The sequence below is a fragment of the Papaver somniferum genome, unplaced genomic scaffold, assembly GCF_003573695.1.
Source record: "Papaver somniferum cultivar HN1 unplaced genomic scaffold, ASM357369v1 unplaced-scaffold_117, whole genome shotgun sequence".
In the NCBI taxonomy this organism is placed as follows: domain Eukaryota; kingdom Viridiplantae; phylum Streptophyta; class Magnoliopsida; order Ranunculales; family Papaveraceae; genus Papaver; species Papaver somniferum.
Genome location: NW_020620714.1, coordinates 7,396,080 through 7,465,915, shown reverse-complemented (window position 1 = coordinate 7,465,915; position 69,836 = coordinate 7,396,080). Strand labels below are relative to the sequence as shown.

Here is a 69,836-nt window from a genome sequence, read left to right as displayed (position 1 = left end):
ATCATGCTTAGAAGCTTAACCTTAATTAGTATTCGTGTTCAGGGTGTTCCATCTCGGACTACCCACTCCACGATATATGCGCTACACTATATGCACCACTAGTTCATTAACAAAACGGTAAATACCTACGACCAAACTACTAAAAAGCAGGATCAAAAAAAAATGAATTTTTTTTAAAGATTGCTAAGAAAATAACTTAAGCATATCAACCGTAAAAACAAACCCTACATTAGTCGATTTCCTAGATTTTTATTTCAACACCAGCTTCAACATGCTGGTGCATCTAAAGGATGGGACTGCATACAATTACTAACTGATGCTTCTGCTTGTAATATTTTCTACGTCACTTAGGTCCTTGCAATCCAGTCATTGAATGACACTGTTGATTACATCCTCTTCTTCTTTAGGTCTAATGCTAGCCCCCCTCCTATATTATAGATCATGTGCTTCGTGTTATATGTGTAACTCCCAAAGCAGTTCCTCGAATTCAGCTTCTTCGTATTTAAATCTTCTGACTTGTATTTATATGCCTCTCGAAACAACCTCTCAATCTCAGCCTTCGACAACCTCTTGGTCAAATTTATCTTACTTTGAATAATCTTCTCGTTTTGAGCGGTTAATGTCTTTGTTAATTCATCTAGCTGATTCCATAACATAAGAAGAGATTGCTCTATTATCACAAATTTTCTGGAGAACAAGATATTGATGCAAAAACTTGCTTCTTTCTTAGAAAGACCGCTTTTCCATGAATAGACCTTGATTCTCATCTGACAAGTTGATGTCTTAAATCAGCCACTAGATAACAATTTAGATAGACGGGAAACCTGGAACCCAATGTCTCACACTATTGAGTAAATGGACATTCTCATGTTAAATTTTCAATGGTCAAGCAATACGAATCTCGTTATGTAACTGGTTTTATTTGGTTCAGCAACTTCTCATTGTCAGCGAGCATCTTCAACGCAATTGAAGATATATCTTCCATAACGTGTTTCTGATAAATCTTATGCATGAGCGAAACGAGGAAATTCAAAAAAAAAAATGGAACAAAAAAGATAAATTACTTCTAAAGGGGCTGTAGGAGTGAAGAGAATTGCACCTCTATGTTCTTGATTCTTTATGCGAACACTTTCGCATTCTAGAGTTACAATTTGGAGTTCCCCTTTTAGATTATTAACTTCTTTCTCTAAAGCGAGTTGCAACGCAAAATTGTTAGATTGAAAATATCCCTCAGCCAAGATCATCAGGCGGTGAGATTCCTGAAAGAGAAACAAGATAAGTGTGAATAAAAAAAAATATATGTGCAAGAACATTCACCGAGAGATCAAGAGCGATATGGACGCTTGGGTCGATAAGAGAGAAGATCTCGCTTCTTGTTTCTTTGTTTGGTGGAAAACCGCACAATAACCTACTCAGAGCATCACAGATGCGAAGTTTAAAGGGGTTGGTAATGGACGACTGAGCAGCATTGATAATATTAGATAAAGCTTGAGAAGCGGGATCTACTCCCTCAAAGACTCCCTATCAACAGAGATGGACTCCAACGAAATGGAGGTGAATTTAGAAGAAAAAGGAACATAAGTAGAGGAAGCGATACTCATAAATGCAGGGGAAGTAATATTCTCTATAGGAATAACATTTTCCACAGGTGCGATGTTCTCTACAGAAGTGGGAATGTTCACAAACAATGGAATATTCACAAAGGTAGAGACAGACTGATTCACTGATGGTGCGGTCACAGTTGAAGGAGCAAAAATTTCCTTCACCGCATGATCAGCTGACACATCATCCTTAGCAGCAAAAACTTCGTTTGGAAAAGCAGTTATATCCACAGAAACAGAGGAATCAAGCCTTGTGTAGGAGTATCAATATTAACGCGAGAAGGGACCTCGACTTCCTTACGGTCAAATTCAGGAATGATGAGACCCTTATTGAGCGTTGGGGCTTTGCGAACTCTTTTAATCTTCAACTTTTTACCGCCAACCATCTCGACTCGGAATCCTGCGAATAAAAATGCAGATAAGAAACAGAGGCAACAATATTGTTTCATAAAGGAAACAATATTTCTTGCTCATTTTTTATGCGATGATTTCCTCTTGAGAGATTCTTTGTCTTTCAGACTTGAAGAACAATTAGGGTTGGGAATTGTAAATTTGGTATGGCCTGAGGAAGAACTTTTGCTGAAACAGAACCAGTATGGGAATTAATATAACAACAGATTAGCACGATGATTTAACAGAAAGAGATCGAGATGAGATCAGTTTCAGCAGAATCAGAAAGAGAGATAAGATGAGTAAAATCAAATCAAACCTTTGATGAGAATCCATAGAAACAGCAGCAAAAGCAAATTGAGATCTCAAAAGATTAAGATGAAGAAATTTTAAGAAGATGAAGATTTGCAGAGGACTCAAAAAACCCAGAAGAGAAGACGAAATAAAGAAGAAAAGACTCTCTCTCTAAAAGCCTGGTTAATAAATAGACGAAAAAGATGACCGGTTAAATTCGAACGTGCCGGTAAAAAGGGGAGAAAATTAGCACGTGTAGACGGTTACACTGAAATCACGGAGATATGTCGGTAGACAGGAATAAGAAAAGGTGAATGGGTGCGGCAGAATAAATAGAACTTTCTCATATCGCTCTCTCTTTCAAAGAAACGACATGAGAAGAGGCAAAATGTAGATACAGAATACCGTACACCAATCAAGTACGCGAGACAATGATAAAGAGCGAGCGAAGGAAATCGCGTAAAGATTATCCAGAATGACGCATAAGATGACGTCAGCATAATCACGAGTAAAGTATGAATATCGTGCGATGTTATAGAGCACGCGCGAGAAGAACCAGTGTAAGTGTGCGATAATGACGCACGCCAGATCCGCAAATAAGGGCTTTATTAGCTGTCATCCACTATGTAAACCCCTATATAAGGGGACCGAGCGACCTTGTATTGAGGAGATCTTTTGGGAGAGCTTACATAAGGAATTCAGGAGAGAGAAAACTTATTTGTTCTCCAAGTTAAGACTTTCTCATTATTTTGAATCCAAATTGAAGATCTAATGAATGTTCTTATGAATTTTTTTGATAATTACTTGAGTTGTTCTATAGATTTCATTAAGGATGTGGTTGTAGGATTTCCTACAACTACAAAAAACAAGAAAATATTTTGATAAAATATTGGATCAAGGAAATTTTACCTTACCGGAGTGCATACACTACAATGACGAACGATTTGATTTCGGAAGGCCAGCAGCAATAAGCGGTTATATAGTTTGAGATAATGGTGGGTAAGGGCTTTGAACCGGATGTTATCAGCTGCTTTATATTAATTGATGCGTATTGCAAGAACGGTAAGATGGATGAAGCTATACAGTTATTCGAGAAAATGAAACAAAATGGCACTGAGACCAACAACTGATGTTTACAATGCACTATTAGAGGGACTATATTGGGATGGCAGAATAAACACTGCAAAGAGGATTTTTAATGAGATGCAACGTTCTGCAGAGAAGTTTCTTAATGAGAGGGCATTTGCTTCTCATTTTCCAGATGTAGTTACATACATCCTTATATTAAATGGTATTTTCCAGAATGGGAAAATGGAGGAGGCAGTAAAATTATTTGAATCCATGGAAAGTCCTGTTGATATTGACATGTACAACATTCTTATTCATGGTTTTTGTCAGGCTGGCAGGTTGGAAAATGCAAGAAAACTTTTTAATCACATTCCAAGAAAAAGATTAGTTCCTAATGTGGTAACATACAACACAATGATCAGAGGTCTATTTTCTAACAAGATGTTCTTGGAAGCTGCCAAATTAATCATCAAAACTGAAGAGGAAGGTTGTTTACCAAATTCTAAAACATATGATACCATCATCAATGGTTTTTTAGGAGGAAAAGAGACAGGAAAGGCATTGCAGTTTCTTCGCAAGATGTATGGAAGACACTTTGCATCAAGTGATTCTACCGTCATCAATGGTGGTTCCGGAGGAAAAGAGACTGGCAACGCATTGCAGAATCTTCGCAATATGCTAAAAAATCTGGAAGAAACTAGAAAAATCTTTTCACCAAGCGATTCTATTATTTATTCTTTGGTAAAAACTTTCTCTGCAGATGAGCTAAAAAGTCTTTAATTCGTTTTCTTTTCTTTTTTTGTTATTGTGGAGGTAGCTAAATCTCTATAAGCTATGAACACATATTTGAATGAAAATATGGTTTCTTATATATGGTTTCCAATTTTCAAAATATTAAACAATGAATATCATTTTGAAACCATCATCAAGTTTTATTCATCCTTCGTGAGTTACACTCATCCCTTGTATAACTCCCAAGCTGTGACATTCTTCTACTCTTTTATCCTCTTGAACAATAATCTCTCACACTATTTTAACCATGCAATAATTTTCTTGTGTCCCACATTCATCTTTTCTTCTTCTGAACTTGAGAGTTCACGATAAGTTTGTATGCTCTAGCATTAGATACACTCAACTATTAAAATGGTCATGGACACTGCGGAAGCCCCAGGTGATAGGCATGAACAGAAATAAAACTGACATATATATAGATGCATGAGGAAATGTAAGGCAATAAAGAACTAGCCAACCAAATATAAACTCAAACAAATCACATAACTGTTCAGACTTTTTTCTGTCGATTATTTATTGGACTCTGATCGAAAGGTATAATGGACTTTGAATATCTCTTATGATTTTCATGTATAAACCCAAGTTTACTTCACAACAGTATCGAAAAGGAGATTACATAATTAATACAAACATGCATATCCAAATTAATGATACAGTCAGCTGGTAAGTCATTAGTCATGTAAAGGTTTGTTCTTCTCGTTCTTCTAACTACATTGGGGATAACATACGATTCCGATTGGATTCTCTTTCGGAATTTTTGTTCCGGATAAAAGACCGTCGGTTTAGGTAAAGATTAGTGTACGTAACACAACCATCCACCATTTTGAATTTAAACTGGAAAAAGAAGTGGAATGGAACATAAAGTGGTGTAACATATCATAATTATCGCTCATAGAACAGAGTTAATAGACATTCTCCCGAAGTAAACGAGATAACAATTAACTGTATGGAAAAACTGAATGTTAAAAACAACTTATAAAGACGGAGCTAGGTTATCAAAAGTCAAACAAAAGGGAATTCATCATCTAGGGGGAACCCGAGATGAGCTTCTGTGCAGCAGCATTGTCTGGGAGTGCTGGAATGGCTCCTTTCCTAGTTGTACAGATTGCGCCACAAGCATTAGCCATTCTTAGAGCTTCTCTCAGTTTGCTTTCGTCTTCCAGAATTGAAGAATCTTTTGCAGCAGAGCAAAGTAATGAGCCAACAAAAGCATCACCAGCTCCTGTAGTATCCACGGTGTTTACCGAGAATCCTTCCACGGCTCCCCTGAAGTGCTTTGTGAAGTATCTGCACCCTTTCTCACCGTCAGTTACTAACAGCAATTTCAAACCGTCGTACCAGAGTGACAAAACGTTCTTCTCATCTGCCGCATCTCCTTGGGTTAAGAATTCTACCTCGTCGTCGCTGACCTTGATAACATCAGCGCTAGACCATATGCTCTTGATACCCTCACGACAAGCTTCAGCAGAAGGCCAGAGTGGTTCCCTTACATTAGGATCATAAGAAAGTAAAGCACCAGCCTCCCTCGCAGCTTTCATGGCAGCCATGTGTGCGGATCGACATGGTTCGGTGATCAAGCTAATAGAACCATAGTGAAAGATTTTAGCTTGTTTGATCAAACCCATGTTAAGATCAGAATATTTCAGCATCATGTCAGCGCTCGGGTTTCTGTAGAACATGAACTCCCTTTCACCATCTTTCTTCAATGTTACAAAAGCAAGTGCTGTTCTCGCGTCCTTATCAAAGCAAACACCTTCACTGTTCACCCCATTCTCTTTTAACACATCAACCAGCATATGTCCAAATTCATCTGCTCCAAACTTGCCAATGAAAGCAGAAGAACCACCAAGCTTAGTAATAGCGCAAGCAACATTGGCAGGAGCTCCACCGGGAGCCTTGAGAAAACCAGCTGATTCAGCTAGTGATACACCGGATTCGTTTGGCACGAAATCAATTAACATCTCACCAAAACACACAATCTCTGACGATGATGACTTCGACATGTTTTTTTATCTTCAGAGAATTTGATCTGAGATTATTATAGAGCGATAAAAAGAATAGCTAGCTAGCGACGAAAGACAAGAAAATTCAAAGTGATTAAGAATGATATGATCGGAGGATGGGCTTAGGGGTTTATTTATAGGGATAAACATATCCGAGATAGATAAGAGTTAGAATTAGTCCATTCAACCTATTCCTATTAGGATTCTATAAGAAAAAAAATCCTATCGTGTATGGATTGACACTGATCTTTTTCGTTAGCTGATCACTTCGTTTTGAAACTTTGGAATAGCCGATGATCAAAAGCAACAGTTGGATCTAGCAGCATATTTCAAGCATCCACGAAAAACAATGGTTTGCTTTTGATTCCTGGTGATCCATGCCTCGAACAGAATTCTCTACCAAGAAAACCTTTTCTAATTTTGGTAAATTATTTTGTCCAGGACTTAAAACATAGTCCCGCATCCGAAATTAAAAAATTGAGGGTCTAGTATATTATCAATCGGTGACACTATTCTGTCAACCTACCGGCAGCGGAATGAGTTGGTTCCAGAAAGGCTAAGCCTGAGATAGGCCATGCCAACGCACTGCGCATCAATGCAGCACAGGCGGCCGAAGGTGGTAGCCCTCCTTGGTCTCTTGGCCGGCCTGAGATGGTGGCCTCCTTCATTGCAGCGCAATGCGCACCAGCCCAACGCAGAGGTTAGCCGGATAGCCAAGTATACACCATACCTTGCTGGTTGGTTTTTGTTCCTCGTGCCTTTTTTCCCTTAATAAATTGCTGCTGCAACTACAACTACCCCTCTTCCACCAGCACTCAATTAAATTTCTAATCTTTGATCATCATCCCAACATATATTCACTCAACTGCTTCCCAATTAAATAAGATTTAATTCCATTGCACTCATTAATTCTCTGCTGGATATCTTACTCTTAATCTTCCTCTTATCATTTTCTTTTTCGTGAATTCTTTGAATTCTTCTCATGAGACTTACATTTCTTCTTTGTTGTTATGAGTTTGAAATTCTAGAGAGATTTAGAAATTCTGGTGTAAGTTGATATGAGTTTGCAATTAGGTATTATAGAGAGAGGAAATAATAGTCGTTGGATACGGGACTGATAAGCATTGATCTTACTATCGAGTGACAGCTTGACTATCTCTGGCGAGTTAATGACCACCGAGCGATGTGTTGACCATCGACCGACCGAGACTCTATCGCTAGCTGGAAACTCCGTCGTGTATGTCTATATGCCAGGGAAAACATTTGGCACATGAATTTGGCAGTTTGGCATACCCATAGTAGGTGCATATATGCCAAATATTATGGTTTGGCATGTGCATTGGAATAGGCCTTTTACACCTCTAGAGACTAAGTGGTAACAGCAAGAAGAAGAAATTTTCAATAAGAATCATTCGGACAGAAGAGTTCTTTTAATAAGGACTACCAACAACGCACACGCGATGCGAGTTTCCGTTCTGTTTCAACTACAAATTTTTCATTCGACAATTTTTTGAATTGTAAATATGCGTTTACATGCAGAAAGCTGTTGGTCAGTATTTATTCAAATTCTCTTACTGGGGTGACCATTATATTAAAGAAACTGGAAAATATTCAGCCACTCGGAAACAAAATGTATGAAACATGGATAACATAATCGATCCTTTCACATGCTAGAAGTGCAACTTACTGATAAGAAATGGTCCATCCATCCCTCCCTGTCATCAGATACTAAGCATATTGGTAATTAGAGTGAGTAGAAGGTCGCTCTGTCAGCAAGAACTCTCCTTTATAGAATCAATATAAATTATATAATCAGTTGGTTCAAAACTTAAAACTCCAAATCTTCACTTTCTCGCTCTGACTCTCTAGTTTCAAAACCTCTATTCTTTCATAAATAATTCACTCAGGGATTCACAGATCTAAAATTAGTGATCTTGGGAGTATGTAATCGGTTTGTGGGCTATTATCTGATCTAATCATATATCATTTCAATGGCTGGAACCGGAAGAACTGTAGGAATAGATCTAGGGACAATATATTATCCATGTGTTGCAGTTTGGGATAGGTTGCTTTTAATGATACTGACCGTATGATCGGCGCTGCTGCTAAGAATCATGCTGCTGTTAATCCTACGAACACCATTATTGGTAAGCTTTTCTTTTTCTTTTTTCAAGTTGTTTTTATTAAAGAGGGATTGATTATAATAATTTCATGATCATATATAGTGGGTTTTCTTTGATTTAGCATCATGTCTACCTCTTGATTGCAATATGGACCTAACCAAGTTCGGTTATACGTTTCAATTATCACTGTATACGTCATTGTATAGGGATTGATTATATTAACAAGTACAAGCTGTTGTGTTACTGAATAGGTCACACGGTAGTGTGCATGTTTGCATGAAGTGTCGAACGGGGTGTCTTTTGTTTTTAAACTCCATTAGGTCACAGTTAGACCAGTAGTTGGTAGTCACCAATACTTTTAACATTTAGTATCTATTATAAATTACAACCTACTGAAATGAACGTAAAAATTCACGACCCAGAATCAATTCTCTTAAATTCAAAGAAAAACAAGAAAAGAGATATAGAAGACTAGTTTGATAGAGGATTAAAGACATGTCCCATGAAAAACACAGCACCACTTTTCTCCTCTCTGATTATGAACATGAATGGATGATCCGCTACGAAATCGACCATAGGAGGAGGGGGAGTTGGAGAACATATGGCAGAACCAATATCCCAAATGACAGCAGCCGAAGCAGCAGCTTCGGTTCCAACCTCATCAAGTTCAACAAAACACTTGCGATAAACGTTTGAAACGTGAAGCTTACTATGAATATTCTGAGTCAGATCTTCCTCATTACCATCAACTTGAAACATACTAACAGTATCAGCAGTATTCAACATCCCAGTCAGCTTGTTGAAATGAAGGTTTAAGGGCTAGGGAGGAGGCTGACCCAAATACCACCGACGAAAGAGAGTTTCGGACCTTGAGGTTCAGGTCCAATTCGTGTTTCGTCCAACATCTCAATGAGTTGTCCGCCCAACATCTCAATGAGTAGAATTTATTGTGTCGAGGAGTTTAGGTCCGGAGGTATGTGTTTCGCCCAACAACATGTGGACGAGTTGAGAATGACTAGAATATATTATGTCGATGCTTTCACAGTTGAGGAACCCTAATATCTCTTTTAGGGTTTCACCACTTGCTCCACGAGATAATAACCCAAGAGCAGTGTGAATACAGGATTGCCATTCTTCTTCGATTCGCTTAACCACAAGTCTTTGACGAGTTTCATGCAAGGATTTCTGTTCTTGGATTCATTGACACACATCTTTTTCGGTAGCTGATCACTTTGTTTTGCATCTTTTGAGTAGCGGCAACTCGATGATGTAAAGCAACAGTTGGCTCTAGCAGCATATTTGACGAAGCATCGACTAAAGCAAGAAAAACAAGGGTTTGCTTTTGATTCCTGCCTAGTGATCCATGCCTCAAACAGAATTCTCTACTAAGAAAACCTTTTCTAATTTTGGTAAATTATTACTTGTCTTATTAAAACATAGTCCCACATCTGAAATTAAAAATTTGAGGATCTCCTATATTATCAATCGGTCATACCATTCTTTAACTAACCGGCAGCGGAATGAGTTGGTTCCAGAAAGTCTAAGCCTGAGCTAGGGCCATGCCAACAATGCAATGCGCATCAATGTTGCACAGGCGGCCGAAGGTGGTAGCCCTCCCTGGTCTCTTGGCCGGCCGGGGCCAGAGAAGGTGGCCTCCTTCTGTGCAATCAATGCGCACAATGCAACGGAGAGGTTAGCCGGATAGCCAAGTATACACCATACCTTGCTGGTTGGTTTTTGTTCCTCGTGCCTTTTTTTTTCCTTTACAAATTGCTGCTGCAACTACAACTACTCCGATTAAAGATCTTCCTCCAGCACTCCGATTAAATTTCTAATCTTTGATCATCATCCCAACATATATTCACTCAATTGCTTCCCAATTAAATAAGGTTTAATTCCATTGCACTCATTCATTCTCTGCTGGATATCTTACTCTTCTTTTTATCACTTTCTTTTTCGTGAATTCTTCTCATGAGACTTACATTTCTGCTTTGTTGTTTCTGTAACTTTCTTCTCTTGAACCTCTTCTATCATCTCTTGTGCTTCCTCCTCCCCACAAGCCATGATATATAAAATCAATTAAATTATTTTCATGCTAAAATCAACGAATTTGTCATATTTTGGATCTTTCACTATTTTGTCTTCAGGGATAAGGTATGGTGTACCATAATCATCCAAGGACGCCATTTTTACTCAGGTTAGTAGACTCTACAAAGGAAGATAGATAACTCACCTAAAATGTACGAGACTGAAGTGCTTATGATAGGGTATTCTTTGGCCCTTTATCTTGGGCCAAGATTTGTAGCCGGTTTAAGATGAACGACGGGCGCCACTGCTTTTTTTTCGGGAACCATTGTTTTTTTTATTTTTTTTTATTTTTGGGATAAGGGATATAAACTGTTGTTAGTAAATTTTTGATGCATACAAAATGATTTGCCTCGCTAGGGTGTATTTTTAAGGGATATCCAAGAATTGATAAATTACTTAATTATCTTTGATTAATTTGTTTATTTTAGTTATTTAACTTGTCTCTATTTTTTATTTCGTTGGAAAAAGAATCTTATTAGAAGAAGCTAGTTGGAATCCCAATAATTTAAGTTAAGCTCCAACAACATATTAATACATTAGATGAACATGTTTTCGTGTGCCTAACAACGAGCCTCATGAAGAACCACCAAGAAAGCCGAAGCCGATTGGGGGATGGATATTTAACCTTTTACTGTTTTTTACTCTTTGCGATCACAGTATTTATAGTATCTACAATCGTGAACTAGAATTGTTGAACCCCGTTCCTGATGCAAGCTTAGGGGTGAGTTTGAAAGATAACACATTAAGTTTATGCGTTTCTGATCAAAGAGGCACTATTCATTTGTAAGCCTAGTTAAAATTGGATTTTTTTTTTGCGGTTAATGGTTTAGCATTATACATGTGTGTTTCTGAGTTCGAAGAGACATATTCGTTTGTCAGCACCGGCATCAAGTCGTCTATCATTACTCCGAGTTAAACTTTTTACGAGGAGTTTCTATACCTAAAAAAAACCAGGTAAATGAAATCATGCTTAGAAGCTTAACCTTAATTAGTATTCGTGTTCAGGGTGTTCCATCTCGGACTACCCACTCCACGATATATGCGCTACACTATATGCACCACTAGTTCATTAACAAAACGGTAAATACCTACGACCAAACTACTAAAAAGCAGGATCAAAAAAAAATGAATTTTTTAAAGATTGCTAAGAAAATAACTTAAGCATATCAACCGTATAAAACAAACCCTACATTAGTCGATTTCCTAGATTTTTATTTCAACACCAGCTTCAACATGCTGGTGCATCTAAAGGATGGGACTGCATACAATTACTAACTGATGCTTCTGCTTGTTAATATTTTCTACGTCACTTAGGTCCTTGCAATCCAGTCATTGAATGACACTGTTGATTACATCCTCACTCTTCTTCTTTAGGTCTAATGCTAGCCCCCCTCCTATATTATAGATCATGTGCTTCGTGTTATATGTGTAACTCCCAAAGCAGTTCCTCGAATTCAGCTTCTTCGTATTTTACAAATCTTCTGACTTGTATTTATATGCCTCTCGAAACAACCTCTCAATCTCAGCCTTCGACAACCTCTTGGTCAAATTTATCTTACTTTGAATAATCTTCTCGTTTTGAGCGGTTAATGTCTTTGTTAATTCATCTAGCTGATTCCAACATAAGAAGAGATTGCTCTTAGTTATCACAAATTTTCTGGAGAACAAGATATTGATGCAAAAACTTGCTTCTTTCTTTAAGAAAGACCGCTTTTCCATGAATAGACCTTGATTCTCATCTGACAAAGTTTGATGTCTTAAATCAGCACTAGATAACAATTTAGATAGACGGGAAACCTGGGAACCCAATGTCTCACACTATTGAGTTAAATGGACATTCTCATTTGTTAAATTTTCAATATGGTCAAGCAAATACGAATTCTCGTTATGTAACTGGTTTATTTGGTTCAGCAACTTCTCATTGTCAGTGCGAGCATCTTCAACGGCAAATTGAAGATCATATCTCTCCATAACGTGTTTCTGATTTAAATCTTAATGCGCGAACGAGGAAATTCAAAAAAAAAATGGAACAAAAAAGATAAATTACTTCTAAAGGGGCTGTAGGAGTGAAGAGAATTGCACCTCTATGTTCTTGATTCTTATGCGAACACTTTCGCATTCTAGAGTTACAATTTGGAGTTCCCCTTTTAGATTATTAACTTCTTTCTCTAAAGCGAGTTGCAACGCAAAATTGTTAGATTGAAAATATCCCTCAGCCAAGATCATCAGGCGGTGAGATTCCTGAAAGAGAAACAAGATAAGTGTGAATAAAAAAAAATATATGTGCAAGAACATTCACCGAGAGATCAAGAGCGATATGGACGCTTGGGTCGATAAGAGAGAAGATCTCGCTTCTTGTTTCTTTGTTTGGTGGAAAACCGCACAATAACCTACTCAGAGCATCACAGATGCGAAGTTTAAAGGGGTTGGTAATGGACGACTGAGCAGCATTGATAATATTAGATAAAGCTTGAGAAGCGGGATCTACTCCCTCAAAGACTCCCTATCAACAGAGATGGACTCCAACGAAATGGAGGTGAATTTAGAAGAAAAAGGAACATAAGTAGAGGAAGCGATACTCATAAATGCAGGGGAAGTAATATTCTCTATAGGAATAACATTTTCCACAGGTGCGATGTTCTCTACAGAAGTGGGAATGTTCACAAACAATGGAATATTCACAAAGGTAGAGACAGACTGATTCACTGATGGTGCGGTCACAGTTGAAGGAGCAAAAATTTCCTTCACCGCATGATCAGCTGACACATCATCCTTAGCAGCAAAAACTTCGTTTGGAAAAGCAGTTATATCCACAGAAACAGAGGCAATCAAGCCTTGTGTAGGAGTATCAATATTAACGCGAGAAGGGACTTCGACTTCCTTACGGTCAAATTCAGGAATGATGAGACCCTTATTGAGCGTTGGGGCTTTGCGAACTCTTTTAATCTTCAACTTTTTACCGCCAACCATCTCGACTCGGAATCCTGCGAATAAAAATGCAGATAAGAAACAGAGGCAACAATATTGTTTCATAAAGGAAACAATATTTCTTACTCATTTTTTATGCGATGATTTCCTCTTGAGAGATTCTTTGTCTTTCAGACTTGAAGAACAATTAGGGTTGGGAATTGTAAATTTGGTATGGCCTGAGGAAGAAATTTTGCTGAAACAGAACCAGTATGGGAATTAATATAACAACAGATTAGCACGATGATTTAACAGAAAGAGATCGAGATGAGATCAGTTTCAGCAGAATCAGAAAGAGAGATAAGATGAGTAAAATCAAAATCAAACCTTTGATGAGAATCCATAGAAACAGCAGCAAAAGCAAATTGAGATCTCAAAAGATTAAGATGAAGAAATTTGAAGAAGATGAAGATTTGCAGAGGACTCAAAAAACCCAGAAGAGAAGAAGAAATAAAGAAGAAAAGACTCTCTCTCCAAAAGCCTGGTTAATAAATAGACGAAAAAGATGACCGGTTAAATTCGAACGTGCCGGTAAAAAGGGGAGAAAATTAGCACGTGTAGACGGTTACACTGAAATCACGGAGATATGTCGGTAGACAGGAATAAGAAAAGGTGAATGGGTGCGGCAGAATAAATAGAACTTTCTCATATCGCTCTCTCTTTCAAAGAAACGACATGAGAAGAGGCAAAATGTAGATACAGAATACCGTACACCAATCAAGTACGCGAGACAATGATAAAGAGCGAGCGAAGGAAATCGCGTAAAGATTATCCAGAATGACGCATAAGATGACGTCAGCATAATCACGAGTAAAGTATGAATATCGTGCGATGTTATAGAGCACGCGCGAGAAGAACCAGTGTAAGTGTGCGATAATGACGCACGCCAGATCCACAAATAAGGGTTTTATTAGCTGTCATCCACTATGTAAACCCCTATATAAGGGGACCGAGCGACCTTGTATTGAGGAGGATCTTTTGGGAGAGCTTACATAAGGAATTCAGGAGAGAGAAAACTTATTTGTTCTCCAAGTTAAGACTTTCTCATTATTTTGAATCCAAATTGAAGATCTAATGAATGTCCTTATGAATTTTTTTGATAATTACTTGAGTTGTTCTATAGATTTCATTAAGGATGTGGTTGTAGGATTTCCTACAACTACAAAAAACAAGAAAATATTTTGATAAAATATTGGATCAAGGAAATTTTACCTTACCGGAGTGCATACACTACAATGACGAACGATTTGATTTCGGAAGGCCAGCAGCAATAAGCGGTTATATAGTTTGAGATAATGGTGGGTAAGGGCTTTGAACCGGATGTTATCAGCTGCTTTATATTAATTGATGCGTATTGCAAGAACGGTAAGATGGATGAAGCTATACAGTTATTCGAGAAAATGAAACAAAATGGCACTGAGACCAACAACTGATGTTTACAATGCACTATTAGAGGGACTATATTGGGATGGCAGAATAAACACTGCAAAGAGGATTTTTAATGAGATGCAACGTTCTGCAGAGAAGTTTCTTAATGAGAGGGCATTTGCTTCTCATTTTCCAGATGTAGTTACATACATCCTTATATTAAATGGTATTTTCCAGAATGGAAAATGGAGGAGGCAGTAAAATTATTTGAATCCATGGAAAGTCCTGTTGATATTGACATGTACAACATTCTTATTCATGGTTTTTGTCAGGCTGGCAGGTTGGAAAATGCAAGAAAACTTTTTAATCACATTCCAAGAAAAAGATTAGTTCCTAATGTGGTAACATACAACACAATGATCAGAGGTCTATTTTCTAACAAGATGTTCTTGGAAGCTGCCAAATTAATCATCAAAACTGAAGAGGAAGGTTGTTTACCAAATTCTAAAACATATGATACCATCATCAATGGTTTTTTAGGAGGAAAAGAGACAGGAAAGGCATTGCAGTTTCTTCGCAAGATGTATGGAAGACACTTTGCATCAAGTGATTCTACCGTCATCAATGGTGGTTCCGGAGGAAAAGAGACTGGCAACGCATTGCAGAATCTTCGCAATATGCTAAAAAATCTGGAAGAAACTAGAAAAATCTTTTCACCAAGCGATTCTATTATTTATTCTTTGGTAAAAACTCTCTGCAGATGAGCTAAAAAGTCTTTAATTCGTTTTCTTTTCTTTTTTTGTTATTGTGGAGGTAGCTAAATCTCTATAAGCTATGAACACATATTTGAATGAAAATATGGTTTCTTATATATGGTTTCCAATTTTCAAAATATTAAACAATGAATATCATTTTGAAACCATCATCAAGTTTTATTCATCCTTCGTGAGTTACACTCATCCCTTGTATAACTCCCAAGCTGTGACATTCTTCTACTCTTTTATCCTCTTGAACAATAATAATCTCTCACACTATTTTAACCATGCAATAATTTTCTTGTGTCCCACATTCATCTTTTCTTCTTCTGAACTTGAGAGTTCACGATAAGTTTGTATGCTCTAGCATTAGATACACTCAACTATTAAAATGGTCATGGACACTGCGGAAGCCCCAGGTGATAGGCATGAACAGAAATAAAACTGACATATATATAGATGCATGAGGAAATGTAAGGCAATAAAGAACTAGCCAACCAAATATAAACTCAAACAAATCACATAACTGTTCAGACTTTTTTCTGTCGATTATTTATTGGACTCTGATCGAAAGGTATAATGGACTTTGAATATCTCTTATGATTTTCATGTATAAACCCAAGTTTACTTCACAACAGTATCGAAAAGGAGATTACATAATTAATACAAACATGCATATCCAAATTAATGATACAGTCAGCTGGTAAGTCATTAGTCATGTAAAGGTTTGTTCTTCTCGTTCTTCTAACTACATTGGGGATAACATACGATTCCGATTGGATTCTCTTTCGGAATTTTTGTTCCGGATAAAAGACCGTCGGTTTAGGTAAAGATTAGTGTACGTAACACAACCATCCACCATTTTGAATTTAAACTGGAAAAAGAAGTGGAATGGAACATAAAGTGGTGTAACATATCATAATTATCGCTCATAGAACAGAGTTAATAGACATTCTCCCGAAGTAAACGAGATAACAATTAACTGTATGGAAAAACTGAATGTTAAAAACAACTTATAAAGACGGAGCTAGGTTATCAAAAGTCAAACAAAAGGGAATTCATCATCTAGGGGGAACCCGAGATGAGCTTCTGTGCAGCAGCATTGTCTGGGAGTGCTGGAATGGCTCCTTTCCTAGTTGTACAGATTGCGCCACAAGCATTAGCCATTCTTAGAGCTTCTCTCAGTTTGCTTTCGTCTTCCAGAATTGAAGAATCTTTTGCAGCAGAGCAAAGTAATGAGCCAACAAAAGCATCACCAGCTCCTGTAGTATCCACGGTGTTTACCGAGAATCCTTCCACGGCTCCCCTGAAGTGCTTTGTGAAGTATCTGCACCCTTTCTCACCGTCAGTTACTAACAGCAATTTCAAACCGTCGTACCAGAGTGACAAAACGTTCTTCTCATCTGCCGCATCTCCTTGGGTTAAGAATTCTACCTCGTCGTCGCTGACCTTGATAACATCAGCGCTAGACCATATGCTCTTGATACCCTCACGACAAGCTTCAGCAGAAGGCCAGAGTGGTTCCCTTACATTAGGATCATAAGAAAGTAAAGCACCAGCCTCCCTCGCAGCTTTCATGGCAGCCATGTGTGCGGATCGACATGGTTCGGTGATCAAGCTAATAGAACCATAGTGAAAGATTTTAGCTTGTTTGATCAAACCCATGTTAAGATCAGAATATTTCAGCATCATGTCAGCGCTCGGGTTTCTGTAGAACATGAACTCCCTTTCACCATCTTTCTTCAATGTTACAAAGCAAGTGCTGTTCTCGCGCGTCCTTATCAAAGCAAACACCTTCACTGTTCACCCCATTCTCTTTTAACACATCAACCAGCATATGTCCAAATTCATCTGCTCCAAACTTGCCAATGAAAGCAGAAGAACCACCAAGCTTAGTAATAGCGCAAGCAACATTGGCAGGAGCTCCACCGGGAGCCTTGAGAAAACCAGCTGATTCAGCTAGTGATACACCGGATTCGTTTGGCACGAAATCAATTAACATCTCACCAAAACACACAATCTCTGACGATGATGACTTCGACATGTTTTTTTATCTTCAGAGAATTTGATCTGAGATTATTATAGAGCGATAAAAAGAATAGCTAGCTAGCGACGAAAGACAAGAAAATTCAAAGTGATTAAGAATGATATGATCGGAGGATGGGCTTAGGGGTTTATTTATAGGGATAAACATATCCGAGATAGATAAGAGTTAGAATTAGTCCATTCAACCTATTCCTATTAGGATTCTATAAGAAAAAAAATCCTATCGTGTATGGATTGACACTGATCTTTTTCGTCAGCTGATCACTTCGTTTTGAAACTTTGGAATAGCCGATGATCAAAAGCAACAGTTGGATCTAGCAGCATATTTCAAGCATCCACGAAAAACAATGGTTTGCTTTTGATTCCTGGTGATCCATGCCTCGAACAGAATTCTCTACCAAGAAAACCTTTTCTAATTTTGGTAAATTATTTTGTCCAGGACTTAAAACATAGTCCCGCATCCGAAATTAAAAAATTGAGGGTCTAGTATATTATCAATCGGTGACACTATTCTGTCAACCTACCGGCAGCGGAATGAGTTGGTTCCAGAAAGGCTAAGCCTGAGATAGGCCATGCCAACGCACTGCGCATCAATGCAGCACAGGCGGCCGAAGGTGGTAGCCCTCCTTGGTCTCTTGGCCGGCCTGAGATGGTGGCCTCCTTCATTGCAGCGCAATGCGCACCAGCCCAACGCAGAGGTTAGCCGGATAGCCAAGTATACACCATACCTTGCTGATTGGTTTTTGTTCCTCGTGCCTTTTTTCCCTTAATAAATTGCTGCTGCAACTACAACTACCCCTCTTCCACCAGCACTCCAACTAAATTTCTAATCTTTGATCATCATCCCAACATATATTCACTCAACTGCTTCCCAATTAAATAAGATTTAATTCCATTGCACTCATTAATTCTCTGCTGGATATCTTACTCTTAATCTTCCTCTTATCATTTTCTTTTTCGTGAATTCTTTGAATTCTTCTCATGAGACTTACATTTCTTCTTTGTTGTTATGAGTTTGAAATTCTAGAGAGATTTAGAAATTCTGGTGTAAGTTGATATGAGTTTGCAATTAGGTATTATAGAGAGAGGAAATAATAGTCGTTGGATACGGGACTGATAAGCATTGATCTTACTATCGAGTGACAGCTTGACTATCTCTGGCGAGTTAATGACCACCGAGCGATGTGTTGACCATCGACCGACCGAGACTCTATCGCTAGCTGGAAACTCCGTCGTGTATGTCTATATGCCAGGGAAAACATTTGGCACATGAATTTGGCAGTTTGGCATACCCATAGTAGGTGCATATATGCCAAATATTATGGTTTGGCATGTGCATTGGAATAGGCCTTTTACACCTCTAGAGACTAAGTGGTAACAGCAAGAAGAAGAAATTTTCAATAAGAATCATTCGGACAGAAGAGTTCTTTTAATAAGGACTACCAACAACGCACACGCGATGCGAGTTTCCGTTCTGTTTCAACTACAAATTTTTCATTCGACAATTTTTTGAATTGTAAATATGCGTTTACATGCAGAAAGCTGTTGGTCAGTATTTATTCAAATTCTCTTACTGGGGTGACCATTATATTAAAGAAACTGGAAAATATTCAGCCACTCGGAAACAAAATGTATGAAACATGGATAACATAATCGATCCTTTCACATGCTAGAAGTGCAACTTACTGACAAGAAATGGTCCATCCATCCCTCCCTGTCATCAGATACTAAGCATATTGGTAATTAGAGTGAGTAGGTCGCTCTGTCAGCAAGAACTCTCCTTTATAGAATCAATATAAATTATATAATCAGTTGGTTCAAAACTTAAAACTCCAAATCTTCACTTTCTCGCTCTGACTCTCTAGTTTCAAAACCTCTATTCTTTCATAAATAATTCACTCAGGGATTCACAGATCTAAAATTAGTGATCTTGGGAGTATGTAATCGGTTTGTGGGCTATTATCTGATCTAATCATATATCATTTCAATGGCTGGAACCGGAAGAACTGTAGGAATAGATCTAGGGACAATATATTATCCATGTGTTGCAGTTTGGGATAGGTTGCTTTTAATGATACTGACCGTATGATCGGCGCTGCTGCTAAGAATCATGCTGCTGTTAATCCTACGAACACCATTATTGGTAAGCTTTTCTTTTTCTTTTTTCAAGTTGTTTTTATTAAAGAGGGATTGATTATAATAATTTCATGATCATATATAGTGGGTTTTCTTTGATTTAGCATCATGTCTACCTCTTGATTGCAATATGGACCTAACCAAGTTCGGTTATACGTTTCAATTATCACTGTATACGTCATTGTATAGGGATTGATTATATTAACAAGTACAAGCTTTTGTGTTACTGAATAGGTCACACGGTAGTGTGCATGTTTGCATGAAGTGTCGAACGGGGTGTCTTTTGTTTTTAAACTCCATTAGGTCACAGTTAGACCAGTAGTTGGTAGTCACCAATACTTTTAACATTTAGTATCTATTATAAATTACAACCTACTGAAATGAACGTAAAAATTCACGACCCAGAATCAATTCTCTTAAATTCAAAGAAAAACAAGAAAAGAGATATAGAAGACTAGTTTGATAGAGGATTAAAGACATGTCCCATGAAAAACACAGCACCACTTTTCTCCTCTCTGATTATGAACATGAATGGATGATCCGCTACGAAATCGACCATAGGAGGAGGGGGAGTTGGAGAACATATGGCAGAACCAATATCCCAAATGACAGCAGCCGAAGCAGCAGCTTCGGTTCCAACCTCATCAAGTTCAACAAAACACTTGCGATAAACGTTTGAAACGTGAAGCTTACTATGAATATTCTGAGTCAGATCTTCCTCATTACCATCAACTTGAAACATACTAACAGTATCAGCAGTATTCAACATCCCAGTCAGCTTGTTGAAATGAAGGTTTAAGGGCTAGGGAGGAGGCTGACCCAAATACCACCGACGAAAGAGAGTTTCGGACCTTGAGGTTCAGGTCCAATTCGTGTTTCGTCCAACATCTCAATGAGTTGTCCGCCCAACATCTCAATGAGTAGAATTTATTGTGTCGAGGAGTTTAGGTCCGGAGGTATGTGTTTCGCCCAACAACATGTGGACGAGTTGAGAATGACTAGAATATATTATGTCGATGCTTTCACAGTTGAGGAACCCTAATATCTCTTTTAGGGTTTCACCACTTGCTCCACGAGATAATAACCCAAGAGCAGTGTGAATACAGGATTGCCATTCTTCTTCGATTCGCTTAACCACAAGTCTTTGACGAGTTTCATGCAAGGATTTCTGTTCTTGGATTCATTGACACTGATCTTTTTCGGTAGCTGATCACTTTGTTTTGCATCTTTTGAGTAGCGGAAACTCGATGATGTAAAGCAACAGTTGGCTCTAGCAGCATATTTGACGAAGCATCGACTAAAGCAAGAAAAACAAGGGTTTGCTTTTGATTCCTGCCTAGTGATCCATGCCTCAAACAGAATTCTCTACTAAGAAAACCTTTTCTAATTTTGGTAAATTATTACTCGTCTTATTAAAACATAGTCCCACATCTGAAATTAAAAATTTGAGGATCTCCTATATTATCAATCGGTCATACCATTCTTTCAACTAACCGGCAGCGGAATGAGTTGGTTCCAGAAAGGCTAAGCCTGAGCTAGGGCCATGCCAACAATGCAATGCGCATCAATGTTGCACAGGCGGCCGAAGGTGGTAGCCCTCCCTGGTCTCTTGGCCGGCCCTCTTCTTTTTATCACTTTCTTTTTCGTGAATTCTTCTCATGAGACTTACATTTCTGCTTTGTTGTTTCTGTAACTTTCTTCTCTTGAACCTCTTCTATCATCTCTTGTGCTTCCTCCTCCCCACAAGCCATGATATATAAAATCAATTAAATTAGTTTCATGCTAAAATCAACGAATTTGTCATACTTTGGATCTTTCACTATTTTGTCTTCAGGGATAAGGTCTGGTGTACCATAATCATCCACGGACGCCATTTTTACTCAGGTTAGTAGACTCTACAAAGGAAGATAGATAACTCACCTAAAATGTACGAGACTGAAGTGCTTATGATAGGGTATTCTTTGGCCCTTTATCTTGGGCCAAGATTTGTAGGCGGTTTAAGATGAACGACGGGAGCCACTGCTTTTTTTTCGGGAACCATTGTTTTTTTTTTTTTTTTTTTTTTTTTTTGGGGATAAGGGATATAAACTGTTGTTAATAAACTTTTGATGCATACAAAATGATTTGCCTCGCTAGGGTGTGTTTTTAAGGGATATCCAAGAATTGATAAATTACTTAATTACCTTTGATTAATTTGTTTATTTAGTTATTTAATTTGTCTCTATTTTTTATTTCGTTGGAAAAAGAATCTTATTAGAAGAAGCTAGTTGGAATCCAATAATTTAAGCTAAGCTCCAACAACATATTAATACATTAGGTGAACATGTTTTCGTGTGCCTAACAACGAGTCTCACGAGGAACCACCAAGAAAGTCGAAGCCGATTGGGGATGGATATTTAACCTTTTACTGTTTTTTACTCTTTGCGATCACAGTATTTATAGTATCTACAATCGTGAACTAGAATTGTTGAACCCCGTTCCTGATGCAAGCTTAGGGGTGAGTTTGAAAGATAACACATTAAGTTTATGCATTTCTGAACTCAAAGAGGCACTATTCATTTGTAAGCCTAGTTAAAATTGGATTTTTTTTTGCGGTTAATGGTTTAGCATTATACATGTGTGTTTCTGAGTTCGAAGAGACATATTCGTTTTTAAGCAGCGGCATCAAGCCGTCTGCCATTACTCCGAGTTAAACTTTTTACGAGGAGTTTCTATACCTAAAAAAAACCAGGTAAATGAAATCATGCTTAGAAGCTTAACCTTAATTAGTATTCGTGTTCAGGGTGTTCCATCTCGGACTACCCACTCCACGATATATGCGCTACACTATATGCACCACTAGTTCATTAACAAAACGGTAAATACCTACGACCAAACTACTAAAAAGCAGAATCACAAAAAAATGACCTTTTTTTAAAGATTGCTAAGAAAATAACTTAAGCATATCAACCGTATAAAACAAACCCTACATTAGTCGATTTCCTAGATTTTTATTTCAACACCAGCTTCAACATGCTGGTGCATCTGAAGGATGGGACTGCATACAATTACTAACTGATGCTTCTGCATGTTAATATTTTCTACGTCACTTAGGTCCTTGCAATCCAGTCATTGAATGACACTGTTGATTACATCCTCACTCTTCTTCTTTAGGTCTAATGCTAGCCCCCCTCCTATATTATAGATCATGTGCTTCGTGTTATATGTGTAACTCCCAAAGCAGTTCCTCGAATTCAGCTTCTTCGTATTTTACAAATCTTCTGACTTGTATTTCTATGCCTCTCGAAACAACCTCTCAATCTCAGCCTTCGACAACCTCTTGGTCAAATTTATCTTACTTTGAATAATCTTCTCGTTTTGAGCGGTTAATGTCTTTGTTAATTCATCAAGCTGATTCCTTAACATAAGAAGAGAGTGCTCTTAGTTATCACAAATTTTCTGGAGAACAAGATATGGATGCAAAAACTTGCTTCTTTCTTTAAGAAAGACCGCTTTTCCATGAATAGACCTTGATTCTCATCTGACAAAGTTTGATGTCTTAAATCAGCACTATATAACAATTTAGATAGACGGGAAACCTGGGAACCCAATGTCTCACACTATTGAGTTAAATGGACATTCTCATTTGTTAAATTTTCAATATGGTCAAGCGAATACGAATGCTCGTTATGTAACTGGTTTATTTGGTTCAGCAACTTCTCATTGTCAGCGCGAGCATCTTCAACGGCAAATTGAAGATCATATCTCTCCATAACGTGTTTCTGATTTAAATCTTAATGTGCGAACGAGGAAATTCAAAAAAAAATGGAACAAAAAAGATAAATTACTTATAAAGGGGATGTAGGAGTGAAGAGAATTGCACCTCTATGTTCTTGATTCTTTATGCGAACACTTTCGCATTCTAGAGTTACAATTTGGAGTTCCCCTTTTAGATTATTAACTTCTTTCTCTAAAGAGAGTTGCAACGCAGAATTGTTAGATTGAAAATATCCCTCAGCCAAGATCATCAGGCGGTGAGATTCCTGAAAGAGAAACAAGATAAGTGTGAATAAAAAAAAATATATGTGCAAGAACATTCACCGAGAGATCAAGAGCGATATGGACGCTTGGGTCGATAAGAGAGAAGATCTCGCTTCTTGTTTCTTTGTTTGGTGGAAAACCGCACAATAACCTACTCAGAGCATCACAGATGCGAAGTTTAAAGGGGTTGGTAATGGACGACTGAGCAGCATTGATAATATTAGATAAAGCTTGAGAAGCGGGATCTACTCCCTCAAAGACTCCCTATCAACAGAGATGGACTCCAACGAAATGGAGGTGAATTTAGAAGAAGAAGGAACATAAGTAGAGGAAGCGATACTCATAAATGCAGGGGAAGTAATATTCTCTATAGGAATAACATTTTCCACAGGTGCGATGTTCTCTACAGAAGTGGGAATGTTCACAAACAATGTAATATTCACAAAGGTAGAGACAGACTGATTCACTGATGGTGCGGTCACAGTTGAAGGAGCAAAAATTTCCTTCACCGCATGATCAGCTGACACATCATCCTTAGCAGCAAAAACTTCGTTTGGAAAAGCAGTTATATCCACAGAAAAAGAGGCAATCAAGCCTTGTGTAGGAGTATCAATATTAACGCGAGAAGGGACCTCGACTTCCTTACGGTCAAATTCAGGAATGATGAGACCCTTATTGAGCGTTGGGGCTTTGCGAACTCTTTTAATCTTCAACTTTTTACCGCCAACCATCTCGACTCGGAATCCTGCGAATAAAAATGCAGATAAGAAACAGAGGCAACAATATTGTTTCATAAAGGAAACAATATTTCTTACTCATTTTTTATGCGATGATTTCCTCTTGAGAGATTCTTTGTCTTTCAGACTTGAAGAACAATTAGGGTTGGGAATTATAAATTTGGTATGGCCTGAGGAAGAACTTTTGCTGAAACAGAACCAGTATGGGAATTAATATAACAACAGATTAGCACGATGATTTAACAGAAAGAGATCGAGATGAGATCAGTTTCAGCAGAATCAGAAAGAGAGATAAGATGAGTAAAATCAAATCAAACCTTTGATGAGAATCCATAGAAACAGCAGCAAAAGCAAATTGAGATCTCAAAAGATTAAGATGAAGAAATTTGAAGAAGATGAAGATTTACAGAGGACTCAAAAAACCCAGAAGAGAAGACGAAATAAAGAAGAAAAGACTCTCTCTCCAAAAGCCTGGTTAATAAATAGACGAAAAAGATGACCGGTTAAATTCGAACGTGCCGGTAAAAAGGGGAGAAAATTAGCACGTGTAGACGGTTACACTGAAATCACGGAGATATGTCGGTAGACAGGAATAAGAAAAGGTGGATGGGTGCGGCAGAATAAATAGAACTTTCTCATATCGCTCTCTCTTTCAAAGAAACGACATGAGAAGAGGCAAAATGTAGATACAGAATACCGTACACCAATCAAGTACGCGAGACAATGATAAAGAGCGAGCGAAGGAAATCGCGTAAAGATTATCCAGAATGACGCATAAGATGACGTTAGCATAATCACGAGTAAAATATGAATATCGTGCGATGTTATAGAGCACGCGCGAGAAGAACCAGTGTAAGTGTGCGATAATGACGCACGCCAGATCCGCAAATAAGAGCTTTATTAGCTGTCATCCACTATGTAAACCCCTATATAAGGGGACCGAGCGACCTTGTATTGAGGAGGATCTTTTGGGAGAGCTTACATAAGGAATTCAGGAGAGAGAAAACTTATTTGTTCTCCAAGTTAAGACTTTCTCATTATTTTGAATCCAAATTGAAGATCTAATGAATGTTCTTATGAATTTTTTTGATAATTACTTGAGTTGTTCTATAGATTTCATTAAGGATGTGGTTGTAGGATTTCCTACAACTACAAAAAACAAGAAAATATTTTGATAAAATATTGGATCAAGGAAATTTTACCTTACCGGAGTGCATACACTACAATGACGAACGATTTGATTTCGGAAGGCCAGCAGCAATAAGCGGTTATATAGTTTGAGATAATGGTGGGTAAGGGCTTTGAACCGGATGTTATCAGCTGCTTTATATTAATTGATGCGTATTGCAAGAGCGGTAAGATGGATGAAGCTATACAGTTATTCGAGAAAATGAAACAAAATGGCACTGAGACCAACAACTGATGTTTACAATGCACTATTAGAGGGACTATATTGGGATGGCAGAATAAACACTGCAAAGAGGATTTTTAATGAGATGCAACGTTCTGCAGAGAAGTTTCTTAATGAGAGGGCATTTGCTTCTCATTTTCCAGATGTAGTTACATACATCCTTATATTAAATGGTATTTTCCAGAATGGGAAAATGGAGGAGGGGGCAAGTAAAATTATTTGAATCCATGGAAAGTCCTGTGATATTGACATGTACAACATTCTTATTCATGGTTTTTGTCAGGCTGGCAGGTTGGAAAATGCAAGAAAACTTTTTAATCACATTCCAAGAAAAAGATTAGTTCCTAATGTGGTAACATACAACACAATGATCAGAGGTCTATTTTCTAACAAGATGTTCTTGGAAGCTGCCAAATTAATCATCAAAACTGAAGAGGAAGGTTGTTTACCAAATCTAAACATATGATACCATCAATGGTTTTTTAGGAGGAAAAGAGACAGGAAAGGCATTGCAGTTTCTTCGGCAAGATGTATGGAAGACACTTGCATCAAGTGATTCTACCGTCATCAATGGTGGTTCGGAGGAAAAGAGACTGGCAACGCATTGCAGAATCTTCGCAATATGCTAAAAATCTGGAAGAAACTAGAAAAATCTTTTCACAAAGCGATTCTATTATTTATTCTTTGGTAAAAACTTTCTCTGCAGATGAGCTAAAAAGTCTTTAATTCGTTTTCTTTTCTTTTTTTGTTATTGTGGAGGTAGCTAAATCTCTATAAGCTATGAACACATATTTGAATGAAAATATGGTTTCTTATATATGGTTTCCAATTTTCAAAATATTAAACAATGAATATCATTTTGAAACCATCATCAAGTTTTATTCATCCTTCGTGAGTTACACTCATCCCTTGTATAACTCCCAAGCTGTGACATTCTTCTACTCTTTTATCCTCTTGAACAATAATAATCTCTCACACTATTTTAACCATGCAATAATTTTCTTGTGTCCCACATTCATCTTTTCTTCTTCTGAACTTGAGAGTTCACGATAAGTTTGTATGCTCTAGCATTAGATACACTCAACTATTAAAATGGTCATGGACACTGCGGAAGCCCCAGGTGATAGGCATGAACAGAAATAAAACTGACATATATATAGATGCATGAGGAAATGTAAGGCAATAAAGAACTAGCCAACCAAATATAAACTCAAACAAATCACATAACTGTTCAGACTTTTTTCTGTCGATTATTTATTGGCCTCTGATCGAAAGGTATAATGGACTTTGAATATCTCTTATGATTTTCATGTATAAACCCAAGTTTACTTCACAACAGTATCGAAAAGGAGATTACATAATTAATACAAACATGCATATCCAAATTAATGATACAGTCAGCTGGTAAGTCATTAGTCATGTAAAGGTTTGTTCTTCTCGTTCTTCTAACTACATTGGGGATAACATACGATTCCGATTGGATTCTCTTTCGGAATTTTTGTTCCGGATAAAAGACCGTCGGTTTAGGTAAAGATTAGTGTACGTAACACAACCATCCACCATTTTGAATTTAAACTGGAAAAAGAAGTGGAATGGAACATAAAGTGGTGTAACATATCATAATTATCGCTCATAGAACAGAGTTAATAGACATTCTCCCGAAGTAAACGAGATAACAATTAACTGTATGGAAAAACTGAATGTTAAAAACAACTTATAAAGACGGAGCTAGGTTATCAAAAGTCAAACAAAAGGGAATTCATCATCTAGGGGGAACCCGAGATGAGCTTCTGTGCAGCAGCATTGTCTGGGAGTGCTGGAATGGCTCCTTTCCTAGTTGTACAGATTGCGCCACAAGCATTAGCCATTCTTAGAGCTTCTCTCAGTTTGCTTTCGTCTTCCAGAATTGAAGAATCTTTTGCAGCAGAGCAAAGTAATGAGCCAACAAAAGCATCACCAGCTCCTGTAGTATCCACGGTGTTTACCGAGAATCCTTCCACGGCTCCCCTGAAGTGCTTTGTGAAGTATCTGCACCCTTTCTCACCGTCAGTTACTAACAGCAATTTCAAACCGTCGTACCAGAGTGACAAAACGTTCTTCTCATCTGCCGCATCTCCTTGGGTTAAGAATTCTACCTCGTCGTCGCTGACCTTGATAACATCAGCGCTAGACCATATGCTCTTGATACCCTCACGACAAGCTTCAGCAGAAGGCCAGAGTGGTTCCCTTACATTAGGATCATAAGAAAGTAAAGCACCAGCCTCCCTCGCAGCTTTCATGGCAGCCATGTGTGCGGATCGACATGGTTCGGTGATCAAGCTAATAGAACCATAGTGAAAGATTTTAGCTTGTTTGATCAAACCCATGTTAAGATCAGAATATTTCAGCATCATGTCAGCGCTCGGGTTTCTGTAGAACATGAACTCCCTTTCACCATCTTTCTTCAATGTTACAAAAGCAAGTGCTGTTCTCGCGTCCTTATCAAAGCAAACACCTTCACTGTTCACCCCATTCTCTTTTAACACATCAACCAGCATATGTCCAAATTCATCTGCTCCAAACTTGCCAATGAAAGCAGAAGAACCACCAAGCTTAGTAATAGCGCAAGCAACATTGGCAGGAGCTCCACCGGGAGCCTTGAGAAAACCAGCTGATTCAGCTAGTGATACACCGGATTCGTTTGGCACGAAATCAATTAACATCTCACCAAAACACACAATCTCTGACGATGATGACTTCGACATGTTTTTTTATCTTCAGAGAATTTGATCTGAGATTATTAATGAGCGATAAAAAGAATAGCTAGCTAGCCACGAAAGACAAGAAAATTCAAAGTGATTAAGAATGATATGATCGGAGGATGGGCCTAGGGGTTTATTTATAGGGATAAACATATCCGAGATAGATAAGAGTTAGAATTAGTCCATTCAACCTATTCCTATTAGGATTCTATAAGAAAAAAAATCCTATCGTGTATGGATTGACACTGATCTTTTTCGTTAGCTGATCACTTCGTTTTGAAACTTTGGAATAGCCGATGATCAAAAGCAACAGTTGGATCTAGCAGCATATTTCAAGCATCCACGAAAAACAATGGTTTGCTTTTGATTCCTGGTGATCCATGCCTCGAACAGAATTCTCTACCAAGAAAACCTTTTCTAATTTTGGTAAATTATTTTGTCCAGGACTTAAAACATAGTCCCGCATCCGAAATTAAAAAATTGAGGGTCTAGTATATTATCAATCGGTGACACTATTCTGTCAACCTACCGGCAGCGGAATGAGTTGGTTCCAGAAAGGCTAAGCCTGAGATAGGCCATGCCAACGCACTGCGCATCAATGCAGCACAGGCGGCCGAAGGTGGTAGCCCTCCTTGGTCTCTTGGCCGGCCTGAGATGGTGGCCTCCTTCATTGCAGCGCAATGCGCACCAGCCCAACGCAGAGGTTAGCCGGATAGCCAAGTATACACCATACCTTGCTGGTTGGTTTTTGTTCCTCGTGCCTTTTTCCCTTAATAAATTGCTGCTGCAACAACAACTACCCCTCTTCCACCAGCACTCCAATTAAATTTCTAATCTTTGATCATCATCCCAACATATATTCACTCAACTGCTTCCCAATTAAATAAGATTTAATTCCATTGCACTCATTAATTCTCTGCTGAATATCTTACTCTTAATCTTCCTCTTATCATTTTCTTTTTCGTGAATTCTTTGAATTCTTCTCATGAGACTTACATTTCTTCTTTGTTGTTATGAGTTTGAAATTCTAGAGAGATTTAGAAATTATGGTGTAAGTTGATATGAGTTTGCAATTAGGTATTTATAGAGAGAGGAAATAATAGTCGTTGGATACGGGACTAATAAGCGTTGATCTTACTATTGAGCGACAGCTTGACTATCTCTGGCGAGTTAATGACCACCGAGCGATGTGTTGACCATCGACCGACCGAGACTCTATCGCTCGCTGGAAACTCTGTCGTGTATGTCTATATGCCAGGGAAAACATATTGGCACATGAGGTTTTTCTCGTCCATCATTATCTCTCGCATGCATTCGACTTAAGATATTATCATTAAAGTCTTCTATGTTTTTGAAAGAGTGAATAATTGAATTGCAATACAAATTCCTGGCTTTCGCATCCACTTCAATCACATATGTGTTTTTTTCTTTCTCTGTATTGTATGTGTTGCCTCCGAGTGGTGGTGGTGGTGGTGAATTCTGTTGTTGTTGTGCTAAGAAGTGGTTTAATTTTCCTTGTTCTATCATTTGCAGTATAATCTTTCTCACATTTCTACAATTATGCGTTGTGTGCCCATGAAAGTGATGATACGCACAAAAATCCTTACTTCTTCTTCCTGATAGTGGCTCATTTCCCAAATTGAAGGGCTTAGGAATATCTTTCATTAAAATAACAACTTCCAAGACTTTCACTATTGTTGCATTCAATGGCAGAAGTTTTATTTGTTCCAAAACTATCTTTTGGTTTCCTTGTTTCTTATTATAATATGGTTGCTGCTGTTTTTGACCTCCATAACTTTCTTGTTGGTTATCCATTCTTTGAATTTTATTACTTCCTCCCCGATTTTGGAGTTGTTTTTCTTTGTATTCTCTTTCAAACTCTTCTTGATCTGCACTTCCCATGGCTACTAGCTTTTGTTCTACCTCAGCTCTTTTATTTCCCTGACTTCCTTGAGATGTTCTCGCAACTGCATTCGTTATCCTTGGAAGTAAACTCGCACCCCCATTCCTTAGCTCATCGCAACCGGGTAAGACTCCATATCTCTTTGCTTTTCTTCTAAAGCTATATATTCTTCTTGAAATTCGCGCTGCTCCTACATAGTGATGGTATCTTTTATCTTGAAAATTTGTGTATATAATAAGTTTGTGGGGAAGAGAGCATTGATAAAAGATAATATAACATTTCGTTCATCTACTCGTCTGCCTATTTCACTACACATGGTTCTCCAAAGTGTTGTTAAATGTCGCAGACTCTCACTAACCCTTCTGCGAAGCCCAAACGCTGTTTCAATTCCTGGTCTTGTCATGTTATTGCTAATATATTGCCCCAAGAATATGTTCTGTAGGTGATGAAAAGATCATATAGTTCCCACTGGTAGCCACTCGAACCATTGTAATGCTTCTAAAGTTAAGCTGGCTGGGAAATATTTAGGCAATACTGTATCATTCCCTTCCCACTGCAATAAAGATCGTCTATAAGCCTTAATATGTTGAATTGCGCACGTGGTGCCATCAAAAATATTGGTAAATGTGGGTAAAGTACACTTGGGTGGTATTATTGCAATTTCTATGTGTCTTGCAAAAGGTGTTTTCCCAGCTTCCTCTAGTGCTTCTTCTAACTGTCTTCTTCCACCATTTTTCGCACAAACATCATTTCTCGTAACTGTGCCATTTCTTTAAGAATTTCCTCACTCATAGATTGATCTAAATCGGATTTCATAGACCTTTTTAGTCTCACTTGTCACAATCTATTCTCATGATTATTCTGTCGCATGGCTTCCTGTATCTCTCTCTCTTCGGTCTCCTCTCTTCTTTGTCTACGCCTTTCTATTTCATCTCTTTCTCGTTCACGGAGTTCATTACTTCTTTCCTCTTCTTCTTCGCGTGCATATTGATCTCTTAACATTTCTCTACCATGCAATAAGATTCTTCCTTGTTCTGGATCATACTCCTCATCATTATCTCTCTCATGACGTATGCGATGGTGTTCCCCAGCATTTTGATATCTGTCAGTCCTTTGATCTTCTTGTCTACGATGATTTTCTCGTGGCTTCTCATATCGATCATATCCCAATTGCAAGTTGTCACCTAAATTTCGTTCCCTTCGATCCTGTCCTTGATTAGATTGATTTTGTCTTGATAAACTTCTACTGGTTCTTGATCTTGATCTTGTGCATGTTGCACTTCTGGATCTTTGATATTGCAGTATAAGATTCAAATCTATCAGATTATCATTTTGTCGTATCAAATTCGCACGTATTTCATCTTCTCTTCGTCTTTATGTAATCAATCTTTGCCTCAATTCTGCAATGGCCATATTTCCTTCATCTCCTTCTATCATTCCCGTTCTTGCAGTTCTTTGGTCTTCCTCTTTAGTAGAATCAGTTTGTGAAGTATGTATGCTTACTCTATCATGATCGATAGGATTGTTCTGTTCTTGTGTATGTTGATATCCAAAAGGAATATCTTCGTTTCTTTTAATATTTCTGGTTAATCTGGAATTTCACCTCTTCTTCTCTCAGCAATTCTTGTACTTCTTCTCGTTGTCGTTTGTTCGATAGTTGAATCAATTCTCACCATCACTCCTTCTTTTTGAAATTGAATTTCTAAACAAATTTACCAACAGGATTTATCACTCTGAGTTGTTTCTAGCGCCATGTGTAGTTGCAGGAAATTCTACAACCACACAAATATGAAGACCCTTTGATAATCAACTGATCTCAAAGTAAATTATTTCTTTATTTATCAAAATCATAAGAATGAATTACAAGATAAAAGAGATTCTAAGTTTTATCCCCTTTCTACAATCTTTCTCTCTCTTAATTTCTTGACAAAGGATCCTAAAAAAGAACTCCCTCCCTCACAAGGCCAATCTACCCTTTATATAGGGTATTACATAGTGGATGACAACTAAGATATCCCCTTATTTCGGAATGACCGTGCGCTATTATCACATATTTATACCTGCCTATATCGCAGATCTTCCATAGTTCGCACAGATCCTCACATTTTATTCGTGATTATGCTGACTTTATTTGATACGTCATCTTGACTTAACTGTGCGCGATCATATTCGCTCTCATTATATCTTCTTTTCTTCGCGTAACTTGTATGTGCGGTACTTTATTTCTACATTAGCAGCAGCAACAGGCACAGAGCAGAGCAGGAGCTATAAATTTATACAAATAAGTTCCTGACTTGTTTTTTTTTTCTTGCAGTTTATTGTATACAGTTATATTTATTTTGTGTAATCGTTGATGATATGTCCATATCGGACATGACGATTTGGAGGATTTTTTATATATGAGATTATTATTGCAGTACAAATCGCTAATTAGTAACGGATTGGATGCCCACTCTAATATCCCTAAATAGGCTATCATCCATAAAAGAGATTTATCCTTCGTGTTGTCCTGCTCAGCTCGTTGATGGAGGAATTCATGCCTCTCAATCTGCTGCTAATTGGTTTTTTTTTTTTTTCTTTCTCTTCATTTTCGGGCCTCTCCATCTGCTGCTAATTGCTATTTTTTTATTCCATTTCAACTGTTTTTTTTTTAGAAAAGACTCAAGACAGTGCCCCAGTATTAGCAAAGAGATTAAATTTAATCCCTTTGCTAATACTTGGATCATCTATTTCCGTATATCCCAATCCTCGTGTATCACGATGATTAAATTTAATCTCTTTGCAATCATCTGATTGCATGAACTCACCAGTACTTAACTAATGTACTTCTGTCAAGATATTGCCTTTCACGTACGTCAGATTGATGATTATCCTCATTTAGCTTATAATTTAATCTCTTTGCTAATAAAAGTAATCTCTTTGCTAACACATCTGATTGCATGAACTCACCAGATGTCTTTCCTTCTTTTTCCATTATAGCCCAATCCTCGTGTATCCAATGAAGTCTATATGAACGTTACATTAAAACGTAAAAGACCTCCTACGATAAAAGTAGTATCGGTCTAGATTCACAATCCCAATGAAGTCATTAAGTCGTTAACCTGTTCTTTAAGTCGTTAACCTGGTTTTCAAGGAGAACTGACTCTAATATGCAAACTAGTATCACACTTGAGGTGTGGGGATTAGTTTTGCACAGATACTAGAGTTCCCCTTATATAGTCTTTCAAATCAGGGTTTGGAATAAGTTACCTTGGTAACAAAGCAATCAATATCCACCGTTAGATGAAAACCTGAATTAAATTCAAGATAATATTTCTCAACCGTTAGATCGAAAACTTAGCTTGTTACACACACTTGACAATGCACACTTCTAGGTTTGTTAACCGTACCCAAACGTATGCACTTGTTGGTTCAAAAATAGTTAACTAAAAGGTTAGCCATATGAGCATTCCATATCAACCACGTTCTTCTTCACCATAACTAGTTCAAATGACTTCAAATGAACTAGTTAGAGAGTTGTTCAATTGCAAGGAAATCTCATGTATTACACAAGACGTAATTGAAGCAAAGATGATTTGATTCACTTGAATCGGTTCCTGAACTTTTATAGACACGGTTTGCAAACTGCATTCCTTAGTCTTTTTAAGTTTAAGTTCAGAAATCATCTTCAGATATATAACCTTCTCAAGTTCGCAGACTAGGTTGTGTGATTCGATCTTGCATCTTCTATCGTACGAGTACAATCAGATTGATTGGCTTGAGATTGATATCTCCGATAGGCAATATATAAAAAGTAATCTCAAACATCTTCGTCGCATTGTTTGTGATTCCGCAACATCTTGTTTCGCTACCATACGATTAAGATTGTTGTGAGGTGATTGATAACTCTGGGATATTCTTCGGGAATATAAGACTGGATTATCAATTGGTTCCTGTTCACCTTGATTATTATCAAAAGACAGGACAAAACCTTTTAGGATTTATCTGTGGGAGACAGATTGATCCTTTGATAGACTTGTCTATGTGAGACAGATTTGTTTATTGTCAAAGCCGGTGATTTTGGGTCGTAGCAACTCTTAGTTGTGGGTGAGATCAGCTAAGGGAATCAAGTGCGCAGTATCCTGCTGGGATTAGAGGCGTAGGGAGTATAACTGTACTTTGGATCAGTGGGAGACTGATTGGGGTTCAACTACAGTCCATTCTGAAGTTAGCTTGGAGTATGCTAGTGTCTGTAGAGGCTTAATATAGTGTGTGCTCAATCTGGACTAGGTCCCGGGGTTTTTCTGCATTTGCAGTTTCCTCGTTAACAAAATTTGTGGTGTCTGTCTTATTTCTATTTACGCATCATATTGTTTTATCTTTATAATTGAAATAATGCAGGTTGTGCATTTAGATCATCAATTAGAATAATCCAACTTTTGGTTGTTGATTTTCATTGATTGATCCTTGGATATTGGTCTTTGGTACTATCCAAGTTATTCCTTGCGTTTGATTAAATACTCGTTGATTTCTATTAGCTTGAGTAAATCAAAACAAGAGAGAGGTATTAACTCCTTGAGATACTTTTAGAATGAATCTGGATGTCTAGTTGATTCTCTAGAAATTATTTCGGAGATTGTCCATACAGATTGCTAAGCAAAATATTGGGTGGTGTTGTTAGACCCCCGCTTTTTCAATTGGTATCAGAGCAGGCAAACACGTTAAAGACCTTACAAGTCTGTGTTTGTAGCGATCTGATTATGGACGAGTCTATCTCTAATAATGTACCAGTTCAGAAATTACCAGATGATTCTTAAAGCTTGGATTCACCTGAGAGAACTGTCACATCTAAGTCAATATCTAAACATTCTCTTGATGTAAAAACTGTTGGTTGGGAAACTTTCCTAGAAGAACAGTTGGATGAAATTTCTAATGAAGGTGATTCAGATATTGATAGAGATGTTGATGAAGAAATCTCAGAGTACAACTTCTCATGTCACACCTCTTCTGATTCCTGTCTGTTGATAAAACAAGAAATTGACAAGATGTTACGCAGGTGTTTATTTTTCAAATCGTTATAACGAATCGATCCTCAGGGATTCTGAGGAAAACCTACGTATGAAGTCACTTGAATGTGATAATCTTTATCAAAAGTACTTTTTGTTGGAAGAGAAACTTGTAGAATCTGAAGAAAGGTTTAACTCTCAACAAATTAGTTTTGATGACAGAGAAAGTGCTTGTCTCACTCGAGAAAAACGCCTGAGGCTAATTTAGTTGCTTCTCTTGATAAAATCAAGATGTTGGAATATAACTTGAAAAAGTTCAATACTAAATCAAGAAAATTAACCAGTATGCTAGGAGAAATTTACCATAATGACGAGATAACAGGAGGTCTTTACGTTTTAATGTAACGACCCATTGAAATGTGAATGTAACGACCATAATGACGAGATCGCAAAATGTAGTTGCATGAAATCCTACAACCACATATAGCAGAAGATGGAGAGGCCCAAAAGTCTAATAGAAATCGGGTTGTCGCACGATTAAAATAGATGCAGTATTAGCAAAGAGATTAAATTATAAGCTAATAGAAATCACACGATTCATACTTCTTCGGTATTTTAATGTAACCAAAAGTATAAAGATGATAGCCATGGGTAGCAAAATGTAGTTGCATGAAATCCTACAACCACATCCATATAGAAATCTAAATCTAAGTAATCATCTTAAGAAATGCAAGAATCATAAGAATATTCATTAAGGTCTTAGAATTGGATACAAAGTAATATGAAAACCCTAACTTGTTCTCCAAATAATCTTTCTCTCTCCTAAGTTTCTTGTCTAATCTCTCAAAAGGATCTCTCCCTTTTCATGGTCGTTCAATCTCTTATATAGGGTCTTACATATTGGATGACAGCTAATAAAGCCCCTATTTTCGGATCTGGTGTGCGTTACTAACGCATATTTACATTGATTCTTCTCGCATACACTCTCAACTTCGCATGGTTCTTCACACTTTACTCGTGACTACGTACCCTGACGTCATCTGATACGTCATTATGGTTTAGCTATACACGATTGCCCTCGCTCAGACTTGATTATCCTCATTTAACACATTTGAGGAGTGTGCGGTATTTTACCCCTACAGGCCTGTTTTCTAACAAGATGTTCTTGGAGGCTGACAAATTAATCATCAAAATGGAAGAGTAGGGTTGTTTACCAAATTCTAGAACATATGATACCATCATCAATGGTTTTTTGGGTGGAAAAGAGACAGGAAAGGCATTGCAGTTTCTTCGCAAGATGCGTGGAAGACACTTTGCATCAAGTGATTCTACCATCATCAATGGTGTTTCCGGAGGAAAAGAGACTGGCAACGCATTGCAGAATCTTCACAATATGCTAAAAAATCTGGAAGAAACTTTTCACCAAGTGATTCTGTTATTTGTTCTTTGGTAAACACTTTCTCTGCAGATTAGCTAAAAAGTCTTTAGTTCTTTTTCTTTTTTTTTTTTTTTTTGTTATTGTGGAGGTAGCTAAATCTCTATAAGTTATGAATACATATTTGGATGAAAATAAGGTTTCTTATACATGGCTTCAAATTTTCAAAATATTAAACAATGAATATCATTTTGAAACCATCCTCAAGTTTTGTTCATCCTTGGTGAGTTACACTCATCCCTTGCATAACTCTCAAGCTGTGACATTCTTCTACTCTTTTATCCTCTTGAACAATAATAATCTCTCACACTATTTTAACCATGCAATAATTTTCTTGTGTCCCAAATTCATCTTTTCTTCTTCTGAATTTGAGAGTTCACGATAAGTTTGTATGCTCTAGCATTAGATACACTCAACTATTAAAATGATCATGGACACTGCGGAAGCCCCAGGTGATAGGCATGAACAGAAATAAATCTGACATATATATATAGATGCATGAGGAAATGTAAGGCAATAAAGAATGAATTATTATTGATATATTTGAAATGATGAATTTATGTTTATCCAATGAATAAAATACACTGAAAGTGTGCTGCTGGTCTTGATTGTACCAAGAACTAGCCAACCAAACATAAACTCAAACAAAAAACAAAAAAAAACATTGTATCCCTTCTCTTGGATCACATCCATTCTTTCCCAGCCCAAACTTTCTTCCCATTTATGCTCATCGGTGCAGTTTCTCTGCCTTGCATGATTGCAAGGACCGGGATCTCAGAGCAGAAAACAACCGATGCCCACAGTGGCGTCTCATTATCGGGAACTTGCTGCATTGTGACTTTCTCGATACACCCGTCACCAAACGATCTGCAATGTGAAATGAATTAGTTTGGTGACTGAGATATACAAGATGACACATAACGTACACATATTTAACCTGCAATATTTGATTGTTGAACGAGATTACCTTTCTAAAAAACTTTCCAGTTCTCTTTGTTGAACTGGATTTTGCCGATAAAACCTAAAGAATATACCGTGTTTGATTTCTGGAACATGTTCTTCATTATCGACACTAGAAAACATCATTAATGGATACACTGCGATATCGACACCATCGGTACTCTTCAAACCATATAACGGTTGGCCAACAACACGTGGTGCTTGTTGTGGGTAATGATATGGAAATGAACGGGCATCATGCTGATCCGGCAGTAAAGGCTGAACGCTCAATTCCGCAAAGCTCATACCAGACACTTCTCGGATGATGTCTTCAAATGAGACAGAAAATGATTCGGACACGGTCGCATTCACTTTCCTCAAGACATCCATCCTGTTCCTGTATACCAATGCAGAGTTTAATGGTTTACCCCCCATTAACTCTTGGGTAAATGGAATATCAGACACATTAGACGGTAAAGGAGGTGTAATTGATTCAATCCATCCAAAGCAGAGAGAAGCTTCATCCATGATCATGTTAAGAACCTTATCATCGGTCCTCAGAAGCTTCTTGACTAGATTTGGGAACCCCATTCCTTCGAGAAAAATCCATAATGCTATTGCCTCCATGCATACAAGAAGATCCCGAGCATTGTCCACAGCTAGCCTTCTATATAGCACTCTTGCATCCGAACAGAAGTTTTTAATATCCTCTGCGGTGACATTATCAGCCATTATGGTAGCAGATGAGGTTGAGATATGGATGAAGTGAAGTGATGTATGGAATATGGATAATAGATCGACTGATTGTGTTGATGATGAGTAGGTTACGGGGTGTGGAATTGTTTGCTCATTTTATAGACACTATTATGACTCTTGGATATGTCTTTTGCCAAGAGGAGCGACTCTTCTTAGTGAGAAAGAAAAATTCGAAAAGATATATATGTGCTTCTTCAGTTTAGGACACAACGTTTTATTTCTCAATTATAAAAAATTGTCTTTCTTCAGTTTGCGACACAACGTTTGATTTCTTAATGCTCTCATTGTTTTTTTGCTGACTCGTCCCTAACTCGGCACGAGTCAGATTGTATTGGACCGTTTGATTTTTTAGTAGTTTGATGTGATCTGACTCGCGGTCTGACTCAAATATTATTTTTGGCTAGGACCCGTTTGATTTAAGGAATAAAACGTCACTGATTCATGGAACAAACCACTGACTCAAATATTATCTACTAGTATTAGGGTTTCCTAATGGACGGTTAGAATTAGTTTTATCTAATGGTATATAATCTGCGAGTTTTTTGGGCGAGTAGTAGCTTAAACCAACCTCGCACCCACATACAACGATTTTTTTTCATAACCAACCCCGCACTCACAACGGGGAGGTTTGGACTAAGAATCCACGGGTTTAGTGGGTACGGGAGGGTTTGGGTTTGGTGGGCGGGTCTTGTGCAGCCGTAATCTTTTCCCATCAAAAAAAAGAAAAGAAAAAAAAACCCATTGATTCACGTATTTTTGAGTCAATTAAGTCACATCTGACTCGAAGAAAACAAACACATTGAGTCAGTTCGGATGAGCCCAGTAATTTGAGCCAAATCCAGACAAATCAGATTATGATGAGTCAGATCCAAAATAAAAAGAACATGACCCTCAGTTGTCTGAGTCAGTGGAGTTGCGGAATCGCTGACTCAAACTCTTTGAGATTGCACATTTTCATTAACAAATTGCAGGCGAAGTGGCAAACAACCAAACAAGAGATGCATAAATAAAAAAGGTGTAGACATTTTGGCTTGAGTTACACATTGATATGAAAAATCAGATCACTATATTCGACAAATTTAGAAGAAAAGAAACTTGATTTTCTGGTCAAAGGGTTATTTATTCTGAAAACAAACAGTTAAAGGGGAAGAATTTCTAAAATGTTAAAACTACGCATAGTTAGGAGGGCTATCTAAGAGTAGATTTCATAGCAGTTCACAGTAAACTTTGAAGAAATGATACTCGATCTTCTGGGGCAGTAACAGCCATCCAAACAATCCTATATTCTTTTCCTTGGCAAAATGATTTAAGTGCAGCACTATAAAGATGTCGAGGGAGATCATGACTTGCTCTTGGTTCATTCAAAGACTTCACACATTCTTCCACACTTGCTCCTATCTTTTGATCATTCGCATCATCAGAAGTTGTTAACGTCTTTCTTCTATGTACTCCAGCATCACTAAATTGGTCGGAATTTGAGGTAGAGCATGGCATGTCATCTAACTGAGGTTTATTCTCATCATTCTCAGTCTCCACTGTACTTCCAAATAGGGTTCTGAGTTCACTAGCGAATTGCAAAGGCTTTTTTCTGAATTTACTTGATTCAGAGACCATCATATTTCACACTTTAAAACTACTTTAGCACCAGAAAACCTAATTTGTCTGAATTACATTGCTCTAATTGAAATTAAAAAAATAAGAAAATTATAGAGTGAAATATAAGTACCTTAGTGAACTCAGCCCACTTATCTTCAGACCAATCAAAGGTATGAGTCTTTGCATTGTATCCACTTCCAGCCGCATTCATTAGCTTTGACCAAGCAATATACTGACGTCTTAGATGTACCCATTGGCTTGACAACTGATTCTGGTTGAATTTCGAACCAAATTTCTTCTCTAGTTGTTGAGACACCTTAATCCATGATTGAGGCCTTAACCGTGTAAGCAATCTACCCTTTTCATTAATTTCCTTTACGCAAAGATCAATATAATATTTCTTTACAGAAGTACTCCAGTGTAGCCCATCTGTATATTGAGAGTCATTCATAACAGTACACTCAAACAAAGTTCTAAGTTCATCTGCATGTTGCAAAGGCTCTTTCTGGAACCTACTTGATTCAGGTACCATCTAATTTCTCATATTAAAACGACTTCGTTAACACAAAAAAGTTAAAATTGTTTGAACTAAGTACCCTAATTGAAATGAAACAATAAAGAATCTAGAGTTAAAGGTAAGGTAACTACCTTAATGAAATCAGCCCATTTATCTTTTGACCAATCAAAGGTATGAGTCTTTGCATCATATCCATGACCTGCAGCATTCATTAGCTTTGACCAAGCGACATACTGCTTTCTTAGATTTCTCCACCGATAAAGCAGCTGAGTTTGAGTTAATTTCAAACCAAATTTCTTCTCCATCTCTTGACCCACTCTGGTACATGATTGAGGCTTTAACGTGTAATCAATCTACCCTCTTCATTAACTTCCCTTACACATAAATCTATGAAATGTTTTCGCTCGGTATCTGAAAGTGACTTGTTTTTCTCTCCAGAAGCCACTACCAATCAAGAAAAACTCAAAATTTTACTTAAGCTTAGAGTCGCAACGAAAACAGCATCTTAAAAAAAATAAAAAGTTACGTTGATGAGATTTTAACAATCGTTGCTGACTTAGAGTCTTAGAGTGGGCCTTGTGCAGGGGAGTTTTTAGAATCAAGGTGATAATCCAACTCTAAGACTGATACAATGGCTTTCAAGTAAGGTTCTTACTATGTAAGAACCAAATAAAGTGATGTGGAAAACATGTTTGCTGTTGCTATTGTTACAAGCCAGCGCCAAAGTTCAAGGGAAAAAACCTCCATTTTGGCACATAATTGAGGAACTGACACTAGTATTGTAGGCACTACAGGTTCTATGTGTTGCTTTCCCTGAATCATATTCCGAATGTTAAGTTTTGAACAATTATGGAGCTAACTAGTTTCAAACTCAACTCCATGGTATGACAATTCAACAGCTTACAACTCACAACATCAGAATAGAAAACGAAATTTAAAAAATTGAACAACAATTGATGAAATGTAGGCAATATGCCTCTAAATCTTACTAATTGAAAATGAGTCACAAGTAATTACTAATTGAAAAGATGAAGAATAGGAAAATAGAATTGAAGGTCTGAAAGAAACAATTTTACCTCCAAATCTAAGAACAGCTTGATGATAAGCTCTAGAAGCCTCTTGCGGTGTACCTAACCAGATTTTTGCTTTTCTTTTTTGTGGATCTGTAATTTGAGCTGCCCACTTCCCCCTTTCTCTACATACACCTTTGTACTTTTGATTTACCACTTCTTCTTCTTCATTTGGATCATCACATTCAGATGATGATGATGTAGTAGAAAATGATTGGGTTAAATTAGGGTTTTGAAGGTTAAGATCATAAGAATCAGATGATGAAGATGAATTAGTGGTAGAAAACAATTTGATTAAACCAGGGTTTTGAAGTATTCGAAATCTTGATCTTAGTTGTTGCAGAGCCATGGCTGTCTGCGTTTAAGTGAAGTCAATTGAGAACTGGAAAGTGGATAATAAAACCCCTAAGAGTTTTGTAAATCCGGGTTAGGGGCTCCAGAGTCCGGCCCAGTAATTAAATGATTTATGTACACTTTTGACCTCGTTCTTTTTGTATATTCTCAAGTTTCGTTTACTCAAATGGTTAATCACTAAACCCATCAATTTTCACCAAGTTCTTCAATCTTCATGGAGTTGCACTCCGATTGATAAAGTGCCCACGGACTTGGAAAGCTCTTCAATGAAGGTGTTATAGTTATCATATTTTTTGTTATTCTCTGGCTAACCTTCTTTTCATCCGAAAACACCTTCACTTACGTCTTTGTCAGAATAATCATTTCTATGTGAATATATATATCAATTACCAACTTCATTAATCTTTTCTTGTTAACAAAATCAAGTTTCATGAGTACATTTGATATCGTAGGACGACTAATTAGCTACTCCATCTTTTTCTTTCTTTATTTCTGATCATACTTAGTCTTCTGATAATGGGAACATTTGAAATTTCACTGCTTAAAAGGGTATCTCTCTAGAACCTAAACTTAAAAGGCTTTTGTGTGTATGACTTCGTTTTCTCAATAATATGAGATTTGACCAAACTAAAGATCCAATGTTATATCACAAACCCTTACTTTCCAACTCCACCTAAACTGAATGATTACAAAGACTTATGGTTGGACTTTGGAAGTAAAACACTCATTCTTTTAAGCAACGTCAAACATAAACCTATATAAATATTAATCCAGTTGAGTAAACTTATTCATTTAATTTTTAAAGCTCTAAATCTGTTCATGTTAAAGACATGAAGTTATTAGCACAGCATCAGAATTCTTTCAGCTTCGGTACTAAGCTATTCCTATTATTATGCAGCCTTACTCTCATCATTTCTTATATGTCCATACTGTTTATTGCGTTGCTGCGATCAATTATGATAACCAATCAAGCGACCGGCTGGCATTAACAGCTTTCAAGAATGAAATTACTGAAGATCCACTCGGAACATTGAGTTCCTGGAACGACAGGAATAACTCTCTCCATTTTTGCGAGTGGACAGGTGTTGCATTGCAGTCGTCGTCATCGTAGTAGAGTCACCGTGATTGATCTTCGATCACAGAGATTGGTAGGTTCCATTTCTTCCCACATTGGAAACCTTAGCTTTCTTAAGACTCTCAACCTCTTCAACAACAGTGTCCACGGTGAAATCCCACAGCAAATCGGTCGTCTCTCTCGGTTAACACGTTTGAATCTTTCAAATAATTCCATGGAAGGAGAAATCCTGCAAAATATATCTTATTGTTCCAATCTCATACACGTTAATATTTTTGGCAACGGTTTTCAGGGAATCATTCCAAAAGAGTTAGGCTACTTATCCAATCTCATAGTACTGAGGCTGTTAAAAACATAAGTAATTTGTGACTATTCTAGAAAGCCCAATAAGTAAAGCCCAAGAATCATCTACACTAAATAAAACCCAATACATGCTAGAATCTTCTAGGTCTTCTTTACATCAAGTATTATCTAGAGAATTCTTTTCTCTAGAATTTTCTTGTAATATCTAAGTTGAGAGTGTAAAGAAGAGTCTAGATAGAACTATCTAGAGAAGTAAGTAGTTGGTCATGAAGCCTATAAATAGGCATAGGATGGATTCATTTGGGACCATCCAACAACAATCAAAAACTCAAGTGAGTAAACAAGAGTTAGAGTGAGAGCTAGAGTTTAGAGTAAGAGCCAAAGTGCCTCTTTGTAAACAACTAGTGTAAGCCAAAGTTGCTACACAAGCCTCTTGTAATATTTTCATTTTCATATTAATATAAGCCTCACCTTTCAATTAACCAACCTCTCTTCCTAAATTCATTTCCATAAACCCATCACATTTCCGCATTGCACCAACAAATTTGGTATCAGAGCAAACCTAACCCAGTAATCCTAAAATTCTACCCATGGCAATTAACCAAAGTATTCAAGGTTTCAATTATGCCCAAAGTCTAATTCCAATTTTTGATGGTGAGAGTTATGATTATTGGAGTTTACAAATGAAAACATTATTCATTTCACAAGACTTATGGGATTTTGTAGAAGATGGTTATAAGGTACCCGAGTCGGCAGAAGCTCTATCGTCATGGACGGATGCAGAGAAAAAGGAGTTCAAGGAAAACAAGAAGAAGGATGCTAAAGCACTACTATTTCTACAACAATGGGTAAGCAAAACTATTTTTCCTCGAATGTCGGTGGCGAAAACTTCGAAGGAGGCCTGGAATATTCTCAAAGTAGCATTCCAAGGATCAGAAAAGGTAATCTCCATTAAACTACAAAACTTAGGGCGAGATTTTGATAATCTACTTATGAAAGAAAATGAAACTATCCAGAATTTCTTTTCAAGAGTTACTGGTATAATAAATCAAATTAGTATTTATGGAGATACATAGAAAATAAAAGAGTTGTAGAAAAGATTTTAAGGAGCTTACCATTCAAATTCGATCACATCGTCGCTGCCATTGAAGAATCAAAAAATTTATCGACTCTCTCGGTACATGAATTAATGGGTTCACTCGAGGCGCACGAGAAAAGAATAAATAGGTTCGCGGAGCAACCATTGGAGCAGGCATTTCAATCAGAAATAAATTTCAGTGAGAAGAAAAATACAGAAGCCAGAAAAGAAAGCTCCAGAGGGGGATCGTCATCCAACTCGCAGTACGAGAAAGGGTCGACGTCAACTCAAGGACCCAGAAATTTCTACCGCGGATGTGGAAAAGGAAAAGGAGGTTATAGAAACAACAATCAAAGGTACGGAAAAAATAACTCCTCAAATTTCCGATGCAATGTTTGCAAAAAGTTTGGACATGTAACTGAACATTGCAAGTATAAGTGCACCAAGTGTGATAAATTAAATCACATGGAGAAAGATTGTTGGCTAAATGAAGCAAACTATTCCGAGAAAAACAATTCTCAAAATCAAGTATTCTATTCCTGCCTCACCTCGCAGCAAGAATCGCAAGGTATATGGTACGTCGACAGTGGATGCAGCAGCCATATGACAGGAAACAAAGAATATTTCGTAAAATTGGAGGAACAAGAGATTCCTCCAGTCAAACTTGGAGATGGAAAGTTCCAGAATGTTGAAGGAAGAGGAGTCATATGCGTACATACAAAGTCAGGTAAAACTCGATATATATCTGATGTTCTTGGCATAGCTCAAAATTTATTAAGTGTTGGACAACTTATAAGAAAGGGGTACTCACTACATTTCGAAGACGGAGAATGCACAATTTATGGTAAAATTAACAAGAAATTGGTGGTAAAAGTAAAAATGTCAGGAAATTTTGTCTTTCCTCTATCTATGCCATAAATTGAAAATTGTGTAATGAGTACCAATCATATTGATGAATGCAAGTTATGGCATTTGAGGTACGGGCATCTCAACTATAGATCTTTGAAGGTTCTAAAATCAAAGAACATGGTAATTAGTCTTCCCAATATCAGCGGTGGAGATAAAATATGTGAAGGTTGTATTCTTGGAAAGTTCCATAGATTTCCATTTACAAATAAATCGTGGAGAGCAAGAAGGCCCCTCGAATTGGTGCACGCCGATATCTGCGGTCCGACAAGAACAACTTCACTCAACAACAGAAGATATTTTCTCCTATTCGTGGATGATTATACCAGGATGATGTGGGTGTATATTCTCGAGCAAAAGTCCGAGGCATTCCCTAAATTCTTAGAGTTCAAGGCGTTGGCAGAGAAGCAAAGTGGTCACCAACTAAAGGTTTTCCGTACAGACCGTGGTGGAGAATTTACCTCAAATGAGTTTATCAACTACTGCAAAGAAAACGGTATTAAGAAGGAGCTTACCGTCTGATACACTCCACAACAAAACGGTGTCGCGTAAATAAAAAATCGTACGATCGTGGAAACGGCTCGCAGCATGTTGAAAGCAAGGAAGCTACCCAATAGTTATTGGGCAGAAGCAGTCAACACGGCGGTCTACATCCTTAATCGTTCGCCGACAAAAGCAGTTCTCAACAAAACTCCATATGAAGCTTGGCATAAGAAAAAGCCCGAGGTAACTTCTTTCAGAATTTTTGGTTGCGTAGCATACTCACATATTCCATCCCAACATAGAGAAAAGTTCGATGAGAAAGGAGAAAAGCTTATATTCATCGGATACAGCGAAGAGTCTAAAGCATATAGACTTCTAAAGCCACAAACAAAGGAACTGGTAATTTCAAGAGATGTTATCTTCGATGAATTCAAATCCTGGGATTGGAATGATGAACCAGACAACTATGAGTTTCCACTACTCATCGAAGACCAGCCAGATCAGCCACATCAAGAAGAAAGTACTCCACCAGCATGCCCGCGATCTCTTAGTCCAACACAACAAAGTCCAAGTTCATCGGAAGCAAGTGCCCCACCAAGAAAGCTGTGTTCCCTAAGAGATATTTATGATATATCTAATTGTGCGTTTATAGTACTAAAGCATCAAAAATATGAGGAAGCGGCGAAGGAAGAAAAATGGAGACATGCCATGGACGAAGAAATGCGAGTAATCGAGAAAAACAAGACATGGGAGCTTGTTAATCAGCCAAGTGACAAAGAGATCATTGGTCTGAAATGGGTCTACAAGACAAAGTACAACGAAGATGGTTCGATTCAAAAGCACAAGGCAAGGCTAGTTGCAAAAGGATTTTCCCAGCAACCAGGAATCGACTACAACGAGACATTCGCCCCAGTCGCTCGCATGGAAACAATCCGGATGGTGTTAGCTTTGGCATCTCAACTAAAAATGAAGGTCTACCAATTGGACGTAAAGTCGGCGTTCCTAAACGGAGAACTTGAAGAAGAGGTGTACGTTGAACAACCTCAAGGATATGTCCGAAAAGGAAAAGAAAACATGGTTTATCGTCTCCGCAAAGCACTATATGGCCTCAAGCAAGCACCGCGTGCATGGAACAGCAAAATCGACAAGTATTTCCGAGATAATGGATTCGAAAAGAGTCCAATTGAGCCATCCCTCTACATAAGAAAAAAAGGTGCGGATTTCCTAATCGTCTGTCTCTATGTTGATGATTTAATTTACGCCAGCACAAAACAAGACATGGCAGAAAAATTTAAGAAGGAGATGATGAAATAATATGAGATGACAGACTTAGGAATTATGCGATATTTTCTTGGGATTCAAGTAAAACAATCTCCAGAAGAAATATTCATTTCTCAAGAAAAATATGCGGAAGACTTACTGAAAAGGTTCAACATGATGGATTGCAAACCAATTGCAACTCCAATGGGTACCAATGAGAAATTTGGTAACAAATGATGGAGCGAAAAAAGTTGATCCAACCTTATTCAGAACTCTAGTCGGCTCACTGATATACTTAACAAATACAAGGCCAGACATCGTCAATGCAACCAGCATTGTTTCACGGTTTACGAGCGAGCCAAGCAAGTTACACTATGCCGCCGCAAAAAGAATTCTCCGATATATCAAGGGAACAAAGAATTTTGGCATCAAGTATACAAGAGAAAAAGATAATGATTTAATTGGCTTCACAGATAGCGATTGGGCAGGTTCTATTGAAGACCGAAAAAGCACATCAGGCTATGTTTTCTGTATGGGAACAAAAGTTATCTCTTAGAGTTCAAAAAAACAAAGTACGGTGGCATTATCGTCAGCCGAAGCAAAATACATAGCATCAACAAGCACTACAACAAAAGTCGCTTTTTGTGGAAAAATATTATGTCACGAAAACCAATTTTTTCGTTGCAAAAAGAATTCAGCGGCGCAAAAAATTTCATCACCTATAGTGAGTCGTTGAAAGTGTTTTGTGACATCCTTAAAAATCGTCACCGAATTTTTTTAATTAGTGACATATGTCATTTTGCCACCAAAACTATCTTTTCGTGAGCAAATAAAATTGACATTGTTCACTAATTTTGTGATGAAGGATTTTGTCACTCTAGGTATTTTTGGTGAGGAAAATGTTTTATCACTTAAAATAGCTTTAGCTGTGAAATTTTTTCGTCTCGAAATATACTTATAGTGAAGAAACAAATTCGTCACATAAAATAGTTTAGCCGTAAAATTTGTTCGTCTCAAAATGTACTTATAGTGAAGAAACAAGATCATCACATAAATAGTTTTAGTCGCGTAATTTATTCGTCTCAATATATACTTGTAGTGAAGAAACAAATTCGTCACATAAATAGTTTTAGCCATGAAATTTTTTCATCTCTAAAAAAATAATGGTTTAGCAGTTGAATAACTTTCGTCTCAAAATAAAAAATCAATAACAAAATTTAGTCGTCTCTAAAAATACGTATAGTGACCTATAGTGACCAATTAGGATCGTCTCTCTATGGTCATTTCAATAACAAATATCATCTTTTACCTGCAAATATAATCGTCTCCAAAATAATTTTTCAGACAGTCATTGTCTCAAAAATTATTAGAGACACAATACTACCCTCACCATAAATATTTTCAGATCATACCAAACTCGTCACCATTTTTTCTTTGGTGACTAGCCTACATTTATTATTACACAAAAAATAAATATAAACAAATAAAAATTTAAATAAATAATATAAGTTGAGTAAAAAATAATTACCCATTAAAATAAATTGTTTATACAGGATCCACACTAGAAAAAACCTGATAAATAAACTCTACCAATAACATCAGTTTAGGAAAAGAAAAAAAATACCAAGACTAAAACATTAATGTGACTGCATTCAACTTTCAGTTCCATCAGCCGTAATGTTGTTTAGCCCGAGAGAACGTATCATCATATCCTACATGTTTCTTATGACCTTTTCCCTATCTTCTTTCAACTTTTTGATAACCTCATTCTGGGCACATATTTGCTAATCCTAAGCTTGAATTCTATCAGCCTGCGCTTGTAGCATCTCATGAATTCCTTCATTGTTAGAAACAGTGGTCGCAGAACGACGTCGTCTTTGCTTTTTCTTTAAAACCTAAGCACATACTTTTGCCTCAGTGGGTGGTGTAGCTCCCGCTTCACTGCGTTGCCGCATTAGCGCTTTCATCGTGTCATACGCTCCCCGTAAGTTCTTTGATGTGGGTGTTGTGCCTGAAACATGAAAAAAGATTAGTTTTGTGGGAAGGTAGTAAATATAGTGTAATAATATAACATGCAAATGAGTTCAAAGAAAGGTTTCGAGAGTGCAAATAGAAGTCATGGAAAATATCATAAACATATTAACATTCCTGATCAATATGAACTATATGCCTTAGATCAGTCAGACAGATGGATATCATCTTCGCATAAATAAACATGGGGAGTAAACCAATACATAGTAATTGACAATTCCATGTTGTCAGAGCACCCAGTATGAGAATTCAACAATACATAAATCATATTTTCAAGCATGCAACCAGTAGTCTATTCTGCTTCATCATAGCATGCATATACATAGATAAATTTCTACAACGTTCATATGTTCATCTAACAAGGTTCATCGCCTCTTGATCACAAATGTGATGATATCAGCAAAGTCTTATTGACGACTCATAAGTAGTACTATCAGACACTTGTTTTCCTTCTCAAACTTTACTTATAACAAATTATGTATGACAAAACCTGGAAAATTGGATGATAAAATTGAGACCCTACACAGATTTTACAATAACGCATATTATGCAAAAGTGGGTGGAGTAAGCGCTGAAGAGATGAAAAAGATGGAAATCAATTCATTGTTCAACTTAGATTTCAGACTCCAAGTAACAGGGAGAACTTTCTAACACTACTGCTTGCAGTTAGAGAAGGTTGGGCCCAAGCAAGCTACCAAATAGACCTACCTACACATATACAAGGTGATCTGAGTTGTTGAAAAATGAAAAGCCTTAAATACTCAGTGAGTGTTATATAGTTTTGACACAAGAGTGTTACATAGTTAAAGCTCGCTAAAAAATTTAAACATTGCAAACCTAACATATATTTTGTGATTGTTGCTGACTTAAAAGTGTGCTACTCTTAACTACTAAAGTAAAAATGTTATCAACTCAAATACACATTGCGGGATCCGGAAAATATGCAATTAACAGATAAATTGAATGATTTTATAAGAAATTTACTTGGAATATCCTCAAACCACAATATTATGTTCATAATCATTAACGAATTAAGCATATTCATTGGAGTACGATGTTTGACAAATTACCCTCTTCAACACGGAAATAAACAGAACAAGAACAACAAAAACAAAAACCTTTAACACATATAACAAAAACAGGTTGACAGTAAAAAAACTACCATCACCGAGCAGTGGTTAAGATAATTTTCACACAATCTATGGGCAACCCACTTTGTATTAGCAGCAGTAGAACAATAGTAATTAACAGAACCACAATCAAAGTTTTAAACCAATGATAAATTAAGCTTATTCCTACCACTCAGCACAGATTGAAACAAACATATCCAACTAACAACAATAGTGATACAAAGAACCACAATCAAAGTTTCAAACAAATGATAAATGAAGCTTATTCCTACCACTGAGCACAGATTGAAACAAAAAGAATCAAAAACAACCAATATATCTGTGCTGGTGAATGAAGTAAAAGTCCCAAAAAAAGAAAGAAGGAAAAGTGATATGTACCCTCAGAAGATGATGTTGCTAGAGCTGGTTGTTCATTGTTGTTAACCATGTTTCACCTGGGCAATGAAAAACACCATGATTAAAAGAAAAACTGAGAAACCACGGGAAAAAGCATGAAAACATGATGATGCATATATTTTTTTAAAGCAACAAGATACAAAGGGAACACAAAGACCAAGAACAAACTTTAAGTTAGAGTTCTGAAAGTCTTTGAAATTAGGATAACCAAGGGATGGAATCAGCCTGAAATTAAGAGACCAAAGAATTACAAAATTAGTGTTTGCATGTATGATTTAACATATGAAATTGAAGAGTAATGTGATATCTAGAGAGAAAATACCTTCAATCAGTATCTTGTGATAACTTGATAACTTTGGGGTTGTATTTATAGAAGAGAAAATGGAAGATCAAGCGGGAAAGAATCCCGCCCAGCTTTTTTTCCTTTTGATTTACATGGCGCCAAAAATAATTGAAGATTAACCAAAATCGAAATGCTTTCTTAGATTGTATTTCTCTTATTTTGAGATAGAATTAGGGTTTTTCTGTTTATCCATATCTTCTTTCAAATAAGTGAAAATATTCTTCTCCCCTGAAATCGAAAATTCCATCCAAGATACTTCTTAACAAGGAAAATTAAACTGTTTGGATCGACTACATTCACTGACAACATTTGATCTGCTCATCTACCCCCGATTCAACCATTCATCCCCAAAAAAATATTCTGAAAATCTTTTATCTAAATCAAATCCGGGTTTATAGTCAAATCCCTTCCAAAAACAGTTCAGATATCTCTGTATTTTAGGTAATCCGTAACTAAAAAAATGAAATTTTATGTTTCTTAGGATAGAAAGGAAGGAGAAGACATTTTCTGGAGATTTCGATGAAAAAAGGAGATTTCTCCCATCATATACTAGAGAGTGATAAGGTGAAGCGAAGTGTAACATAACAGGTTACACTTTATTTATGAGCCGTTCAAATATCCATGTTACGCTTTGATGTCGTTGAACCAAATCAGGCGCATCGAAAATTCCTAAAAATATTTTGTAGTGAAACTATATCCTAGTAAAGGATATCATATGCTTTACGATGCAGCAAATTAAGATACAACAGAACCTCAGTTCCGATAGTAACTTGCCAAATGTTATACAAAATGATCAAAGGCTCATGCTTGTTCATTTTAAGCAAATATATCTTTCTTTTTTGATTATATGTCTTGTAATAAAACCTTATGGCTTTTATTTATCTTATAAATATTCATACTTGTAGTAGATTGGTACTAAAATATGTGTCGGAGTGCGTTTTCGGTAAAGAACTGACTTTCTAATTTCTGAAAAATGCTTCTTGACCTCATCGGGAGTTGCAGATGTATCTAGATTTATCCTCAAAGTAACTTTGAGGACTGTCAACTCTCAAGGAGAATGCACGTTTTGATATTGAGCAAATGACTTTCTACGATAATTTTAAGGCTATCGAGTGCATGTTATTACGTGCTAAGAAATTTCAGTGCACTGATAAATTCCGAGCTGGGATGCAAAGCCGAGTAGATTATATTACATATGTAGTTAAAATTTGTTTTAAGTTGATGAAATCACAAAGAAAATTTCGTTTAAAAAATCTTTGATCGAGTCTTTACCTTAATTACTTGCTCTTTGTTTGTAAGGTATACACGGAGAAACAAAAATGGCATTCTAGGAACTTACAACTCAGTTATTTACAGTGAGATTGTAGGATTATTGAAACAAATGAAAAGGTACCGAGCAAATTTTTATAAATGGTTAACAAATTTTATTCACACTAGAAAACTTTTGGAGTTAGAATGTAGATTCTTGGTTCACTAGAATTTTTTTAACATAGTAGCACATTATGCTTGTAGTTAAATTTGAATTTGATGAAAAAATTGAGTCACAAAGTAAATTTTGATTACAAATAACAATATACTACCTCCATTTCTGAAAAAGTGTTACTTCACTTTTTCATTTTAGCCTAAATTTAGGCCAAATTGAAAAAGTGAAAGTAACCATTTTCCAGAAATGGAGGGAGTATATTGTTTATATATGCATAATGACTACTTACATGATGGGAGGCTGATGAAGTACTCAACTCCTCGATCAAAAAAAGTGTGGACTAATTAGAGTGAAATTTGAGGAAATTCTAGTGAGATTGTAAGATATTATTAAAAGATATAAAAAGATATTGAGCAAATTTCAAGCCGGGTTAACAAGTTTTTGTCATACTAGTAAATTTGGGATGTACAATACCGGGTCACAAGATATTATTTTGACGCGATAATACATTCTTCTAATTAATTTTGAGTTTGATGAACACTTTGTATCTCAAAGAAAATTTTGATCCCATATGATATTGTTTTCAGTATATACATACATATATAATTTTTTTGTTTTATTTGTATACTAGATGACCACTTTTACAGTTGGAAGCCAATGAAGAACCCAGTTTATTGGAAAATATTATAGTGAGATTGTAAAATTATTGAAAGAAATGAGAAGATGCCGAGGATATTTCAAAACGAGTTAACAAATTTTTGTTTCACCGGAAGTTGGGATGTAGATTCTTGGGCTACTAAATAAATTTTTGGTGCAATACTACATTTATTCTTCAATTTAATTTTGAACTTTATGAAAATTTTGAGTCACATAAAAACTTTTAATTATAAATAATAATAGTATATTGTTTACAAATGCAAGGTATTTTTGAAGATGAGGTCATCGCATCAAATCATAAATATACATTTTAATTAATATATGAATATATGTTGAATTAAAGCATGATCACTCTCGGAACGGATTAGTGATTTGAATTTAGCTATTGCAAAGGTTGATTTTGAAAGGGTGTTTTAATAAAAGAATTGTCAGCCATGGTTCACCATATCAGGTACCAATATATATCATAGCGACCTCAAAAATACAAAGACGATACAAAAAAATGATTCAAAAAATGCATCACAGACATATATGGGATGTTCCTGAAATGGATGATGAAGAAGAAGACGAAGAAAATGTTTATCAACAAACTGGGGAAGTAACAGTATCATCAGTCATACAAGAAGATAATGTTGGGCTAGGTGAAGTCCACAGAGATAATATGTAGGAAGAGTTGGTAGATGCAGATATTGTAGCTGATGTACTTGCAAATGATGATGATGATGTGGATGATATTGATGTCGAGGAAGAAGATGAAACAGTGGTTGATTATAATGACTCAGGGGTGGACGAGGAAGACATTGTGCCAGTTGAGATGATTCATATTTAGAATATTAGTTATTTGCACTTTATTTACTTAAGTCTAATAATAATTTTGATTAGAAGAATAGCTTTTTATCTTTCAATGATTTCACAGTGGTTGGATGTCATATATATTTTATTGTTAGTTGGATTTCAACATTCTTCTTTGTCTGAAGTTCAGTTTCTGGTTTGACTTTTTTTCACAGTTTTTTTTTTCATCTTATTTTTCTGCAGTCTGGGAATTTACTGTTTGTCTGCGGGTGATGTTGCCAAGTATTTACTGTTTCAACTTGAACTGACAAAAATAGGAAATTATTGTCTAGGAAAAGGAAGGTTGGTTGCACCCGACACACCGCCGAATAGTATAAATGTGGTAGTACTCTAGCACCAGTTTTATAAAGCATTCTTTTCAATCTTTTCCCCTTAAATGACGTAAAGAAATGACGACTTGTATATTTCCCGTTATGAAAAATTACTTCGACAAGTAAATTGATTTTCTCTAATTTATAAGTTATTGTTAAAATTAAATATTATACTTTACATGGTAAATTACATTGTTATTACCAAAAATCTATTTTTTAGCAGCTATGTATTCTTTTATCACCATAAAGAATTCTTTGTGACAACATTTCAATAATCACTGAAATCACAAACTGCGGTGAAGTTATAGTGTCACTGAAAATGACTAAAGCGACAAAATCTAGTTCGCTGCAAGTGTTCTTACTTGTGACGATTAAAAGTTGTTACTATATAAGTATTTGCAATCAAACAAGCTGATGGTCACTAAAAATAAATATAGTGTCAAACATTTAGTTTCGTCACTATAAAATTAGTTAGTGACGAATTAATTTGGTCAGTATAATTTTTTTTTGTAACGAAATTAATAGATTATCACCAAAAAGATTTAATGTCAATTTTTTAGCATCATCACAATAAACTTAAATGGTGACAAACACATATAATCACAAAAAACTTATTAGTGACTAGACATTATTTCGTCTCTAACTGAAGTCACTAAAAAATTATCAATGACTAGACATTATTTCGTCTCTAACTGAAGTCACCAAAAAATTATTTTTGGTCACAATAACTAAGCTTTAGCAATGGAATATTCTTCGCCGCAAAAGCTATCGTCACCAAAGACATGTTTTCTTGTAGTGAAGTGCAGCATGTGAAGCAGTTTGGTTGAGAAGAATAATGACCGACCTACAACAAAGGCAAAATCAGCCGACAACTATATACTGTGACAATATGTCTACAATTGCAATGACAAGAAATCTAGTCTTCCACGGACGGACGAAGCATATAGAGCTACGACACCACTTCATCAGCGAACTGGTAGAAAACAAGGAAATTGAGCTCCAATTTTGTCCAACACAAGAACAAAATGCCGACATCTTCACAAAAGCAGTCACAGTGGACAAATTCAATCATTTTAGAAAAAAGCTTAACATCACAAATTAAGAGGGGGTGTTAAAAACATAAGTAATTTGTGACTATTCTAGAAAGCCCAATGAGTAAAGCCCAATAATCATCTACACTAAATAAAACCCAATACATGCTAGAATCTTCTAGGCCTTCTTTACATCAAGTATTATCTAGAGAATTCTTTTCTCTAGAATTTTCTTGTAATATCTAAGTTGAGAGTGTAAAGAAGAGTCTGGATAGAACTATCTAGAGAACTAATTAGTTGGTCATGAAGCCTAAAAATAGGCATAGGATGGATTCATTTGGGATCATCCAACAACAATCAAAAACTCAAGTGAGTAAACAAGAGTTAGAGTGAGAGCTAGAGTTTAGAGTAAGAGCCAAAGTGCCTCTTTGTAAACAACTAGTGTAAGCCAAAGTTGCTACACAAACCTCTTGTAATATTTTCATTTTCATATTAATATAAGCCTCACCTTTCAATTAACCAACCTCTCTTTCTAAATTCATTTCCATAAACCCATCACATTTCCGCATTGCGCGGACAGAGGCTTGGGGGAAATAATCTATCAGGAGAGATTCCAACTTCGTTAAGTAACCTTTCGTCGTCTCTTTCTCATCTTGATCTTCGTAAGAACCATTTGGAGGGAAGAATCCCAAACACTCTAAGCCAACTAACAAGATTAACACAGCTAGTTCTAGAGGTGAATAGGTTATCAGGTATTGTCCCTTCTTCACTCTATAATATCTCATTACTTGAAATCTTTTCATTGCTGGATAATCATCTCCATGGGAGTATTCCTTTTGATATTGGCTTCACACTTCCTAATCTCTGGTATTTTTCGGTTGCAATTAACAATTTCACTGGAACCGTACCAAGTTCATTTTCCAATTCGTCTAGGCTTAAGATTATACAATTAGGTCACAATAATTTAGTTGGATCAGTACGTTATAACCTTAGTAACTTAAAAAGTCTTGAAGTATTACATTTAAGATCCAATAAACTTGGTAGTGGAATGATCTGGATTTCCTCAATTCTCTAGTCCATTGTAGAAATTTGAGGTGGATAAATGTAAACGAGAATAATTTTGGTGGAGACTTACCTGGTTCTATAGCCAATATCACAACAAAACTTGACACACTAAATTTTGGAGATAATCAGATATATGGAAGTATTCCTGCAGGTATCCAGAATCTGTTAGGTTTAACTTCACTTACTTTGAGTTCAAACCAATTCATTGGAAATATTCCTCCAGGTATTGGGTACCTTCAAAATTTGGGATTATTCATTTGCAAGAGAACAAGTTTTCCGGCTCATTTCCGGCATCTTTCAGAAACTTAACACAATTGTTGCACCTTATTTTATATGGCAATAAGTTGAGAGGTTTAATTCCAGCAAGTCTTGGAGACTGCAATGCCTTGCAAGTTTTGGACTTGTCGGGCAATAGAAGTTGGTAACTTGAAAAATCTTGGGGGATTATACTTGTCCTTCAACAAATTATCTGGTGAAATCCCGAGTGCCATAGGTGAGTGTTTCGGCTTGGAATATCTTAATTTGGAAAATAACTTCTTCCAAGGAAACATTCCTCCATCGTTTACTTTATTAAAAGGTCTAGATCAAATAAGTCTTTCCCACAATAACTTGTCTGGCGCAATACCGAAAGGGTTTGAAAATCTTAGGCTCAGTATGTTAGATATATCATATAATAATCTAGAGGGAGAGGTACCAAAAGATGGGGTGTTTAAGAACATAAGTGAATTCTTATTTGAAGGGAATAATAAGCTTTGTGGTGGGATACGTGACTTGAAGCTGCCGAATTGCCCCATCCCAATGACACCAACTATGGAGAGCAAAGATGAGAAATCAAAGACAATTAAGATTATCAGCATAATAGATAGTTACTTTGGTTTTAATTTTAACTTTGCTTATGTTTTTTCTCTATATGTATTGGAGAAGGAAGTCAAAATTCATATTACCTTCGGGGTCTTTGGACGTGGATAATCGGCTTAAGAGTGTTTCTTACAATGAGCTTCTTAAAGCTACCAATGGATTTAATAATTCTACCAACTTGCTTGGTGTGGGAAGTTTTGGTTCTGTATATAAAGGAATTCTTCAAAAATATGAATCAAAACCTGTGCAGTGAAGGTTCTGCACCTTCAACAAAGAGGTGCAATTAAGAGTTTCTTGGCTGAATGTGAAGCTTTAAGGAGAGCTAGACATAGAAATTTACTCAAGATTATAACTTGTTGTTCGAGTACTGATTTTCATGGTAATTCTTTCAAAGCTCTGGTTTTTGAGTTCATGGTTAATGGGAGCCTAGAAAATTGGTTGCATCCGGCTGAAGTTGACACAAGTAATGATGATCAGTTATATGAAAAAATTCTGAACCTGGAAAGAAGATTGAGCATTGCAGTCGATGTTGCTTCTGCATTAAAATATCTTCACCATGATTCTGAATCACCAATTGTGCACTGTGATGTGAAGCCGAGTAATGTCCTTCTTGATGATGTGGGTGATTTTGGCTTGGCTAAATTCCTTTTTATTCCCCCAAGTAATTCTAGACGCCTGAATGAACAAGACGCAAGCTAAATTGCAATAAAAGGCTCCATCGGTTATGTTTCTCCAGGTAAAAATTTATTTTTATTTGCAATTGTTATACACATGGTAGTTAAATTAGAATCAACTGCATTTGAATGTGTTGCGAAGTGTCCACACATGGTGATGTGTATAGCTATGGGGTCTTTTTGCTGGTCATTAAGAAAAAGGAATTTAGGGTTCTTCAAAAACCGTGTATATGTGGTTATTGTTGTTGATTGGCAGGATGTTTTTATTTCCATGGATCTTTGAGAGGAAAAACACGAGAGGGAAAGAGAGATATCTGATTTTTAGGGCTAGGGTTTGGACTTTTTCCTTTTTCACTACAAAGATGAGTTGAAGTTGAGGACAATTATTCTTTTTATAAGGCGGGATTTGAAATCCAAACCGTTCAATTTAGGGTTTAATGGAGATCGTGGATTTGTTTTGACTACTTGATTCAGCGACTCAGGACTCGCACGTATTTTATCACTGACCATAATTGCTGACCGGAGTATCTGTCGACGGCTGAGTTTGAAATTTTTTACCGCAACCATGTTAACAGAAAGGCCCCTGAGAAAATTGGGCCTGAGACCATAAAGAAGCCAACAAAATTTACTGAAGTTAGTGTAAGCAAATAGAACCTACATAGAACTGTCCTGTTGAAGTATGCAAGAAATATTGTAGCTGCAGAGGTTTACCATTTATATACACTAACTTTTCCCTCCTGCTTTGTGAGCTCTCAAATATGCAAAACAAAATCTCACAGCTGCTTGTTATTCTTGTAATTGGCAAAAAAATTCCTAAGTCAGTTCTAAGACGGTAAAATCAAATACATCAGACATCTCCTATCTTTTCCCTCATGTTCTCCAACATTTTCTTCCTATATGTAGCATCTCTAATCAAAAAGATTTCAGTACCTATTCTATCCCTCATAAGTAACCCGAAGGCACAATCCAGGTAATCAGTGCTAAAACTATCCACTTTCGTAAGTTCTTCACGGAGTTGCAATCCGATTGATAAAGGGCCCACAGACTTCGAAAGTTTGTAGATGAAGGTGTTTGTCATTTCCTGAATCATATCTTTCGTCATACTCTCGCATACCTTCTTTTCATCTGATATACCTTCACTTTCGTCTTTGTCAGAGTAATCATTTCTATGTGAACCACCAACTTCATTAATCTCTTTAGGTTTCAGGCAATCGAATCCACCTGCAGTTGAACCTCTTATAGCATGATGATCACCAAAAAATTATACTTAACTTCACAAAATCCCACTTCGGCCCTCTATGGCGCAAACTCTTGTACTTTTTGTTTGCTATCTGAAACAAAAAGAACATTCATGTTTCAAGGAATACGAACAGAAAAGTGTGCATATATTTGTGTACATAAAGCATAAAAAACTAGCAAAATGTGTGAGCTGACAGACTTATGGTCAGATGATCTTCAAATGATCAGGCCAACAAGGCTTTCAGTTCATATGGATAAGAAGTATCAGAGACTTAGAGCAAACATATACAGGGAATTACTGATACAGAAATGATAACCTATTAGCTGATATATAGGTTATCAGCAACACTTAGACTACCAGTTGCACTAACAAATAAACGTGACAATTGAATAACCTATTTGCACCTCAGAAGGCAGGTTCATCTCAAAAGTGGGTTTTTGCAGATGTGCCAATTTGTTCATTACCTCACATACTTTCAGCAGTTCCCCTAATCTCTTGAGCCATGCAACAAAGTGAAATAGATGTAACTTGACATTATGTGAGTCACATGTCGAATTCCCTTTAAACAAATCCAAACATTGAGCCTTATGAAAGACTAAGCTCTCAAGTTTGGTCTTCAAAAGCTTTGAGGCAATAAAAAAATTGGCTACCCTTTCAAAGAAGGTTACATTAAGATTGAAGTGGAAACCTAAAAATCAGATAACTAGGGTTATACCAGATGATAATCTATGGACAACACACTACATAAGATCACCATACACGACACAAATGCTAAGAAAATCAGGATATAAAATTTCAGTTTCAATCAAATTAATTAGTAAACAACAAAAAATCCTTAAAAGGGGATTACTTACATTTACCGCAAGAAATTCATTCCATTGTTCATCAGATGCCACGACATTTTGTTTGATCGGACACCATCGAAAATTACTCTTTTCTTTTAACTCAAGAAATCTTCGATACTCAATTCCCATAACACCAAGTCTATAATCTATTTGCTTTCTTGAAAATTCTTTATGAGTCTTTTGAGATATTGCATCTGTTACTACCTTCCACACATTATCCTCCCATGCATCTCCATGCTTCTTACCCTCTGTAGCTTGATCAACCAAGGTGTCAAGAAGAATATTATTTTTGGCCGTGGTCCATCTAACAACTTTGCCTTTCCACTCATTATGAACTTTTGAGCTGGACTCAGTCGCCATGCTTAAAGCTGTTGAAATACACAAATGAGCAAACATGCATAAATAACAAGACTATATTGAAAACCATAAAGCAGTATCATATTGACACCGAATGGTAACATGAATTTCATCTATCAACAGTCATTTGTTAACAATATGACAAATGAGAAATACAAATTGTTTCCTGTCATTAGTTTCAACTGTAACCCTACAATGGCATACCACAATCAATTAGATAATACGTTCCTTCTCATAGTAATATCAGCAAACATCCTATAATCAATATTGAACCCATCAAGCAGGTTCTGCACAATTTTTCGATTGGCTTCCTTGTGCATAGACAATATTAATCGACAGAATCACAGAACGATGTTAGCTCACAGGGTTTGAAATCCAACCCAATACGCTGCTTAAATTAGGCAAGCACCTAGAAAACAACACTATATTGGATATCAAAAAACATAGCCAGCAAAACAATAACATGAATTTCATCTCTTAACAGTCAGTTGTTAACAATATGACAAACGAGAAATACAAATATTTATCAGTCATTAGTTTCAACTGTAACCCTACAAAGACATAACACAATCAATTCAATAATGTGTTCCTTCGAATAGTAAAATCAGCAAACAAACTATTATCTAAGTTGAACAAATCTAGCATGTGCTGCTCTATTTCTAGATTGGCTTCATTGTGCAAAAACAATATTAGTTGACAAAAAAATGTCACCTTACAGGGTTTAAAATCCAATTCAATACCCTGCTTAAAATCAGCCAACATCCTATTATCTACGTTGAACCCATGTAGCATGTTCTGCTCTATTTGTCAATTGGCTTCATTAGGAAGAAACAATATTAATTGAAAACCATGTCAGCTCACAGGGTTTGAAATCCAACCCAATACCCCGCTTAAATTAGGCAACCATCTAAATGCAAGTTGGGTTTGAAATCTCCTTTACCAACTATGGTTCAAACAACACAGATTTCAGTAATTCAGTGCAGGTTCTTATCCATCCACTACATACACCACTTTAATTTCAAAAACGGTAGACACTACATCAATTTCATGTGAGCTACACGCATTATGCTGTGACTTTTGGATCCACACCCAAAAAACCACCAGATCATGGCATTCCCCACAACCGGTTCATCATCCGACAAATGCGAGCTACCTATCAAGGTTACTTCTACTTAGCAAACATGCACAATTTTGGTAGCTATAGCAGCCCCGCTACTTATACCTAAAGGTCCTAAAATGCTAAACAATATGACAAACGAGAAATCCAAATTTTTCCCAGTTATTAATTTCAACTGTAACCCTACAATGGCATAACACAATCAATTAGATAATACGTCCCTTCTAATAGTAAAATCAGCAAAAATCATCTAGCATGCTCTGCACTATTTGTCAATTGGCTTCCTTGTGCATAGACAATATTAATTGACAGAATCACAGAACAATGTTAGCTCATAGGGTTTGAAATCCAACCCAATAACCTGCTTAAATTAGGAAACCACCTAGACAACAACACTAAAACCAAAAAACAATCACATATTGCCAGCGAAAGGATAACATGAATTTCATCTCTTAACAGTCAGTTGTTAACAATATGACAAACGAGAAATACAAATTTTTATCAGTCATTAGCTTCAACTGTAAGCCTACAAAGACATAACATAATCAATTCAATAATGCGTTCCTTCGAACAGTAAAATCAGCAAGCATACTATTATCTACGTTGAATCCATCTAGAATGTTCTGCTCTATTTGTCAATTGGCTTCATTGTGCAGAAACAATATTAATTGACAAAACAATATTAACTCACAGGGTTTGAAATTCAACCCGATACCCTGCTTAAATTAGCAACCACCTAAATGCCAGGGGTGTCAAACTTCCTTTACCATCTATGGTTCAAACAACACAGGTTCAAAATTTTGTGCTGCTTGTTATTATCCATCCGCAACATACACCACTTCAGTTTCAAAAACAATAAACACTACACCAGTTTCATGCGAGCTACACGCGTTATGCTGTGGCATTTGGATCCCACATCCTAAAACCACCAGATAATTGCATTCACCGCGAAGGGTTCGTCCTCTGACAAACGCAGGCTCCCTACCAAAGTTACATGCTAGATATAGCAGCCCCACTACTTGCACCTAAAGTCCTAAACTGTTAAAAATAATCCTGAATGCTCTAATGTGAGAACAACAAAATCCAGAATGCTCTAATAGAATCAAACCTATCAAATTTGACAACCCAATGTGAGAACACCCGAATTAATTCACAATATATCCTAAGCAATTACAAAGAAAGATAGAGAGACAGACACTTATAATGTTCGTCCGATTTATCCTTCGTTTCCGCCGCTTCAACAACCTCCATTCCTTTTCTCCTAACGTCAGCACCACTCATTAACCATTCTTCAAGCGACCCTCCTCCTTCATTTTCCCTTGATTGATTAATCACCCCATCCCCATCATCACCCTTCACCTTCACAACCTTCTCGCCAAGTGATTTAAAAGGATCAGGACTACTCTCAACTCTACTTAACCAATTATTATTACCATCCCTCCTAAATCGATTCTTCTTCCGTGTACAATAATAATGCACATTGTCTTTATGTGTATGAAGCTTACTTAAACTAGAACTAATCTCATTTCTATCATCATCTTCATCAGGCTTCTTCAAATTAACAACCTCACCAAGTGATTCAAAAGGATCACCACCAGCTTCAACATCACTCTCGATTCTATTCAACCAATTGTTATTATTACAATTACCCCTAAATCGATTCTTCACTTGACCTAAACTAGTACTAATTTCATTCCTATCACTCTCTTCAACCTCCTGAACTGAAAGTTTCGGGTAATAATCACGAGGAGTCTGCCGAGAAACTGCACGTGAATCATCGAAATTAAGGCAGGTATTGTTATCTTAATGTACCCTGGAATCTCTCAATCAACTCAGTCAAGTAACAAATCTGAAGACTCAACAACCAAGTCTGGTCAGCAACAATAAGATCCGACTAATAACATGGGATAGTTATCTTTATTTAGAATATCTTGTTATCTCAATGTACTTATCTCTAATATAAATAGAAGTGTTTCATCTCCCCAAGTTCTGTGGAAGTCATTCCTCCAAAATATATGTTCTAAGTTGGTATCAGCCAGAGATCCAACCCACGCTTCTCTTTCAAAAACCGAAAAAAAAACTAAAAAAAATCTTCAAAAAAAAAAAAAATTCAAAACCACTTTCATATCAGCATCCAAACACTCAAATCCCCTCATTCTTCCACTGTGAAAGAAATAATATACCCCTAATCTGCTCATCAAAATACTTCAGAGAGTTTTAAACTCTACATCATCTTTAGGTGTTTGTTTTTCACCCATATCACCAGTTCCATGACCTACTTTACTCACATCATCCATCCATTTTACCTGCAACACAAGTCTCTATCACCAAATCATAACAATTCACCACCGCCATTAACACCGTTTTCTGCTAAGAAAGCTGGTTCACATGTCTCTAGCTAGTGGCAAGGCCATGTATCAACACTTTACATCTGGTATTAAAAACATTCTTAAAAACCAGTTCTAAACAAATTTCAATACCAAAACACATGTAACCATTACCAATTACATCTGTTAACCAACACAGATCAGTACTACCAATTGAAGAGGTATTTCGACTATCTCACACAACCATTTGAAGAGGTACTTTGATTATCTCACATTATGAATTTGAAGAGAAACACCAATTTTCTCATACAACAGTTTGAGGGGCAGTTACAAGTTCGTTTCATAAGTTCAAAAGATCAACAAGAAATTTTTCACAAAGATTTTGTGTGCACCAAGGTTTCACTTTATAAGAGACAAGTTGCACATCCGTAAACTCCAGTACAACTTGAAGGGGGGTGTTAAGGCAGGTAGTGTGGTGTACCCTGGAATCTCTCAATCAACTCAGTCAAGTAACAAATCTGAAGACTCAACAACCAAGTCTGGTCAGCAACAATAAGATCCGACTAATAACATGGGATAGTTATCTTTATTTAGAATATATTGTTATCTCAATGTACTTATCTCTAATATAAATAGAAGTGTTTCATCTCCCCAAGTTCTGTGGAAGTCATTCGTCCAAAATATATGTTCTAAGTACTCTCTTCAACCTCCTGAACTGAAAGTTTCGGGTAATAATCACGAGGAGTCTGCCGAGAAACTGCACGTGAATCATCGAAATTAAATCTACGATTATCTCCAAAGAATTTTACTACTTTTTCTTGGAATTCCTTGGGATTATTATCGAGAAATGATGAGGGTGAAGGGGTTTTTGGTGGTGGTAGTTTTAGGGGTGCGCGGTTGGACTCCTTAATGCCTTTGAAAATTGAAGGTAATGGTGATGAATCTGTGGTTTCTTCATCGGAAGTAGTAGAATCTGGTAATGAATCGGTAGTGGAAGAGAAGAATTTGGTGATTGATTTAGGGTTTTGATGGAGGATTCGAGATTTTGATGATCTTAGTTGCAGAGCCATTGCCCAGGGGAGGAGAGCAAGGGATTTTGGGGAAAAAATGATAAACCCAGGTTTTGGTTGTTGAGGGACCAGATAGCAAATACGGGGTTCGGGTCGGCGAGGTTGACTGACTATGTGGCTCTATGAGTAGGGAGGACTATGCCTACGCATAGAAACCTATACCTAAAGATATTTTGAAACATGTAATGATGCCCATGAGCCGTGGCAACAACACATGTATTAGAATCTGAACCATTGTAGTCAATTCCGATTTTCGGTCTGTCATGGTTGAGATCGAGAAACCGAAATAATTTTATTTTGAGGCGGTTTCAGAATAATTATTAAAATTTTATTTTCAAATTTTATATTTGTAGTATGTATATTAAATATTTTTTACACGTTGCATCAGTTAAATTGTATATGAATATAATGAAATATCACACCAAATTTTTTTTACAAAAAACAAGTATTCATATTTATTCATAATAGTAGAAAATCCAAGATCTATACAAATTTAAAAGTGGAAACACAAGAGAAATAACTTTCAAACAAGATTTCGACCAAGTTTTGTCTCGGGAAAATCAGACATCTCGCTACCTTGATTTTCAAAACCGTAATGTCTTGCAACATCTCGGCCATCTCGACTGAGATTGACTATATTATCAGACTATACAAAAAAAAACACAAATAATCAGTGAGATTTACAGTTTTAGGGAGGTACGTGTTAATTGTTTGCATACACTCTTAAAAGTTGTTTATTAATTTTAAAACACAAAAAATAGGAAATAAGTTGTGAAAAAAACCTTTTTTACTTTTGATTTTCGTATTAACTTGTTTTTCCGCCTTCTGATATCAAAACACCTTCTTAGAGCCTTTGTTAAAATAACTAATCTATAAGAACAAAGATTTAGTTTATAGTGCTTACAGAAAGATATATCATAGTGGAAATGGTATTTATTTGCTCAGTTGAATGTCTCGGAATACTTTATTTTCGTTTTAAATAACTGTAACTTTTGGGGAGCCTTATTATACTCTGTTTTCTTGCCTTTTCTTTTCAGTTGATAACAACTTTCCGGGATTGTTGCGGCCTGATTTTTTTGTTGGATTTCTCAAGTATTGTGCCAGATAAAAAATAAATTGCAGTGATATAACAAAATGGGAAAAAATAGATAGTATGAACAAAAAAATATTTAGAACATAGAGATGATAATCTCGATGAGTTACATCGTTAAACAACTATTTCTTGCTTGGGTAGGGAATATGATTGAAGTTGGTTATTAATTTATAAAATAATTAAAAAAAAAATAGTTAGGGAATAAAAATGGATATTGGCTTCTAAAAACCAGAAAATGAGGTAGGGAATAAGTTGTGAAACAAATCTTTTTTACTTTTGATTTTTCGTTTAACTTGTTGTTCTTCCTTCTGATATCAAAACACCTTGTTAGAGTTTATGTTAAAATAACTAATCTAGAAGAACACCGATTTGGTTTAGTGTTTACAAAAAGATATCATTATTTATTATAGTGGAAAACGTGGTTTTATTCGCTCAGTTGAATAGCTTCCAATAGTTTATTTTCGTTTTAAATAACTATGAGTTTCGGGAAGCCTTATTGGACTCTGTTTTCTTGCCTTTTGTTTTTAGTTGATAATAATTTTTCGGGACTGTATTGGCCTGATTTTCTTGTTGTCTTTCTCAACTATTGTTGAAAAATAAAAAAAAGTGTAGATAACAAAATGGGAGAAAGATATATTAGGCACACAAAAAATATTTAAAACATAGTGATAATAATCTCGATGATTTACATCATTAAAACAACTATTTCTTGCTTGTTTCACAACAACAAGCACAAAACCTAATTGGTATGAATAGACCGATGAATCTATCACCTTTACTTGGTTTTCTCTACTAGTCTCATTGCGAATTATTAGTGTTGGTAGAGTCTGTATTTCCTTAATCATGCAATTTTTCAATATTGGTATCTTTAGTAACTCTTTAGCAATTAAATTTTTCGTTGTATTTCTGATTATTGGTTTAAGTTTTGTAACCTTTGTATTAGCACTAGTATCTTTTAGTACTAAATCCTTTAGGGAAGACTATTGGATATCACTTCAGTTTGAGATCAAGGATAAAAACTCAAGTTGGGGATATGGATAACACTGGAGAACAAAGAGATAGAGAAGATATTGAAAAGACGAGGGTACCCAAATATACCTCAATCTAAAACTTTTACACCTATAAGTCCTTTCTTCCGAAAGTGATTGTCTATGGACTGAGTTGAGACAATACAACTAATCGGTATCACACTTCGAGTGATCGACTATGGATACGAGATCGAGAAAATACAATCAACGAAGTGTGTTTACTTGATATTAGGTTCGGACTTAACCAAACTCTAAGGGATAACTTATCATTGTGTATTATACTTCTAATTATAATAAAACAATTATAATTGCGGAAATAGAAAAGTAAAAGACACAACAATATTTTTTTAACGAGGAAACCGCAAATACAGAAAACCCCGGGACCTAGTCCAGATTGAATACTCTCAGAATTAAGCCGCTTTACAAAATATAAACCAACTTCGTATAGTTGAGACCAAGCAACTAACCCTATAGTTCACTTAGTTTCCTCAGTATCCCTGCTCCTCCAACTTCTAATAAGTCACGCCGAAACAAGTACTGTGCACACAAAATATTATGACCCCATAAAGTCTTCTTGTCTTGAAATCTTCTTTGATCTTCAATAAACACATGCACACAATCAACTTGAATCTCTTGTAATTAATCACAAACAGAACGGAGTCTGTTAACTTTTGATTATCACAAAACGTCTTTAGATATACAAACAGTTCTAAAGATCCCCATCGAAATTTCGATCTAGTTTGAGTGAATCTTATATCAGAAGAGAAGATTCTCAAGAATACACAAAATAGGTGCAATCAAAGTTCAACCACCTTTAGTCAATCAAATCAATCGAAAACTAATAATAAACCGCAATTATCTATCGAAAAAGTGCACACCAAAGATTATGAACCCAAAAAGTGTTCTTGTCTTCAAATCTTCTTTGATCTTCAATAAACACCTGCAAACAATCAACTTGAATCTCTTGTGATCAATCACACACAGAACGGAGTCTGTTAACGTTGGATTATCACACGATGTCTTTAGATATACAAACAGTTTTAAAGATCCCCGACGAAACTTCGATATAGTTTGAGTGAATCTTATATCAGAAAAAAAGATTCTCAAGAATAAAGAAACTAGGTGCAATCAAAGTTCAACCACCGTTAGTCAATCAAATCAATCGAAAATTAATAATAAACCGCAATTATCTAGTTTCCCACCAATGGTACTAATAGAGCTTCTCAATCCCAAAGAAGTCTTTAAACCGAGCGACCGTAAGCGATTTATACTAATTAGGGTACTCTCCACTCCGATAGGCGGCTCCACCAGTAACAACAAAACTGAGGTAGTTTTGCTGGATCTGAGGATTAGTTTGCAAGAGAAGCAAACTTCAGTATTTACAGACAAGGAAGTTAAGACACCAAGGAATTTCCACAACCGAATATTCTCAAAGATATGCAATAAACACAGAATCGATCTTCAGAATTCCTGGAAATGCTTTGTCCAAATATTGGCCGAAATTAACTTAGAAAAATCTATAATCAGTAAATGCACATTACTAAAGATAAAAGATAACTCGTAAAATATTCTACATCCGCACTCCCCACAAATATTTGGCAATTAAGCACAAGTTCAATTAAGAAATCCCCCCCATAAAATGTCATTCCCGAAAGAACCACAAGAGCGACCTTACTTTTACAAGAAAAGAAGGATTTCTTTGGATATTAACAAATTACATGAAACATGAATTTGTATCCTGAAAACTCGAATAAATTAATCCACAAGAGATATTATTGATTAATCTAATCGGAAATGCTCAACATAACAAAAATTACGGAGTGATACGGTACTTTCACATAAAAGTAGATCAGGGAAAGATCAATACTGCGGAATATTCAAAAGTTCATTAAATTTTCTATCAATATCTGCATAATGACATAATAGACTTAACTTTTGCCATATATGAGATAATCATAGTTCACGGATGGAAACACACATATCCCACAGCATATTTTTGCAATATAGAACCAATAAAGTTTAATATTGCAAAATGATCTTCCAAATAACTTAGAATTTAGAAAAATAAATCTAAAAACATTGCAAGATGAAAAACCGTTGGCAATAGCTATGTGTAATCACAATATATTCTATTCCAAACCCTAGTTATACTTCTTAAAACACAAGTAAGTTCTCATAAGAAGTTTACTAGACTTTTATATCCTTGAAAAATTCTTTATCGTCCCTAACTTCTTGTCGTCAACAAACATTGGAAAAAAGGAGTCAATTCCTATAGACCTTCTTGACTAATGCCGAACCAGGGCCAATTTCAAGAGTTCTTAAATCAATAGCCTTTATTTGTTTCATCTTTATCCTTGTTTCTTTCAACTCTTCAAGAATACTAGAAAACTTCTGAAGATTTGAGGGGTTAGCTCTTGGTTTCTTCATATTTTTCATTTTTCTCTTTAAAATTGTAGAGGGGTGGGATTTGCCTTTTTCCTTCATGATTAATGGCTTAACCATCATATTAACATCTTTTCCATCATAAGACATGATTCTTGTGGTCTCCATTCAACTATGAGATTGTGAGAGAAATACACAAAACTAGCTCCACAGGCAATCTTTTGATAAAAAGAGTTTTCAGGAAGGAAAAGGAATGTAGGGTTACATAACCTACATGCAGAGTATGTAGGATTCACGTAGAAGCAACTGTCAACCCTAGGAAGGATAGAATTGACAAATTTAACCCTCTTTTAATGATCAAACAGGGTAAACCTTTTCGATACAATTTGAATATGAAAAGGTTAAC

General features: G+C 36.5%; 8 protein-coding genes, 1 long non-coding RNA gene and 2 pseudogenes across 11 annotated transcripts; 4 read left to right on the top strand and 7 right to left on the bottom strand.

The window, feature by feature from the left end:
- The first annotated feature begins 3,392 nt into the window (after nt 1-3,392).
- LOC113329755 (pentatricopeptide repeat-containing protein At1g12620-like) lies at nt 3,393-4,133 on the top strand. Its single transcript, XM_026576591.1, has one exon. It carries the CDS (start codon nt 3,393-3,395, stop codon nt 4,131-4,133), a length of 741 nt encoding a protein of 246 aa, XP_026432376.1.
- A 1,037-nt stretch (nt 4,134-5,170) lies between these two features.
- On the bottom strand, nt 5,171-6,148 carry LOC113329453 (fructokinase-2-like). The gene has a single exon (XM_026576325.1). It carries the CDS (start codon nt 6,146-6,148, stop codon nt 5,171-5,173), a length of 978 nt encoding a protein of 325 aa, XP_026432110.1.
- A 2,594-nt stretch (nt 6,149-8,742) lies between these two features.
- Nucleotides 8,743-9,057, bottom strand: LOC113329754 (serpin-Z2B-like). Its single transcript, XM_026576590.1, has one exon. It carries the CDS (start codon nt 9,055-9,057, stop codon nt 8,743-8,745), a length of 315 nt encoding a protein of 104 aa, XP_026432375.1.
- Nucleotides 9,058-14,736: 5,679 nt separating this feature from the next.
- On the top strand, nt 14,737-15,458 carry LOC113329753 (pentatricopeptide repeat-containing protein At1g62930, chloroplastic-like). The gene is made up of 2 exons (XM_026576589.1): nt 14,737-14,892; nt 15,027-15,458. Exons 1-2 carry the CDS (start codon nt 14,737-14,739, stop codon nt 15,456-15,458), a joined length of 588 nt encoding a protein of 195 aa, XP_026432374.1.
- A 1,056-nt stretch (nt 15,459-16,514) lies between these two features.
- LOC113329456 lies at nt 16,515-17,493 on the bottom strand (annotated as a pseudogene).
- An 8,295-nt stretch (nt 17,494-25,788) lies between these two features.
- Nucleotides 25,789-26,428, top strand: LOC113329752 (pentatricopeptide repeat-containing protein At5g41170, mitochondrial-like). Its single transcript, XM_026576588.1, has 3 exons — nt 25,789-26,004; nt 26,083-26,176; nt 26,286-26,428. Exons 1-3 carry the CDS (start codon nt 25,789-25,791, stop codon nt 26,426-26,428), a joined length of 453 nt encoding a protein of 150 aa, XP_026432373.1.
- Nucleotides 26,429-27,565: 1,137 nt separating this feature from the next.
- On the bottom strand, nt 27,566-28,543 carry LOC113329451 (fructokinase-2-like). Its single transcript, XM_026576323.1, has one exon. It carries the CDS (start codon nt 28,541-28,543, stop codon nt 27,566-27,568), a length of 978 nt encoding a protein of 325 aa, XP_026432108.1.
- Nucleotides 28,544-39,592: 11,049 nt separating this feature from the next.
- Nucleotides 39,593-42,093, bottom strand: LOC113329587. 3 transcript variants are annotated; one of them, XM_026576447.1, is made up of 4 exons: nt 41,748-42,093; nt 40,803-41,115; nt 40,285-40,686; nt 39,593-40,172 (listed from the first exon to the last, which is right to left on the bottom strand). In XM_026576447.1, the coding sequence occupies exons 2-4, from the start codon at nt 40,974-40,976 to the stop codon at nt 39,774-39,776; spliced, it is 975 nt and encodes a 324-aa protein (XP_026432232.1). In that variant the 5' UTR covers nt 40,977-41,115; nt 41,748-42,093; the 3' UTR covers nt 39,593-39,773. The 3 variants fall into 3 exon arrangements, 2 of the variants coding, with proteins under 2 accessions (XP_026432232.1, XP_026432231.1); XR_003349947.1 differs by having other exon boundaries at nt 39,593-40,583; XM_026576446.1 differs by lacking the exon at nt 40,803-41,115 and having other exon boundaries at nt 40,285-40,583.
- A 6,669-nt stretch (nt 42,094-48,762) lies between these two features.
- On the bottom strand, nt 48,763-51,542 carry LOC113329428. Its single transcript, XR_003349876.1, has 4 exons — nt 51,080-51,542; nt 50,926-50,982; nt 50,740-50,795; nt 48,763-49,211 (listed from the first exon to the last, which is right to left on the bottom strand). It is a non-coding gene; the product is annotated as an uncharacterized LOC113329428 (long non-coding RNA).
- Nucleotides 51,543-57,349: 5,807 nt separating this feature from the next.
- Nucleotides 57,350-58,254, top strand: LOC113329751 (annotated as a pseudogene).
- A 420-nt stretch (nt 58,255-58,674) lies between these two features.
- Nucleotides 58,675-64,927, bottom strand: LOC113329892. The gene is made up of 4 exons (XM_026576715.1): nt 64,565-64,927; nt 62,727-63,243; nt 60,066-60,424; nt 58,675-59,302 (listed from the first exon to the last, which is right to left on the bottom strand). The coding sequence occupies exons 1-4, from the start codon at nt 64,925-64,927 to the stop codon at nt 59,222-59,224; spliced, it is 1,320 nt and encodes a 439-aa protein (XP_026432500.1). The 3' UTR covers nt 58,675-59,221.
- Nucleotides 64,928-69,836: the final 4,909 nt, after the last annotated feature.

Bases quoted from the DNA above. Each gene is read 5' to 3' on its own strand.
- LOC113329587 (XM_026576446.1), bottom strand. From the start codon at position 42,090: ATGGCTCTGCAACAACTAAGATCAAGATTTCGAATACTTCAAAACCCT. The intron at 40,584-41,747 runs GTAAAATTGTTT...CTCAATATACAG, and splicing joins AGCTGTTCTTAGATTTGGAG to ATGGGCTACACTGGAGTACT. The intron at 40,173-40,284 runs GTACTTATATTT...GTGTGAAATATG, and splicing joins AGTGGGCTGAGTTCACTAAG to ATGGTCTCTGAATCAAGTAA.
- LOC113329755 (XM_026576591.1), top strand. From the start codon at position 3,393: ATGGCACTGAGACCAACAACTGATGTTTACAATGCACTATTAGAGGGA.
- LOC113329754 (XM_026576590.1), bottom strand. From the start codon at position 9,057: ATGTTGAATACTGCTGATACTGTTAGTATGTTTCAAGTTGATGGTAAT.
- LOC113329451 (XM_026576323.1), bottom strand. From the start codon at position 28,543: ATGTCGAAGTCATCATCGTCAGAGATTGTGTGTTTTGGTGAGATGTTA.
- LOC113329753 (XM_026576589.1), top strand. From the start codon at position 14,737: ATGGCACTGAGACCAACAACTGATGTTTACAATGCACTATTAGAGGGA. The intron at 14,893-15,026 runs GTAGTTACATAC...GGTTTTTGTCAG, and splicing joins TTGCTTCTCATTTTCCAGAT to GCTGGCAGGTTGGAAAATGC.
- LOC113329752 (XM_026576588.1), top strand. From the start codon at position 25,789: ATGGCACTGAGACCAACAACTGATGTTTACAATGCACTATTAGAGGGA. The intron at 26,005-26,082 runs GCAAGTAAAATT...GGTTTTTGTCAG, and splicing joins ATGGGAAAATGGAGGAGGGG to GCTGGCAGGTTGGAAAATGC. The intron at 26,177-26,285 runs GTCTATTTTCTA...ATGGTTTTTTAG, and splicing joins ATACAACACAATGATCAGAG to GAGGAAAAGAGACAGGAAAG.
- LOC113329892 (XM_026576715.1), bottom strand. From the start codon at position 64,927: ATGGCTCTGCAACTAAGATCATCAAAATCTCGAATCCTCCATCAAAAC. The intron at 63,244-64,564 runs GTTGAAGAGAGT...TCAGTTCAGGAG, and splicing joins CGAAACTTTCAGTTCAGGAG to GTTGAAGAGAGTGATAGGAA. The intron at 60,425-62,726 runs GTCTGTCTCTCT...GTATTTCAACAG, and splicing joins ATCGGACGAACATTATAAGT to CTTTAAGCATGGCGACTGAG.
- LOC113329453 (XM_026576325.1), bottom strand. From the start codon at position 6,148: ATGTCGAAGTCATCATCGTCAGAGATTGTGTGTTTTGGTGAGATGTTA.